The sequence below is a fragment of the Cupressus sempervirens genome, chromosome 7 (assembly GCF_028749045.1).
Source record: "Cupressus sempervirens isolate cs-2001-9-10 chromosome 7, ASM2874904v1, whole genome shotgun sequence".
NCBI lineage: Eukaryota > Viridiplantae > Streptophyta > Pinopsida > Cupressales > Cupressaceae > Cupressus > Cupressus sempervirens.
This window is the reverse complement of record NC_143124.1, coordinates 904728267-904800355: the sequence shown is the minus strand read 5'-3', so window position 1 is coordinate 904800355 and position 72089 is coordinate 904728267. Positions and strand designations below refer to the sequence as shown.

The 72089-nt window shown below is 34.4% G+C and overlaps 2 protein-coding genes across 2 annotated transcripts; both read right to left on the bottom strand.

The window, feature by feature from the left end:
- Positions 1 to 23734: 23734 nt before the first annotated feature.
- On the bottom strand, positions 23735 to 26606 carry LOC149550436 (putative L-gulonolactone oxidase 6). Its single transcript, XM_089795082.1, has 3 exons — positions 25895 to 26606; positions 24859 to 25114; positions 23735 to 24753 (listed from the first exon to the last, which is right to left on the bottom strand). The coding sequence occupies exons 1-3, from the start codon at positions 26531 to 26533 to the stop codon at positions 23939 to 23941; spliced, it is 1710 nt and encodes a 569-aa protein (XP_089651208.1). The 5' UTR covers positions 26534 to 26606; the 3' UTR covers positions 23735 to 23938.
- Positions 26607 to 42229: 15623 nt separating this feature from the next.
- Positions 42230 to 44593, bottom strand: LOC149550435 (putative L-gulonolactone oxidase 6). The gene is made up of 3 exons (XM_089795081.1): positions 43854 to 44593; positions 43381 to 43636; positions 42230 to 43257 (listed from the first exon to the last, which is right to left on the bottom strand). Exons 1-3 carry the CDS (start codon positions 44499 to 44501, stop codon positions 42449 to 42451), a joined length of 1713 nt encoding a protein of 570 aa, XP_089651207.1. The 5' UTR covers positions 44502 to 44593; the 3' UTR covers positions 42230 to 42448.
- Between the last annotated feature and the right edge of the window lie 27496 nt (positions 44594 to 72089).

Genomic DNA, 72089 nt, shown 5'->3' with positions numbered 1-72089 from the left:
CCTTTACAAAATGGTCACACAAATTTGTGCTTTTACCCTATTATTATGCATTATTTTATTATTTCCTAGGTGAGACACTTAGGAGTTTGCATACTCTTATGAATTGTCATGTTGACAACATTGAAGTAAGCAACTCTAATTTAGCACATGGTGTTTACAACACTAGAGTTTGCATAATTAACTAAGTTGTCACGAAGACAACATAGTTATTCACACTCCTAATTTAGCACATGGTGTCTACAACATAATTTTGCATGCTACACCTTTGTAGGCTTATCCTCTCATCATCGCACTTACTCCTAAGCTTAATGTAGGATAATCCATATCTGGTGGGCATGTACCTAGTTGTATGACTTATCATGTTGTTGATTTCTATGCATTCTAGAAGCATTCCAAAGGCCTTTATATACAGGAACTCTTAGTGTACTTACATACATTGAATTGAATGACAATAAATCAATTTTGGATATTGTTATTCTGATCATACTCTTTTGATCTATTGTTGTGCTTGTGCTTGAGTTCCTTGGTCTTGGGTGAATTTTTCCCTAAGGAAAATTCTTACATGGTATCAGAGCAATACCAAATTCTTACAGTCTCTATAGGATTTTCCAATTTTTGAGAGTCCTATTCTTTTGGAGTATCTTCAATTTTCTTCTGGGAGATCAGAAGTTTTCTTTCCAAGTCCTTTTTCTTATCAAATATATTTCCAAAATAAATTGTATTCCACTTCTTAACATTATCTTTGATAACTTTCCATCTTAAAGTTAAAGTGTAAAAGAGGATAAGAATTGGCTAGGGTCTTCCACCATCCATCTATCAAGTCTCTTAACTTTTAATGGATTGCCACATTATCTTGAATCTAAAAGGACCAGTTTTTCTTTTCCCATCTTTCCATTCCATGAGCAAAGCACTATGGTCTAACCTTGTACTAGGTTTGGCCTCCAGGAAGAAGTCATCAATGGCAGAGAGAACATGTCCAATCTAACCTAGATAAGGCTTTTTCCTTGTCTTTAATTAGACCAAGTAAACCTCACCCCTTTAAGGTCTAGATCTAATAAACCAGTCACTTGGAAGAAGTTTTGAAGGTCTTCCATACTTTCAATGAAGTCCTTAGATCCCCCCAATTTCTCTGAGGGTAGAAGAGGAGTGTTGAAATCTCTAGCTAGCACTCATCTAACATTTTGGTTATTACACATCATATTTTCAAGAGAGTCCCATTGTTGTTTTATTTTCCTTTTGAGTTTGAAGCATAGATATTCACTAAATTTGAGTATGAACCAGTAATAATGTCATGGCATACTAAAATAATGGAGCTTACATCAGAGTAAAACAAAAAGTAGGTTTGATATTTTGTTTGCATTCTAGGTGATAATCAAACCTCTAGAATTACCATTGGCCTCTTGAGAGACCCAAGATGACATCGGCTAGATGTAGGGCATCACCTTGTCTAAAATGTCTTTACTCATCTTTGTTTCATGAATTAGTACCAAATAAACCTTAGAATCAAATGTGGCACTTTTCAGCATATGTTGCTTGAAGTGCATGTTGAGTCCTCTAACATTCTAAGAAAGTATTTTGACCATAATGACAAAAGTGAAACTACTCTAGTTTATGATACAATAAAAACCCTTCGACCTAAAAACATGGTTAACACCCAAGAAGGGCCCCATTACCTGTCAAAATATTTTGGGGGTCCCTCGCCCCTTTAGTGTCTCCTTTTACCCCTACAACTTTACCCACTCTCATGTCTCTACCCACATCTATTTTATTCTTCCTTTTGTTTTTCTTATAAACCACTCTCCATACTACCTCCTACAACATAGTAGAAACGTAATCCCCATCTATCCCCAACCATGGTCTAGGGCAAACTAGATTAGTTTCTACCATATTTGAGGAGCCAAGACCTCCCAAGGGCGCTCCAAAAGAGAACATTGGCCTAAACTTAACCATAGAGATAAATGATTTACATGATTTACCAATAAAAGATTGGTCAAGGGATGAGGGACTTATCACCCCAATATATTTAGAGGATGATACCTAGGAAGACCTTGCTAAAAAGTCTGGAATCTTTTGTTGCACTAGGGTCAACAAGGAACTTCTACCTCTTTTTGAGGGAGAAACCACACACTTAGAAGGGTGAAAAGAAATAGAGTCCCCAAATTCAGATCCTTGAACACCTAGGGTTTTAAAGGGCTCAAGGAAAAACTCCAAAACCTTGGGATTCAAATCATGGGGTATCTCCATCCCCTCCTTCCTAACTAGGCCTACTTTGGGGATCTCCTTTTGCAAGGGAGGGTAAGTTCCAGAATTCCAAGATATATTAGTTGGGGCCATAGTAGGAGATTCTAACTTAGAAAACTTGGCAGCAGTATGGATCACATCTAAATGCCCAAACTATTTACATCTTAAACAAACTAGATCTCCTTTTTCATATAATAGGGTTTGGATGGAGGACCCTAGCTTGAAATCAATAGTAAACTCCAAAGGAAGAACTTGATTAACTATCACATTGACACAAATCCTGGCAAAAAAGAGGCAGACTTTTGTTTGGATGACCATGTCAACTACCATTAGAGATCCAAAAGATTCCTCTATACCCTTAAAACCCTCATTATTCCAGAACTATGGTGGCAAACTTGGCAATCATACCCACGTTGGAGCATGATTCCCCAAGTCAATGGTTGGGTCCAACTTAGGTTTCCATTTGTGAATAATTAAGATATTTTTTTATTTCACTTCTAGAGTCCAAGGTCCATTTGTGAGGACATAAGAGAGGACCTCTTGGAAAACAAAGGAGAAAATTAAAAAACTATTAACTAGGGTATTGATTTTAATACTCCCTTTTAAGGAACAAATCAAAATTGTCCACTACTTGAGTTGTTCCACATAAGGTGTGAACAAGAGAAATTTCCCAATTAGGGTAAGCCTCGAGTCATTCACCATTGCATCAATAATCTCTTCAAGATCAAAGATGGTATGGCCAGAGACCAGGCAAGAACTTTTTCCTTTCAAAGAGGGTGAGGGCAAAGGATTACCCAATACCTTATTAGCAAACGAAGCATGGGGGGTTGAAAGGTCAAATATTTTTCCTCCCACCTACAAGGAAGAAAAGGAAGGTAGAGCTTGGCACAATGAGGAGGCTACCAACAAAGGAGAACCTGGAAAACCGCTAAGGCCAACCAAGAGTAACATGTTGTAGAGCTTACCTATGGGTTTTTTTAACCAAGTTCAATTGTTACCATTGAAATTATGTATTTAACTATTAAAAGGATAAAACTTGCAAATATCTTTTGCAAGAAATAACGGTCAACATTTTAGAAGATGGAAAGGTATCTTCTTATAAATCTGCAAGATTTTTATTTACTTTAGTAGAAATGGAAAGGAATCATTACCAAATTCTATAAAGAGTATACCAAAAAGTTGTATTAAAAAAAAAGAAAACTCATCTTTAAAGTTAAAGGACAAAATATATCCAGATAGGTATGTACATCAATAAATGGATCAAAACCCATTTTTGGGTTTCAATAAAAAATTAGAGAAAGAAAAAACTTGTAGCATACATTTTCTCCTACACCAATGAAATGGAGATCATTCTCAACAAAAATGGCTACAAAAATTTCATTTACGAAACTATAGCTTTTACTTTAATGGCACAAAAGTAAAATGTAAACTAAGATTTATGTTTTCAGAACTACCTGGTAATAAATTGTGATATTACATTTTGATTTCATTATTTAGTAACTTTCAAATGTTGAGGCATATTAGTTGGAGGGAATTTTTGTCCTTTATCATACAATTTTTTTTATAGTATATAGAGATTCAAGCATGGAATTCGCTAAATAAAACCCTTCATATAGTTTGCAATACTATAAAAAGAAAATTCAAAAGGAAGAATGAAATTCCATCTTCAACAAAATTCATATGTTGATGGTGAAATATCCAGTGGGACAATGTTAAGTATAAGAGTTATTTTGATGCAATGTCTTCAAACCTACACAAGAGACTGACAACATTATATAGAAGAGAAGAAACATATAGATTTAAATTCTTTGAGTCTAGAAAGTACAAGTTACAAAAAAAACTAAAAGAATTTTTTATCAAGGGAAATAATATAGTATTATATCATTCATTAAGAACTTCACACTTTGAAGGAGCTAATATCTATTACAATGTGAGCGTCTGTAGCAAAAGATTTCAAATATTCATGGTGGCCAAAAAAAATTCCCAAACAACCTTGAAAGTAACTCTTGCTTGACCAATTTCCCTTGCTCTATTTGTTCAAGCATAACTTGTTGTGATGCTCATGGAATTGCAGACTTAAAGAAGATTTTAGAAAAAGAAATACACAATAATCCAAGTCGTACAAGATAGTTAAACCATTTTTATGCCACAGGAAGCCCTTTTGGTTCTAGATGTATTGCATTTTCTTCCATGTGTCTACATATTAACTTTTTTTAGTAAATTAAATGATTATATTTATAATGTCTATTATGTCAAGTCAAATAAATATTTTTTAATTGTGGAAATCTATTTGTTCTTAATTTAGGATATTTTAGATTTTGATGATAAAATTTATTTTTGAATAACTACTAAAATAAATTTCTACATCTTTTTAGATTGAATATTTATTTTATGTTAAAATAATTCATTCAATATATTAAATGATGATTTTTTATTAAAAATCCAGTTATGGTACCATTACTTCATAGGCTAAAAGCAATGACAACCCTCCATCACAAGGTAAAGGAACTGGGGAAGCATTTAATCTTCTATAATCTTAATTGGTTTTAAAATATTCGACTACTACTAAATATGTTACAACTAAATTGAAATTTTGCATTTCCTTACAGTGCTATTATACCTCTCATACAAACTAGAACAAAGGAATCCTTTAATTGTTACTAGGAGAGATTCTAGTTTTATTTTCCTCAAGATTATTATGTTGCATCAAAATACATCTCAAATCAAATACCTCCAATAAACTTAGACATCTCAAATCAAATGTCAAATAATTAGCAGTTATATGTAGCACTATGTTTTGCAATACCATTAGCTAATTTCACTATCAATAATATCTTTTAGTATTGTCATGGATAAGTTACATCACCAAATTCTACTTTTATTTTTTAGTTGAAAAATGGAATCAACAAGTATGAAAGTAATGAATAAAACAACACAAAATCAGTCACAACAAACTATTTTTCTAGCACCCAATATCAATGAGATATATAAGTTATCACAATAAACATGTATTAGAAGTACAACTTCTAATTAAAACATTTAAATAGCCTAAGTTTTATGAGTTAATATTATTAAAGTTCTATGACACATACAAAGTATTATAGTGTTTTAATAATTAGCTAGTGTTGTATGTGAGAGATTCACATCTATTAGAAAATTTATCTACCACTCTTTTACATGTATCTAATTACCTTTCAATATATGTGTACATCTATTACAAAATTTATCTCCCACTCTTTTAAATGTATCCAATCATATTTTCATACACTTGTACATTAAAATTTTACCTTCTAATATTTGTTTAAAATAAGAAAAAATAGCTATCTCAATAAAATCTATTAGTGTACTATTATCATTATCTATTGTTTCATTTATATTTGTTAGTTTTAAATATAAGTTTTAAAATTAATGCAGTAGTTAAAGATATAATAATATAAAATTACTTCTAATCAAATATATATAGCTCAATTTGCATGGCAATTGGAAACATTAAAATATGTTTGCACTTTGGAAGACTACTATTTGATAACATTTAGTCATTTGTCATTATATTTCATTATATTAAAATCTATAATTAACTTAATTATATCTAAAAAAAATAGGTTAAAAGATATTTCTCCCTTTCTCTAACTTCAATTTAATTTCAATTTCCATCAATTTCTCTTTATCACATCTCATTAAAAGACACTTGTATCCTTCACATACAGAACACATTAATCAAATTTACTCCTCACTTGCCTTCTACAATTAATAAGAACATTGCATTCAACAAAAAATACTTTGTTTCAATCTCTTCATGGCAATGGCATCACCACAAGCAAGAACTTTAGCACTTAAGCCCCTTATTCAACTCATAATTGTCTAAAATTTTGATTATTCTTTACAAACTCGCAAGTAAAAAATTGATAAAAAAAACTAGTTTGAATGGGGAGAAAAATGAGATATTTGGAGAATATGATAAACTTTTCAATGCTAAAGTAGTTGCAGTATTCAAGAATTTCACCATATAAACAAAATTATAGTAAATATTGCATTAAAATTTGAACTTAAATCATTAAAAGCCAAAAGCCAATGCTCCTTAAGTCTACCTTAAAGAAAAAGTGTTGGCGTGGGCATGATAGCTTGATCTAGGACCAGATCCATGTCAAATTGTGTAGCAGATATGGTACTAGATTTTCTTGCTCTCTCGCCCTTCAATTCTCTTCCTTTCGTCCTCATTTCTTTTTCTAAACCCATGCTTTGCTTTCCCTACGAATGCTGTCCTTCCTCTCCGCTTATTCACATTGGGATGTGAATCCAAGTTAGACTTACGATCAACAACACTTTGAGCAACGAATTCGATGCTCATGGGTTTCCCATCAAGCGGAACATTATTGTAGCCTTTCCAAGCACTAGTCGCATCGTTTTTGTTGAAGTAGATCACCTCCGCTGTGCCCATGAAATGAAGAGCCCAACTTTTGAGCTCCCCAAAAGCAGAGAAAAACTCTCTTATATCTTCATCACCCACTCTTCCATCAAAGTTTGAAATCTACAATTTTGTTTCTCTCGACACATCTGCAACATTAATACTCTCCGCTAGCCGGTCGCGGACATCACTGTTATTTTCATAGTTGGTCTGCTTCTGTTTGCGTTTGTATGTCTGAGTTTGTGATATTGTGAATGCCTTGGCCATGGAATATGGCGATCTTCTCCTCCCATTAACTACTTTAGTATTAGCGGCTTACCCACGACTTGGTCATCTTCTTTAAAACTTCGATTTCTATCAACCGAAAAGGATATAACCACAAATTGTAAGTATAAGCAGCTCAATCCAAATATCGATCACTTCTTAGACATAAATACTAGGTGACGCTTTGGGTTTGGTTCATAATCGCAAAATGTTTGTTTACATATATCTTGGATTGAAAAAATGGGCTCAATAGCAAGTATTATCATATTCTCGTGAAAAGTTTACTCTCATGCTACGCTTTGCGTTGGAAAAATGTTAACTAGCACTTGTACCAATTGGAGGTGCAAGGATGCTCCCAAGGAATGTAATTAAGCTGATAGTCTTCTTTTGGCCACCCTTAAACATTACACACTAATGGAAGAATTAAGCTTGGAAAAAATAAGTCAACTTTGACTATTTAACACTTTTGGTCTAGGAATTAATCTTAGTGTGTGATGTTTAAGCCACTCCCCTCTTTTATGAAGGCGAACGTTTCAAAATAAATGCATTTATTATCTCACACAAAATTTAGAATGTGTCTATTTAAGCTAGCACATTTTCCCTCACCATCACATTCCCCTGCGATTTAGGAACAGTTGTTTAAGGCTACAAGAAATCACTGCATTTGGATCTGCATTTGGATGAGCTACAGTGAGCTGCAGTGGAAGAAGTCAATCATCATATTTATTTTTTAGACATTAAATCAATCTATAAGTACCGATTTGATGGTGGAGCACCAAATGGAATCCATGAAAGTAAAGCTTGAGTCCGTCGATTTTTCACAATGATACTTCTAAATTGAAGAGTCGTCAGTCCTTCCTCTTTATTGTGAGATCCACACCTACAATTAACCAAACTAGTCAAACCATAGTTCATGTCATGCTCTATGCGATGTGTCAGTTCCACATGATAAATAGACCAATCATACAATCAGCATTTGAGAAGAGAAAATGAAACTCCTATTTCTTTATCAGTCTACATGACCTTTTAGCTCTCTCACAAGACTGCTTCACAGCCATGAAACTCTAAAATTTCTAATTAAATGACAAAAAAGTTTAGCATAGAGTGACCAAAAGTAGTCCAACAGATAATGAAAGAATAAGAATAGATAGTAAAACTGTAACAACCTACATGGTTGTTGTAGCCATATTGCTGCCTTTTATGATTGCAAATAATAGTGGATGTTTCATTTAATTTGTTCTCTAACAAAATCAGCAATTTTTCTAACTTGTTCAGCTAATATAAAACATTAGAGTAAGCCAATATAAAATATTAATGTGATTAACAATAAATTGTCATAGACTGATCAAGATTATATTTTTACAAAATATATCCCATATGCATAGACACTTGTATGGTTGAAAAATCATGGAGATTGGAAATTAGATCCTAGTGTTTGACATTTCGATATAAGATTCAGGTCTAAATAAATAATAAAAATACTACCATCTCATTGACTAGGTAGAATGGGATATATGATACAGAAACTCCCAAATAATATTAGTAGCTTATTTTATTATTCTACTAAATGTTTGACAAAATATCCATGAGCTTAACTGGAATTTTTTGTAACTTTGTTGAAAATTTGGATAGGACATTTCAAGATGGTTTATGAAGATTGATCAAATTAATTAAAATATTTTAAATATTTTAACTTTTCATCTATATATATATATATATATATATATATATATATATATATATATATATATATATATATATATATAAGAGTAAAAAAAAGGACAAGAAAAATCTTTAATATTTTTCAAATTTTTTTCCAAAATAAATTTCATACTCTAATTAAATATTTTATATGAAGAACTAATTTTTTTTAATAATTTAATTTAAATGAGACAATTAATTTAATTGAAATATATAAGAATAATCTTTAATAAAATTTAAAATAATATTTGTTTAACTTAATATATTCATTATTTAAAAAATTGTTCATACTTTTCGCAATTCCAACCTACTTGAATATTATTAGATTTGGATAGATTTTTTTTAAAATTTATAAAATTATTATATCAAATAAAAGAAACTTAATTTTAATAAACTATAGATTAAATGATATTTCTTAAAATTTAATTGAAATAAAATATTTCTTCTAGAAATTAAAATGTTTTAAATATTATATTAAAAATAATAATAATTTTTAAAAATTACTACTAGTGAAATAACACTTTCAATAAAAAAAGATTAAACATCACATAACTTATCTTTTATTTATTATATTATTACTAATAGAAATATTTTCAATCATTGAAAAATAAATCTAAATTTAAAAAATATAATATAATATATTTTTCTCTAACTCGGGAAAGATTAAATAACTAGTTTATCGAAATTAATTTAACTAAAGTAAATAACAATCTCTACCAAAGTTTTAAATATAAATTTAAATTAATTTATTATATTAATGATTTAAGGATACTATTTAGAAGAACATTTCAAATATTTCATTCTTCAAGTCTATGTTTCAACAAATATTTACTTTTTATTTTTATTTTTTTGAAGTGACGTCTTTTTGAATCTTACAATACCTACTTGTAATAGTTTAAAAGTATAACATATTATACCTAATCAAAACACTATAAAATTTATATGACCATAATCTTGACTCTGAGATCTACAAAAGGGTATTTTTAGTTTTTGAAAAAAAATTATTTTTATGGAGAAATAAGCCTTAGAAGTGAGAAATTTTTAAAAGCTTTATATTTTGCTTGTATGGATGCCACATAGATAGTTTCATCTGAAACCCAAGGTGACTTTTTCTACACACTTATATGACCTCATATAGGAGAAACATTTTTCTTCATTAATTTTCAAATAACAGTTTTGGCCAAAAGTGTTAGGATCAAAATAGTTTTGGTCGTAACCATTTTCCCACCTTCACTCCACATTGATGCCAGTTGGTGCCACATGGGTTTGGCCGTAACACTTACAACTGTAACCATTTCAACCATATCCCTATTAGATATCCTCAAGCATGACACAACTTTGTGCTTATACCCCTATGTACTATTTAGCCCTTTGTGATAGGAGACAGGTAGATTACAATCATGATTGTCAATTATCTAGTCTTTTGAGAATGTAAAAACATTTTGTGTACTTTACATATATTATCTGAACCTTAATGTTGTTGCTAGAGATAAATTAAGTGTTGAAGTTAAGTATGGGTCCTTGAATTGTTGGGGTGTCTTCAATTCTCTTTATGGTATGAAAATGTCTGGACCTTTTAAATATGCCTCATTCCAAATTCAAGTCCTATATAACATGACAAATACCAACAATCCTGTCATACTTCATAATTTTCCCTATAATAGAACTATGAATAAAGAAGTATAGTTACAAAAAGCTCATGTTAATAATGTTGATATACCTATAGGATGGAGACTTAATTGGATGCAACATGTAGCTCCTAAACTCTTAGAGATCACTAAGATAGTTCACCATGTGTCTCATAATCATATTGACATTTTTCCTCAATCTCTTTCTTCCAAAACTCATAATCCCTTTATTTATATAGAAATACCAAGATGCTCATGTTGGAAATACAATAGGGAAAGTAAACTCTGAGAGGTTGGGGAGGGGAGGGGGGAAGGGAGGGAAGGGGGGTGAACCAACACTTAAAACTTCAACCTTAAAATGATTCACCACACATCCATCTCACGATCTATATTTGTAAACTGAAGTGCCAAATTAAGCATATACATCCATAACATGAAAGAAAATAAACATTCAACACATGTATGACATAAGATATTTGGTTACCCAAAAACCCTCCAAGGAGAAGGTAAAACTCGGGTGTGGATGATACCCACAAATCTTCACTTCTGCAGTAATAAAGAGCATCCAATGAAAATTAAAATGTTTGATCATGAAACATGATCTACCCTATGAAATGTCTACCTTGTTAAAGGCTTACAAGATTTTTAGATCTTACCATGTTAAAGGATTTCAACACCCTATTAGAAATGTGCCTAGTAAAAGGACTTTAGCTTATAATGAAGTAAGCACCTTGTTAAAGGATTTACAACAGCTTGTTAAGACTACTCCATTAAGAGATTTAACTAATTCACCTATTAGAATGTCTCAACAATGATCCTTTGACTAGCACTCTACTGCTAGATAAAAACTCACCTCTTTCTTGATGTGTACTTGATCCTAACTGATCAGATGTCTCTCTAATGTCTTCTAATTTCTTTCCTATGTTCTCCTCTAACTGATTCTGCAATGTATCTCAATTCACAATTCCTTAGCCACTATGAATGCTCTATTTGTGCATGCAAACTTCACTCTTTTTCTCCTTCCACAAATAAAACGTTTAGGGCTTGTCCTCCTTAAGAAGACCTAGGTGACTTAGGGTTAGGTATGAATCAACAATTCAGATTCATGCATATTATTGCTTAATCCTTTCCTTTCTCTGATTGGCTACATGAACTGCATAGGGATTCATAATAAACATTCATCCTTATCATCTAAGATCTCAAAACAATCCTTAATTCAGCTCCAAAATAGTTTACATAGTAGTTTGTGCCATTACAAAAAACTATGTCAAAACTGTATTAATCAGCACTTGAAGTCCCTGATGCTTGGCATCAACTACAACTTCAATGATGTAATTTGGCCTTTGAATGACTCACCATCCATTGATCACTTGACATCTGAATGACTTGGCACTTACTACTTACTCAACACATACTGAATATCTCTTGCTTGGCATTGAGGAGAGAGCATCTTGACCCTTCATACATTATGATGAATTTCATAATATTTTAATATTTAATTCATTTATATTTTCCTATAACCATGTTGAAGAAATGATTAGAATTCTTAACTTTTCATTGTGATGTATTAAAAACTAGAAAAAAATACATTTGCACTATAATGGGAGTGCTTAAAGAAGCATTGAAAAATGTACAAGGGTTAAAAGAATGTGTTGTGTTAGTTAAAAAGGTGGTTGGGAAGTTGTAAACCACCACAACCACTTTAAAATCATTGTATTAGTCATGCCAAATAGAAATTAATGAATGAGAAGAAGAAGAGATCATTTTTGAGACATTTGGTTTCTTAAGAATTTGTCATTTTGATTGGTTTTAACTATTTGAGTGTTGGTTCCAAGTCTTGTATAGCCATGTACAGCCCAGAACCCTTTTATTTTCTGTACATTTGAAGAGTAGAATGAATAATTTTCTTTTTCTTTTTGGTTTGGAGCAATTTTGTTAAGTTTTGAAGAAGTTATGCTAGTTTTGGTAAAAGTGGTTACTTTCAAATTTGGGGATGCCCAACTACAGTCGGATTTAAATATTTAGTACGGACACATTTGGATGAAAAAAAAACTTTATTTTTATTTATTGTAAAGATATATGAACCAGCTTTGATTTTCAATTGGTTTGAGTCATTTTGATTTAGATATGTGTCAATTATGTTCATTTTAATGAAGACTAGTTTTTAAGGATTTTTTTGAAGTTGCATGCAATGATTGGTGCTTGTAGAATGATTCATGAATTGAAAAAATTAATGGCTTATATATTCAGAAACTAGACTTAAATAGAGTTGATTGAAAATTGGTTTGGTTTTATTTGGAGTTGTTTAGAGAAAGTTATTAAATGCCCAAGGAAGGGTTACTAGTTTTACTTCTGATTTATGACAAAGAAAATGGGTCTACATGCAGAGACTATAATGTGTAGTGGATTGATTATTTTTGGCTCAGCTTTGGATATGTTTTAGTATTCCTAATTTGGAACAAATAATTTAAATTTTTTTGAAAGAAAATGTCAGGATTGAAATTTATGATTAATGTACTCAGGTATAGCAGTCAGACCTTGTGAACGATGAAGTATTGTGAACTAGTGTTGGCAAGAGTTTTGTTTTGCTTCATTGAGATGTCTTTAAAAATGGAATTTATTTCATGTATTTTGAAGGAATAAGCATGTATCCCAACATTTTTTTTACTCTAGTTATGTTATTTACATCAAATTGGTATCAGAGCCAGTGAAAGATCTAGTATTTTTGTGGGTAGAGATATAACTGGTGGTATGTGGATCCATCATAGCTGCAAGAAGGATGCAGTTGCGATTACGTATGTGAAGATCTCAAGCTAGGATTTTGGTATTGTCTCCACCAAGATAAGGCTGGACAAAAGGTGCAAGAGAGCAACCACTAAGCGAAGGGTGGTCTACATCTTCCAGGATCTTGGGTAGGTAAGATGGCAATAAGGTGGTATGAAGAAGCATCATGAAGGATGATGGCTACCAGTCAGTCTTTACTCCATTGATGGGAGTTATTTGAAAAAGATAGAGTACACAACAAAAGCATGGACCCAGTAATAAAGAAAAGGAAGCAAAAGATTTGTTTGCCAAACTCTCCACTGCACATTTCCATGGGACATGGAAATCTTTTAAGCCTCAGAGTATGATGCGGGAGCATCTTGACTTTTCATACATTAAGATGAATTTCATAATATTGTAATATTTAAGCTAGAAAAAAATACATTTGCACTATAATGGGAGTGCTTAAAGAAGCATTGAAAAATGTAGAAGGGTTAAAAGAATGTGTTGAGTTGGTTAAAAAGGTGGTTGGGAAGTTGTAAACCACCACAACCACTTTAAAATCATTGTATTGGTAATGAAAAATAGAAATGAATGAATAATAAGAAGAAGAGATCATTTTTGAGACATTTAGTTTATTAAGAATTTGTCATTTTGATTGGTTTTAACTATTTTAGTGTTGGTTCTAGGTCTTGTATGGCCATGTATAGCCTGTAAACCTTGTATTTTCTATACATTTGAAAAGTAGAATGAATAATCTTCTTTCACTTTTTGGTTTGGAGCAATTTTGTTAAGTTTTGAATAAGTTATGCTAGTTTTGGTAAAAGTGGTTACTTTCAGATTTGGGGATGCCCAACTATAGTCGGATTTAAATATTTGGTACGGACACATTTGGATGAAACAGAAACTCTATTTGTATTTATTGGAAATATATATGAACCAGCTTCGATTTGCAATTGGTTTGAGTCATTTTGATCTAGATATGTGTCAATTATGTTCATTTTAATGAAGACTGGTTTTTAAGGATCTTTTTGAAGTTGCAGGCAATGATTGGTGCTTGTAGAACGATTTATGAATTGGAAAAATTAATGGCTTATATATTCAAAAACTAGACTCACATAGAGCAGATTGAAAATTGGTTTGGTTTTATTTGGAGTTGTTTTGAAAAAGTTATTAGATTCCCAAGGAAGGGTTACTAGTTTTACTTCTGATTTATGACAGAGAAAATGGGTCCACATGCAGAGACTATAACATGTAGTTGATTGATTATTTTTGGCTCAGCTTTGGATATGTTATAGTATTCCTAATTTGGAACAAACAACTCAAAGGGTTTTGAAAGAAAATGTCAGGATTGAAATTTATGATTAATGTACTCAGGTATAGCAGTCAAACCTTGTGAACGGTGAAGTATTGTGAACTAGTGTTGGGAAGAGTTTTGTTTTGCCTCATTGAGATGTCTTTAAAAATGGAATTTATTTCATGGATTTTGAAGGAATAAGCATGTATCCCAACATTTTTTTTACTCTAGTTATGCTATTTACATCAGGCATATACTATCTAACAACTTATGCTCGACATGTATTACTTGTTTGGTATAAACTAAGTAAATGACTTAAGTATATTGTCACTCATATGTCAAAACTAATCTAAGATTAACAGCTCACTCTTCTTTCAGCTCTTCTAGTAGCACCAAAATCTAAAGAAAGGCTCATCTTGTCGTCAAAATGGAAGAACCTCCTATTAATACAAGCCCTGGTATACCAGAACCAATCCAAGTTAAATTCACAAGAATGGGAAGTGGTATCAACTGCATTTTGACTAGTCAGGGAGTATTCTAGAGGCATTGGTGACTATGCAACTGACATTACTGAGTTTGACTGGTGGAGCTAGTGGATTACACTAAGCACCATTGTTATTGATTAATAGGATGAGTAGGAGGATGAAATGCATCGCTTCAATTATTATGTGCCTTGCTTTCTTTTGATATTTCACTAGTTTGTATAAACACATCTATTGCACCATTTCTAATTCTAATAATAGAGAACATGGCTATTTGATACTGTGAGCATTTCTCTCTTCTTCTTTTTCTAAGACCACACACCAAACATGTCCAACTAAATTAATACATTGTGACTATATTACAATATGTATAATGCTTACATGGCTATGAAAACAAAACAAATATGAATTTAATTGTCAACAGAACAAATTAAACCAAATAATATACTTGATTCCACACAAGGTAACACAAGGTGAGCAAATCCTCGCTGTAACACCTAACAAGAAGGATTGATCTTTAATCCTTCGAGTATCGTAATAGGAAATTATGTCAGTTCACCCACAGATATATTTAATTCATCAACAATAATACTTGTTATATAGCTATTATAATTACGTAGTGATTATTGTAATAGATATTATTTAATTTTAATTGGATTATGGTTTCTTCTTCACTAGCACAATGCTTTTATATATGTTGTGGTAGGTGAGTTGTCAATGTTAGTAGGAATTTATATGTACAATGTTCTTTTTAGTTATTACTAGCACTTGTATGTTTGAGGGATGCAGGAGTTACACTGATAGTCAAGTATATACCAAACGATTATCTGGAGCTTATCATTGGATTGCTCTCTATTTCTATATCGTTATGTCTTTAATTGACTCAAAATTTTCTATCTACAACCCTATGCATGTTTTATATATTTATTAAATATACAAATTAACATTCCTATCTCTTTGCCTTCAACATCTTTATCTATATTCAATGTTCTCTATTTCTCTTTGATCTATCTATCTATCTATCATTCCCCGCCTCTCTCTCTCTCTCTCTCTCTCTCTCTCTCTCTCTCTCTCTCTCTCTCTCTCTTTCCCTCTCTCATCCCACCACTCTATCACTCTCTAGGCTTAAATCCCTAACCTCAACCATAAACCTCATTTTAGTCTCTATCATCCCTCTCTCAACCCTCAACATCATTTTCCTCTATCATTCTCACTTTATAATAATACACAATTTATTATAAACCTACATCTGGTGCATGCAGAGGTAGATTAATAGTTGGGATTATAGTGCAAGGTGGGGGGTTTACATTGCCTATAGAATGGTAGGGGGTGGGTGTATCTAGTGCCCGCTTGACCCGGAATGAAGTCACTCGACCCCAAGATGGAGTTATGGTGGACATGCGATTACTCTGCATGCAGACTGTTGAGCGTATATTAATGAAAATTTGTTTAATTTAACAAAACTTATCTTTATTAGATTATTACCAGTTTTATACCATCATTATAGCACACGAGAGCTTCACAAACTACACAAATTAATCAAAATAAAACATAATTAAATTATAATGCACTAATAATATCCAAAGCATAAAAGATTATTTGGCTTTACAAGTCAAAGAGAAGTGGAGCAAAGAGATTAAAATCAAAATCCTAGTCCCTTATTGTTATTCTCTCTTATCTTCTCGAGAAAATTGTGAAAAAATGATAATCCAATCCTACTATTTATAGAGAGGAATCACACCCTGTTATTTTAAATTTAGGAGCCATCCCAAATTTATTCTGAGATTCGGAGATGTAATCAAGCAGTTTGTATTTATACGTGGAAACCAAGGCTACGATTAAATCCCTAACTAATAAAGAATCATTTGTAAGCGAATGCTTTTGTAAATAGAAATAATCAAAACAAAATGTAATTCAACCATTTCTTAGTGATGGATGCTTTCAATTAAGATTTGTAGAATCTCTAGCACAATTTATGTTTCCTTGGAATTGACAGTTAACAAAAAAGATTGTGAACGAAGTTGTTGGGTACAATATCGTTTTTTATTAAATGGACAAGTACCTTCTTGGGAATGAAATAATTCTTTGGCTCTATTTTGTCATGAGATATTGTTTGCGTCTTAAGCATGAGAGCTCTACGTATTGATTATCAGTTTGTTGCATAGAAAGAGGAATACTCATATAAAAATTATAGCTAAACGCCCTAACTACAAAAATATTCATATGACTCGTGATGAAATCCGACACCCCTGTATGCTATACAGGGAAAACAAACTGAATAAGAAAGGGATGGCTATGGAGTTAAGCAAGTGAGAATGATTTCCTCCTTGTTGAAGCTGCCGCTCATCCCATGTGAAATCTCATTCTTCTCTCCAAATGGGACAGTGTTGTTATATCTGAAACTTTTGTAGAAATTTTCATCTGCTGCTTGGAAGACATTTTTCTTGCATGGCGGCTAAGTAGATATATTGGAAGACGTCGGTTGCAAGATCCATGCTCACACCCCACTAATCAACAGAAGACGAAACAATGGTAGACTTTAAAGAGAATGAAATGCAAGATTAATTAATGCAGAGTAGTTGGAGTTGGGAAGGAAGAGGGAGGGTATATATAAATTCTATTTGTAGGTTGGGAAAGAGGGAAGAAAAGAAGAAATCAGTGGGAATTTTTTTCATTGAAATTGGAAAATTAGGGGTGAAGAAGTATAGGGGAGAGGATCCGGTACTGGAACACCTTAACTTCGCGCTTATCAAAAGCTTACGTAAAAATTTCAAATTGCTCTCAATTTTTTACAGCAGCTTACTTGGTGAGTCATCTACTTATAACTAAGGTTTCAAGTCCACGTCACTCGTTATGATATCACATCAGCATGCTTTTTGCCAAATTATCTAAAACAGCCCAAAAAAAAAGTGAGACCAATGGTCGTGCATAAAGTTCACCCATAGTTGAACAACTGATGTGGCATCACATCATTCATTACTTTTTAGATCAAACGGTACATTTTCATTCATTTTTTGGTAATCATCATTGCACTAACAACTTTGAAGTCACAAGTATTGGTGCAATGTTGTTAAAAGAAAATTGGACATTAAGTCAGCAAGTGTAGGTATAAAGTACACAATTTCTATCACAACCATTGGAACCCATTCAAGTTCTGGATCCTCTCCTTGACATACTTTTTGCGATGGCAATGAAACAATGAGCTTTGATTTGGGGTCTTGATATAAAAACAGTTTGCAAACCTTAAAGGTCGTTGCACAGTTGCCAACCATGGTTCAAATATTACTTGTATGGCTATGATTTCCAAACCAAGTGGCACGCGTGATTTTCAGAGATGATGGGTACGATCATAGGTCTCTTGGGTCAAGGATGTTGGTGGAAGCTTCGTTGCACTTGCTTGTCGCTAAGACCTCCGCTTATTAATTGGGGAGAGGAAAGATGCCGACAATATGCTTATATATGATTATTGATCGTATAAATTTAATCTAAAGGTTATTATCGAGGAGCTCAGTCATTAAAATAATATATTAAAGCTTTAATTTTTATAATGTTAGTTACTGATTTATTTTGTCTTTCGGTGAATATGGTTTAGGTTTTTATATTAATATTTTATAGAAAGAATTTTTGGTAGACGCGAATACAAAACTAAAAGTCGGAGCAAACATTTGGGACGTTAATGTTAATAAACTCCCAGAGAAGATCATTCCATTTTTTGTTTTGTTATGAGAACACATATGACAGATCCAAGTACTTGAAGTCCTTTCTCTCATTATGTTATGAGAACACATCTCACATAAATCCCTACAATGCATTTGAGGCTGGACACAATTTGGGAAGAGTAACGGTCCTCCTCTCTTCAAAAGTTTGAATTTTCATCAAAATGTCATGTTAAATTCTTACCTCTACTATGTATGCTTTTCTTATTATTATTATTGAAGTACTTTCTTCTATTAATCTCTCCAGTTTATAATCTTTGATTCCCCCATATTCCACTTGCTTTCCTCTTTCTCTACAAAATGGCCACACCTCTCATGATATGATTCTGCATTTTCCCATTAACTTCTACTCGTCTATTTATTCTTTGGGCGCAGCGCTTTTGGTCTTTCTTCGTTGCATTTCTTTCCTATGTCTTCCATATTCTTTCTTGTATAATATGCCTCCAACTCTCAGAAGATTCGTGGGTGTGATTTCTGTCTGGAAACATTGAGGAATGGTGGAAGACAGCAGGAGCCCTTGATCATGAAGATTAAAAATGATCAGATGCAGCACCTGTTTCTGGGAACCATTTTTGTAACATGGACACACACGTCATATGCATGTTACCATGATTTCTCTCAATTACACGGCCACATTGTTGGGGGGGCTTTTTTTAAACAATTTTCCAATTCTCTATTTATGCATTGTCTCCCATTTTTTAACAGTATCACATTCTACAGGGCGATGCATCTCCTCAGAGCAATTTCGGCAAAAAATATAAGAACAATTGTAGATTGCATCACAGCATTAGGTTATTCCAATCTCCATTAATTCTACTGCATGCTCACACTCAGGAGGATCAGCGCACCATTTGATTCCACTATTTTGGATTTTGGGAGATAAGGTTGCCAATGATTTTAGCACCGTTCCATTCTGCAGCGTTTTTGCTTTTAACGGCGTATGACTGTCTAAAAATCCGAACATTCAGGTCAGTGATTCCCAAGGAGTAAAGCCTATGAGCGTTATTAAAATCGTGTTCTCTCATTCATGGAGTTTGTTTATTTAGTTTAATGTTAAATTTTGGTCATCTCTCAAAGGATACATGTTGATTTGAAGTTGCCACTTTATTTTATAACAAAATTCGTTGTACATACAATGCCATTTGGAAAATGGCCTATTCCTTGATCTCGTGTAGTACACTAATGCTAACAAATAATAGACCGTAAAATTCTCTTATTGATCTTGCAAACTTCTTCAACACCTCCATTGCACAAAAATGTGTGATTGCTAGTTTTAATTATCTAATTAGTTAACCACAATTTATACCAAATATATTAAATATATGACTTTTTAGTTTTTATTTCATTATAGATGTCTTTGTTATTATGCTAAAAACCTATTTGTCAAAGTGTTACACTTTTACACTTTGTTTTGATCCTATGCCATTTACCTTCTTAATTTAAGGTATATAAATGTTTTGTTCTAATAGCAGTGGTGGCTCTGTAATGGCAGATACGTCAAATGGCGTTCTCCTGTCCATTAGCAACGACTTCAATGGCTTCTGTTGCTTCTATTGCATGTCAAGCAGGGCACCAATTCTACTCCAATTCACGCCGACCCTATGCTTGGAGGAGGAGGAGGAGTGCTTGTTTTTCCGGCAGCCGCCATTGATGGGAACATTTCTGAGAGATCCACCCTTTGTCTAGCAATGGCGGCAGTTCTTGCAAAACTGGCAGGGTTGAGAGAGATTGTAGTTGTTGTAGCAACGGAACTTCATGTTCATCGACTCGCGTCATGATCATTTCAGTACCTACGCCGATGGCTGCGAATTCCCTTACCTGTCTGTCAACAAACGGGAAGACGATCCACCATCGCCATTTCATCGATCTACGAATTGCTTGTATCCTGCATATTGCTGCTGACAGAAAACCAAATCCAAAGAGGAAAAAATAGAACCAGATGGCTATCTCATAGCCAGGGGAAGAAATTTGATGATGGAGAATTGAACTGTGAGTGAGGAAATTATCGCCATGTCTGCTGGTTTTTCTACGGACAGGCAGAAATACCAAAAGGTCATGAAGATTATTGATGAGATTTATATGAATAGGTTCTTCAACAAGGATGAACATGAGATTCAAAGTTGGGTTTAGTCATGAAAGTCTCCGGTATGTTTCATGTTCATTGAATGTTCAATCTTAGAGGGTAGGTTTGGTGTCTTCTATTACTACCATTTCCTACCGTTGAACTGCTTTAGGCACCATGATGAAATTCTTATTCCATTTTTTTTGTTACATGACCTAGAAGCCACTCTAGTGGATGTTGGGGATAAAAGAAAATAAGGGAAAAGCTATACTATTTTACATCAGGGTCTCATTCTTTGGCTTTATAATTTTCATTTGGTCCTAGCTCCATTATTTTTTGTCAATAATAATCAAGACTTGTCGTATTTGACTAGCAATGGTGGAGTTTTTTTATAGCCCCAACTCTTTTGCCTTCCCCTTTTCCATGCCCTCAAAAAACCCAAAAAAGAATAGGATCCAAAAAAATGCAGAAGTTAATAATTGAGAAAACAAAATAAATCGACCTCATAGATTTTGGGAATGAAAATGATGGGGTTAGAAGGAGATCTAGGAGGTTGGCTAAGAGTAGAGATGGGATGAAGCATAAGGCTTGTGGGAATTGGGAGCTTGATGAGGAGATAAAGTCAAAAGCTAGTGGAGAAAAGGGAACAATGAGAAGAAAAGAGCAGGGAAGGAAGAAGAAGATGAGGGCATAAGGACTAAGGATACTAGCTCAGTGTCAGAGGAAATCAAAACCAAAAACAAAAAGGACTTGATGAAAGTTAGGTAGGACACAACCCATGTGTCTGCTAACTTCACACTTAATACAATGGATTTCACCTCTAATGTTGCTCCTTCTCCAAGGAAACCAAAGGATAATTTTCCAATGATGGCTACTTCCCCTATTTAGGTGGAGAAAACTAATAATAGAATGGTTTCCAACAACCCCATGTCGATGTAGGTTGAAACGATGAAGGCTATGAAAGGGAATTGTGATGGTTACCAAGAATTGACCAAGCTAGTCAAGGACATAAAGAAGGAGATGGTGATGCTCAATGATCAATTCAATGCTTTGGGTGAGAGTTTCATGACTCTATCCAAATTTTCTCTAAAGGTCACTCATGTTGATGCCACCACACTCTGGTTATTGCAATAGGATAATGAGGATGCTAGTCTTAGGGCAGAGGACTCTACAAAACTTTATGGGTTTATGGCTGATGAATGGGCCAAAATCTTGTTTGCCAAGAAAGGAAAAGAAAAAACCAAAGTACAGGCCTTGTGCTTTTTATTTGTTGGATTATGATCGACCTCTGTTGTTGGTTTTATCCATTTCCAATGCTCTAATTTGGCCATTGGGCCTTAAGGATTGTTTATATTTTGGTTTAAACTTTTTAATAAACTTACTGGTGGATGCTTAAGTAATATAGCTTATATGTTTTGGAAGAACTTTATGCACTACAGTATAGATACTCTACTACTTATAGTCTGAATCTTATGCTATGTGTTGATAATTTTATGTTTGTTACTGGTAGATTTGATCATTTGTATGTTAGCATCTAGTTTTGCTTTGTTGGGTTGGGTACTCTATTTTTAATATTAAGGGAAGGGTGGTTAAAGTGGTAGTAGCAACTAGTTGTTAATATGATGTTGAATGGTTTATCCATGATGATGTACTGAGGCCCAGCCCCCATGTTTTGGTTGCTTTTGATATCATTTTTTTTTAGATATATTTAGTTATTTCTAAAATTAGTAGGATATATTTTATTCTTATTTAGAAATTTAGTCCATTGGTTGAAAGTATATTGGACACATTAGATTGTGATAGAGAATTTTTTTAAAGAAATATCAACTCTATATAATTCCTATGTTCAATATTTTTTTCTTTTTTATTTGTTTAAAAGTCAAATTTTAAATTCATTTAATACTTAGAATATTTGAGTGCTTAAATTTTTATTTTTGCAATGAAGTTGAAGATTTAAGAAATGAATAAGAATGAGATGACTATTATTAATTAGCTACCATGATTTATAATTTATTTAAATTGTTTAAATTTATTTTTCTTAGCAATTGAATAGATTTCCTATTCATTTATAGAGCCTACTTCTCACAAATCTCACTTTAGTTCTAACACATGGGTTAAAAGAATTTTGTCAAAATCTAATTAAATGGAAAGTGATTTGGTATGTCTTGATGAATTTCTATTAATACTTATATTTCTATTTGTCATAATTAGATATTTTTCTAATAGGTTTGGTATAGAATCTTATGACAATGTATTACATATCTTTATATTATTTAATAGCTTACAATCTTATTTAGTCTTAAGAAGGGGACAGTTTTGAGATAATTACCAATACATGAATGGGTGTGAATAAGGGGAATGAAAGCAAATATGCATGACCTTGTAACCTATTATTTTTTAAACAATAAAGGGTTTTAAAGATAAAGAAAAAGATCATTAGATTATGTATTTCTATTAATTTCATAGATTATTTTTTGAAATTATTTATAATTATTCAAAAATATTTAAATGAATGAAAAATAAGAGAATATAAGAGTTCAAATCGTTTGCCTTTGGCCTAAGAATAGAAATAGATTAATTATTTTTAAAAATAAATATAAAACTAAATACAAAAAATATTGATTTAATAAATAAATAGTATCTTTTAGTTTATTTAAAATATACTTTTATAAATATCATATTAATTAAAATTTTATTTATTTACATAAAATTATATTATTTATCTCCAACATTATAACAAATTTTCTTCTCTACAATATTATAACAAAAGTTCAAACTAGCTCAACATTGCAAGACACAAAAGCTTGCAACTTCTAGTTTAATGTATTCTACAATTGTTCGATAAAGACTTTAGAATTGTTAGAATAATATAGAAAATATAAAATAAATCAATTTAATTTAAAAATATAATTATTATTTATTGATTTATAAATAGATCTTTTCAAGCAAGATTGTCCATTTGATTATTGTTTTTAAGACATTAGTAAAATATTCTTATTTATCATTCACATTCACATTATTAAGTATTACATGAGTTCTAAATTGATTTTTTAGTATGAAATGATTATTTTCATGTGCCATACATTTCAATATTTATTCTGTTCCTAGTGTTTATGCATACGTATTAGTAAAAGTAGTTGATAGATGGCCATGACATAAACGATTTTGGAGCGACTTTAACATAATACTAAATAATAATAATAAAGAGTGGTACCTGTTCCTTTGAGACAGTCTGATTTGAAGTCCTCGCAGTATCATATTTTATTCCTGATTATCACATCAGCTTGTTTTACAACATGATCTGTTCCGTATACTTTTGCCTCTGTACATAAATTTCACATATTTTCTACTGTAGACATGCAATTAGGTGTAATTTTGTTTATCCTTCATATCTACAGACCCTAGCATCGACATAGACTCTTCCTGCCCTGCAAAAATACCCCTTGTGAGGAGCACAGTGTCTGTCCTCTGCACATAAACACAGGCCTTCCAAAGCACAACCGTCCTTTTCTATAACTACTCCTTCCTTCCCTATTCCCAACACTCCATCCGTCCACTCATTGGAAAACAATCCCTCTGGATCATACTTTTTCATGGCTTTCAAAAACTCCCCCACTTTCTTATACTTGTTCAGCACTCCCTCAAATGCAATGTTGCGGTTCTTACCCCAGTGTGGTGTCCCTCCATACTTGAACAGACCCATCTGCTCAATCTCTTCCAACATGTCCTCGTCCAGTCTAGGAACCAGGGGATCCTTTGATCGATAATATGTGAAATCCAAATCCACCGAATCCTCATTTGCTCCCAAATAAGCACTCGATGCCTTCACAAAACGCATGAGAATCCCATTGTAGAGCTCCACCCCACACAGACCAGACGGATTCAGGTCTCTCAGCTTTTTTATGTCTGTAATGAAGTCTGAAATCTTGGTCATGCTGATTTTCATGGTAGTCTGGTGAAAGAACTCTCCCTTGATGCGAGGATCCCATGGACAAGCTGTGAGCAAGAAATCTTCTGTAGAATTAAGACACGAACCAGCTGCCTGCAGCTTGTTGTGATAACCCACAATGGGATATTTGAGAAAACCCAAATCGTTGTTCTTGAAGCCTGACCCAATACTCTGCAGGGCCTCCACCTGCAGCTTGGCCGTCATGCACCTTCCCTTGGCATCCTTTGTTGATTCCTGCAACTCTTCTGGAATGGCCATTTTGTTTCATTTCATTAGCCCAAGTAACATAAATTACATGGATGATCAACAAACAAATATTTCAATACTTGATCTAGGCTGCAGGATATTACCTGTTGAACGGCCGATGGCCAGCCCTGCCGTTAATGTTTGACGGAAGCCAATAAAATCATTGACTCCATCTCCGGATTGGTTAAGAGGAACTCTGCTGTCTATTCTGTAAACGACCTTACGCTGCCCAGGATACCACGTCACGTCTCCAAATTCGTGTGTTGTTGCAAACTCCGCTATACTCTTCTCTAAATCCTGCTCATCCTTTTTTACGTTTGTAACGGACCTTTTGAACAAGGGCTGCAATTGCAGTGTCACCTGCACTCGTAAAGCACACTACATGTCACAAAAACTTCACTTCTGCCAAAAGCAGATAAAATTCAGTTTTCTCCAATTAACAAATATTAAGAAAACTGCTATATAAAATGATATTAAGGCTCCGTTTGGTTGGGGAAGATGATTTTTTGACATAACCAGGGTATCTTATAACCAGGTTTTCGAAAACCTGGTTTTGTGGTTTGGAAAGCCTATGATCCGTTTGGTTGACATGGAAGATGAATATACTGTGGTCCCCACAATATTATTAAAAAAACTGTCATAAATTTCAAAACCTGGTTTTAATTTCGAATTCCACCTTTTTGTTGGAAGAAACTTCTTCCAATTTTTGACCAAAATTGGAAGATGAAATTGAAAACCAGGATATAATTTTAACCAACCAAACACCAAAGTTTTTTTTGCAAAATCTGATTTTGCCTCTGATAACCCGATTTTGGTCGTCATCTTCCAGCAACCAAACGGGGCCAAGTGCTTGCGCTGTCGGGCTGTTTTCTACATTATTAAACTTCCACTTTTAAGGAAAGAAAAATAAGGAGTACGAAAAGTTTCATGTTGAAAATTTAAATTAGTGACTGAGTAAACATTTATCTGAATTACATTAATGTATTTGTAATAGATATCAGATTCATATTGGGATTAGGTGAAGGAGTTTCGGTACAATTGTCACTCAAAAGTCAAAATGTGTAACAACCGAATCATTCATGTTTAAATGTTTATAGCATTTTTGATTCATCTAACTTATAAGACGGCTTCCAATATCACCTGAGAAATGACTCCGAGAAGGCCAAGAGAAACCTTTGCAGCATCGAGATCGGCATGGGAGGAATTGAAGGTCACAACACTCGCGCCATTCAGCGGTACCACCATTCTCATCCCCACAACATACTCGTGAACACCACTTCCTTTTCCAAACAGAGAGCTGCCATGAGCCCCCGTGCAAAGGAGCCCTCCGATTGTTAGCCCCTTCCAATACGGCGACTGCGGCAGCGCCAGGTCATATGCCGCTGCCGCGCTTATAGTATCTCCCAACGCCGCTCCGCTCTCCACGGTGATTCTCATTGACTCCTTGTGCACGCCAACCACGCGGTTCAGCCCCTGGGTGCTAATGATAAGCCCCTCTTCTCCGCCCGGACACACCAATTTGGGAATGGAGTGCGACCACCGTGTGACCACCCGCATCTTCTGTTTTTTCCGGCTGCCGGTCTCCACCGCCTCCAGCAGCTCTTCCTCCGACGACGGGAAAACGGCCGCCGCGGCTCTGCAAGTGGATCGGTCGGGGAATATTCCGTAAGCGTTGGTGACTGTGCAACCGGCGTTGTCGCATTTGACTGGCGGAGCCGGTGGACTGCACCATGCGCCATTGCTGCTGATTAAAAGGACGAGTAGGAGGATGAAATGCATAGCTTCAATACTTACCTATGTACTTTCCTCGTTTCTTTAGATACTACAGAAGAAATTGGATGAGAAGGACAAATTGGGCATGAATTCAATAGTGGTAAATATGCCAAGTGTTGGAGATGGGAAGATTGAGTTGATGGGGATTTATATCGAGGTGGCGGTGTTTGAGTATAGAGATGAATGAAGTGGTGGAGTGGAGTATGAAAAGAGGGAAATGCGAGAGTAGTGGGAGAAGCACTGAGAACACCGCAATTTCTTATGAAGCACGTGGCCCATTGCCATTTTCTCAGACTTTTGTTTATTCTTTTTCAATTTCTACTCAACAAGTCTACGTTTTTCATTTTTGATTTCTACTCAACTCTACTACGTTTTTCATTAAATAGTAAGCATAAAAAAAGTGTTTTTATTTCGTGGCACGTCCATACTCATGTCTAAGTAAAATTTTCTCAGAACTAATATCCGAATTCGGGCACTAGTCAAACACATATAAGAGTTGCGAAAACTTGATGACTCCTATACGCTTTGTATAGTCCCGTTTCCTTATGATAATAGACCCCAACTATTTTGGCTAATTGCATACTAATATGCCAAGCGCCAGCTTTGTTCTATGTTATTTTAGAGTGGATAAATGCAGCAATTGCACTTTGGTGTCTAATTGGTACATGGAGGAGATCATAAATGACTAGCACTTGCACCTTTAAAAGTGCAAGGGTTAAGCCTATAGTTTTATACAGTTCTAATGATGTGGTTGTACTAAATATCATAACAAAATAAAACACAAATCATTACAAAGAGATACCAAGGGTACTTCAAAAATTCTCACAAATATTGTTAATGTTTGGTAATTTTAGTTGGATAAATTATAGTGTGAGTGTGTGTGTGTGCGTGAGAGAGAGAGAAAGAGAGATAATATATATATTAATAAATTAAATATGTGAGGTATTAATTTGTAATTATATTAATTAAATACTAATGAATGGACATGTCTCGTCTATCCATACTTCATCCTATATTAGAGAGATGGTTGTCATTTGGAAAGCATATACCATAATAGGCAATGCAAATACATTTGCAACGATCACTGAAAATAACAAATACATTCTACAACTATTACACAGTCCTTACAAAAATGTAAACACGATTACTAAAATGGCCAAGAATTAAAAAGGACATTTCAATCAACATTTAGATTTTCATAATTATCTTTCTTCTTTTAAACTTTTATTTTAGTACTACTTTTGATGCTTGTAAATAAATGCATAGCTTCTTTTATTTTGGTACTACTTTTGATGCTTGTCAATAAATGCATAGCTTCTTTTATTTTGGTACTACTTTTGATTCTTGTGAATGGATGCATAATTTAATGGAAGCTACCAATTCTCCATTTCCATCTTTGTTGCACCAATAATTGTAGCATAGACACAAACACATATTTTGTCAAATATGCTTTGAAGATATTAAATTGAATGAAAAGATAGGTCTAAAGTCAAACTTCATAGCATTTTTCAACATTCGGGTCCTGCTATGATTCATTTAAACTTAGAGATGGGGAAAATTTGCCAACTTATCAAATCATCACTGAATTAAAAAATAGAAAATTTTGGAGAGTGAATGAGTGAACACTCATTTTCATATTTGTGTTCAAAATGTTCTACTTGTGACAAAATCACATATTTAATAGAAGCAAGATAATACCATTTTTTCTATGAAACTATTTTCTTTTAAATAGAAAGAGGAGTGATCATCTTATATAAAATGTTTTTATGAAAGATATTATGGAGCATAATATACATTTTTAAAAGTATGGATTATATTTGTTACCCCGCTTTTTGCACAATATGCAGTGTTATTAGCCAAGACTCCTTTTCTGAAACTTGAAGTCAAACTTGAACTCTTAACATACTTCAACTTCAAGTTTAGGTCCACCCGTTTTCTTTCACTTGACAAAGTCAAATATTCTTTACCCGTCGACCTGAGCCAAGTCCTATGAAGTTGAAGTTGAAGTGGAGTTGATTCAAGGTAACTTCAACTTCAACCTTGACTTCATGATTTTCTAACATTTTCTTGTTTTCTCGTAGGTGATGTACTAAAAGAAATGAATGTCATTCCCGAGGAAGAAAATGGTTCCCACCTAATGGCAATTCTAAAGACATGAAAGATAATGATTAAGATAGCTAAGAAAACTCATGCCAAAGTATAGTTGGTTTTGGGAAAAGGTGAAATTGAGATTTTCTAATATCATGAGAGGTAGTTCCTCGTACGGATTTGATATGCATTAACTATAAACAACCTTGTGAGTCTTCTCAAGTACATATGTCATGCTTGTTATAAATGCTTTCGCTTGCCCATATCTATCCTGAGATTTCCCAAAATCAATTCTTAAAATTTTTCCTTCTGGCTAGTATAATTTCTCGTTTAGTCACTTTGAGCTCTTAGCATCAACTGGTAAGCAAAAGAGGTGGAGGGTTAATATCTACTAAGAACTATAAGTGCATTATATTGTTTTCCTCTATCATTTTTATTGTGCCTAGTTTTGATTTAAAGTGTTTCATTTTATCTTTATAAACTCTCCTTTTTCAAACCAAACCATTACTCTCTTCCATCCTAAGCTACCTAAACTAGAAAAACCATGCTTGTTAAGCTCCATCCCAAAAATTCAAGATACTTTTTTGGTGAACAAAAACTTAGCCGATATATTAGAGCGAGTGAAAAGTGTTCAGTCTGGACCCATATATCAAAAGTTGGCCAATAGTGGGTTGCTAGAGGCTGCCACCTTTCCATCATCCATTGGGTGTCCAAAGTTAGTTATTGAATGCATAAATCATTATGACCCTAGCACTAGGTGCATCAAGAAATTTTTTGGAGAAGTGTTGGCCAAGATATTAGGGTTAGTATTAGTTTAGCTCTAAGAATTCTTCACAAAGAACCTTATGAGCCCTAAATGTTTGAGGAAACAGAACATTTGTATGGTGACAATAAGAAAGACGATGATTCTATCATAGCTCAAACCTAGGTTTTAAAACTAGTTGAAGGAGGCTCTAGATTTCTCAAACCCTTGACTATTGAGCATTTCATTAGACAAATTATTGACATTGTGTTGCTTTTAAATAGAGTTAAGGGTAATGATCATGCCTTTCACTGGGAGAGCTAGATGTACTTCTTTATCCCAAAGATTGTTGAAGGTGAAAAGTTCATTGATTGGGCTAATCTAATTGTTGAAAATTTACATAAGGGTATTTTAGTTGTGAGTAGTTCTAGCTCATTTTTTCTATCCTCTTTCTTAATCTACACTTTAGTAGCATCTAAGGAGTGGGAAGGTCTTCCACACTTTCCCTGGACTGACGAAATGACTATCTATCAGTACTACAAAGATCTCCAACTAGGTGAATTTTGCAAAGAGTTCAAGAGGGTAAATGATGTATTCCTTGGAAGGTTGGTGTTCGAACTTCGAGGGCATGAAAATTGTAGGTTGCCTAAAGAATCAATGCAAGCCATTAAGATTTATGTTGGTTTCTATATTCAATTTGCCAAATTCACATATCTCAAGGTTGGAGGTTTTTATGGTGAACCTCTTAGCTTACCACGTTATTGTTTAGACAACATTATTTTATTTGAGATATGCAGGTAGTTTTTTTATGTGATAGAATCTCCTGAAAACACCAAAAAGTCATCTACTTTCATATTTCCCATAGAGATTAGCTATTACAGATACTCAAATTTCAAGCAAGTTGTATTAACAAAAACAACATTGTCCCACCTATGCCTCAAACCCTAATTTCCCAAAGAAGATTTTGACTACATGGGTTTCACCAAAGATAATTTCAAACATGCATTTTCACTAATCCATGTTTCGCATCTAGAAGATTACTAGGCTAACTACTATGATGAGTTTGAAGTTAGAAAAAGGTTGTGGTCAAGGTTGATAGTAAGCCAAATCAATGTGTTCAAAGTTAACCTCAACACCAATGGAATAAAAGAATATGAAAGTGAAGAAGTGGTTGACCCATTTTATGTCAATCAGATTGAATGTATGCCAATTCCTAAAAATGATTGGAGTAGAAGGGAAGAAGATGATTTGCTTTCCTGTACCTTAGAGGTTTTGAAAAGAACCAAAAATTGGTTGAAATCAAATGTTGTTAAATTAGCTACCCCTAGTGACCCAGAGAAATACTCAAAAGCCAAAAGTTATCACTAACCCTAGTATTAATGATCTTTTTATAGGTTCACCTAAAGTAAATTCATAACCAATTCAACTTCAAGTTCATAAAGAAGCATCGAAGGTCAAAAGGATAACCCACTCAAGTATTAGGAAAGAAGCACCAGGTAAAGGAAAAGATAGGGTGACCATTGATCTAGATCCTGTGAAAGTAAAGTAAAATCTAGGTCAACTCTCTAGCTCTCCAATGGCGAATAGTGTATCGGACTCTCAAAAGTTGCCTGGGAGTGACGATACTCAACTAGGTACCCTTGCTTTAACTAATGTTTCTCCCATGACTGGCAAAGATCCTCTCACGCTTAAGTGGCTAGAGACTTCCATTGAAAATAAAAGAAGTATGGTGCCCATGTCTATGCCTATTGATGATTTGGTTAGCAAATGTCTAGGAAAATCTTCAAAGTCTAAGAAGGCCATAATTGAATCCAGAATTAAGTTTGATAAAAGTTCAAGTCATTGGTCAACTGAGATTGCCAGGCCACCAAAAGGTAGCCTACATGAGGATCTCACCCCTCAAGATTATCAAGTGTCAAGAATTGACCTTGGAAAGGGAATTCGCGCAGTGGATATGAAGATCTTTGAAGCTTAAATAAAAAGATTGCAGACAGGGTATGGAAGGATGCTCAGGATAAACAAGATATGAAGTAATGAAGAGCATGGCGCAATACATAAATGCTATCCTACACCCGAAACCTAAACCTGTGAGTGAAATGTCTATAATTGTGGATGTAATGTCTTTAGCCAATCAAAAATTCCTTAATAATTTACAGAAATGTAAAGTTGTTGCAAAGACATCTAAAGAGTGATTACAGTATGTCCTAAATGAAATAGTGAAATGGGTAAATCTTTTAGACAAAGCTTTAAAGGAAATCACTGCCACCATTAAAAAGTGGAGTCAAATAATGAACAATTGGGTAAAGGTGGTGCTTTGGATTAAAGAAATTTATGGATTTGGTTTGCAAAAGTTCTTAGCTGAATGCCATGTGGTTGGCCTTGATGATAAGACTCTGTATGTAATTAAGGATTGTATTGAATGGCGAAACGAGGCACTTGTTCAAGGGGTAACTGAGATTAGAGAAATTTTGGATGGTCTCAAGCTTATGGATGAGATAATTCAAGGAGACCTAAAGTGGTTCAGCAAAAAAGGAGATAAATACCCAATATATTAATTCATGATATAAGATTTGCCCAAAAAAATAGAATACAACTTTTAGAATTTAGTACCTTAGATTATATACAACCACAAAGCAAAAATTTAGTTTCAAACAAACTAACCAACTTTGATTAATACTGAAGCAAAAAGAAAAAAAAAAATATTAAACATTCCCCCTAATGGATAATATTCTATATCACACAATCTAAATTATTACTTTTTGATCAATGATATTTACTTTTTATTGGAGCTTTGAACCAATTGGGTCACAATGGGTGAGATCCTTATATTTGGGCCAAATGAAGTTTTAAACATTGGTTGTACTATTAAAAATGCAATCAAGTCACGAATACACCCACAAGGTGATCTCAAGCACAATCTAAATTATTTGTGAGGTACATTAACACACATTAACGAATAGGAAGTAGGAAATTCATTAATGAAAATCATTTCCTTAGACTATAAATTTATACTCAAGAGGAATGAATAAGGTCATCAAAAGCCATTGCAAATTAAATTTAAATTAAAAAAAACCATCTCCATTATGAAACATCTACTGTATTATTTGAAAGATCCACAAACTATCAAGCGCATTCAAATTGATAGAGCTTCTTTAATGCAATCAGATTTCCACAATCCATGATTTATAATGCTAAGTTTCTGGAATAGATTGTGTAGAATAGAAAAGGGTTTTTTCAATCTTAATTAGTACCTTGAATCCACATTAAATTATAAGAGCAACAATAAATCCATAGGCCACAATCATGGAATGCTTGATTTAATAAAGAAGTTAGCTAGTATGAATTTCCTTAAAGTTGGTACATATCACATGTGCATGAATTTGTAAATACAATACAAAAACCAAAAAGAAGAGATGGAGTGCATCAAAAAAAATCTATTAAAAGCTTGAAAATGAAGTTTTGTTGGACCAAGAGCTCAAAACCATGAATAGTTGATGTTGGGACTTTTAAGTCTAGATTTCCATCACTGGTATTTCTTCCTTTATCTTTGTGTTGTGCCCTTTTATGAAGGAAAAATGTTAATGGTGTTATGAAGGCTAAGATGAAGTTTGAACTTTCAAAGTTGGTGTCTAACATTTTATGCCATCTAGTCTTTGAAGGGATGACATCAACTTTTTAAGATATATTTAGTTTAAGGGTAGAAACTAAAACTTGACTTATGTTTTAGATGAGGTTGGATTGTGGCCAAGGTGAATATGGTATAATAGATATTGTAAATCTTTAACTCTTAGTCAATGGGGTCCAACCTAAATCTTTTTCTCCTATATTAGATAGCTAATATGATTTTATGAATGAGAGATTCTCCATTTAGAAAAGATTAGTAAAAGATCAATTATATTTTGGAACACCTTACAACACAACAATAAGTTGTGAATGCCTAATTTGAGAGGTTTTGGGTTCAAGTCTCTTGAGCCTCGTTCTTCAACCCATTACCCAAAAAAGATTGATAATAGTTATCTAGTATTTAACAAAATTAAGATGTAATGTTTGAATAGAGTGGAAAAAAATTACCATTCCCTTGACTTTACTAGGTATTTCTTTATTTCTAATCAATTTCAATTTTATAATATATATATATATATCATTTTCACATGGAGTTGAATTTTTCCAATTTTTTAAAATAATATTTATTAATTTTATAAAAAAAAATGTTATATATTTAGAAGTTTTTTTTTTTGAAAACAAATGTAACCATCATAGCATTAATTAACAATATTGTGATTCTAACATTTCAAATATCATATATAGACTATATATTTGATAAGACTTTTCGAGCATATAATCAAATATAGAAAGTGCTACACATATTTTTTCATGTGATACCAAATTTTGACAAGCTCATTAAGATTTATGTTGGGCCTTTTCCTATTAATCCTTTTTCATGTTCAATTTTTTTTTTCTTCTATTTACTAGAATTTTGAAAGGGCAAACATGTATAGAATGAAGATGACATTTTAGTAAGCTTATGTTTTAACAAAATTAACACTTTTTGTCCCATATATTCTTGTATGTACATAACTTCACAATGTCAACATTGTCGATCTAATGCATGCATGAAATTAGGTCTTATTCTAAAACTCACATAATTCAACATTTATATGTCTTATATATTTCGTAAGGGCCCGTTTGGTTGCTCGAATTGGACAAGAATTGGCATTTATAATTCTGAAAAACTTCTAATCCAGCGTTTGCATGTACAATATTGGAATTAAAATTCAAAAAAAAAAATTTGATGTCCTCATTTACTTCCCAAAACCAAAACTTGATCTTCTAACTAAATAGGTAGAATTGATCAAATTCTTAGAATATTGGACATTAATTGAAATCAAAAAAAATTAAGGTATGCCTGGCCTATTTGGTTTGTCACTAACATTGCAAATGCGAGTCTCCCAAGTTAAACCTTGCGGCCATCAATAGTCAACATTAATACAAACCATATAGTGGTGGGTTTTGACTAATAGCTTCCTGCCAAAATATATAGTCAAGTCCCTCCCATCTCAATTTCAAATGGCCTCATTCTCTTGCAAATAGCATGGACCCTACCATGCTTTTAATAGCCAAAATGGCCTCTTACACTGTTGTGTGCCTAGTGAAAGGGAACTTGGCAACAAAGAATATAATCGTTTCCACGTAACCCATAATAGATCAAAAATAAATACGGAATTAAAATCCACATGCAAGAGAATAGACAACATACCCACAAAATGTGACACAAGATATACCCTGGGAAACCCTCATTGAGGGAAAAACCCAGCCTCCAAAAGCATCCATCACCATGTATTATTCAGCAAAATTACCATTGCAATACAACCATGGAAGCCTTCATGGCCATAGACACAACCGAGCAAACTATGTGAACAAGCATGAATCCACACATCCCATGCCATGCTTCCAACCTTCACAAATGCTCCCTTGGCTAACCTGTCAAGCCTTGTCCCGCTCAACTCTTTCCTTTTGCTCTTACTCTACAAAAACTACCCTTGTGGCTGCTTATATAGTAGCAAATCCCACAAAACCACTAAGTGGTATTACATAAACCATGTGCTACCTAACCCACTGACTCCACATTTAATATTGGGAATTTAATTCTTTTTCCCAATATTAAATAATTACATAAAACATTATCACAATGTTACAATACAACTCATCAAGAATATTCCATGGGAATCTTTACATGTTGCACATCCATCTAGGCACAACATTACATAATAAAATAAAATAATAAAATATAACAATATTATGCAATGTGTGCAACACCCATTATTTCAACAATCTCCCACTTGTTGTATACATTGCATAGGGTTAATCCGTAGCCACATAAATGAACAAGGGAACAATCCCTCTCAGCACATCCACCATCATGGATCAAAGTACACCAAGTGCTCCATCCTGGTACCCGTAACAAAATCAAAGTATCTAGCATCTCAAACATGAATGATCTCACCTCCTATTATACCACTGTCACTGGACATACATAAAAGCTATCCAAAGAGAAAGCCACCCAACCTGTTGCATTAGAAGATCATAAAATCCTATACCAACTAAAATTCTAAGCACAAATAACCTGATCCAAAGGTAATCACATGTATCCATAGTTGTCAAAATATATCCATAGCTAAAATAACACCCACAGCAAGTGCCAAACCCATCCAACTATCCATACCTCCAAAGGTATACCAAGTGAATCTCATATTACTGACATATCCAATCTATAACCTACAATCATAAGCCTCAAGAGCAATACCTGCCACATATATACCAAGAGCTCCCACTACAAAATATAATGTCAAATCTATAACCAATCCACTCACAACATCTCAAAGAAGTGAATCCATGTAGTCTCAAGGACATCCACAATACATAAACTAATATCCTACAAGAACAACTCTCATAACAAGTCTCTAATAGTCTCCCAAATTCTCCACAACCAACAGAAGAAAGAGATAAAAGAATAACCATGTCATCTCTCACATGACATACATGAGCACAAACTAGTGATCACAATCTCTAACCAATCTCAAATTCAATGTAAGCAAAACTGAACATCCAGGAAGATAACCAAGACTGGAGAAACCATGCAAATCATAACCTGTATCATGTCCTTCTACACACAACTCTAGATGTAAACTATGCAAGTATGATCTCCTCCATAAAACCCCAACAAGAAGCCACAACAACACCTAAACCATACCATATAGCTAATCATAGATGTAAGCCTCTCACAAGAAGATCAAACTCATAAACCATTCCTAATCCAAGGAAAATGCCCAATATGAAACCATCTCCCAAACTTAACCAGCATAACAACATATGCACATGGAGATAACTAATGCTAAACCATCTCTCAAATGAACCCTCCAGAACTAACTCATGTACCATAGCTCAAGATCCATATCCATGAAAGACAAGCATAAATATAATGCAACTAAGAGAAATAATGGGCTATACCTCTCAAGTAGCAAATTGCCAAGTAGACCAAGAGTGGGGAATGAGAATGCTCATCAAGATACCCAAGTCTCCAACCAAGACTCATCTAAGAACAATCTCCTCTCAAGTCCATATCAGGTGACTGCCCCTCGGACTTCCTGCTAAAACCATCAACTGTCCCAACAAATACTTCTCTAATCCAAGAGAAATCAGCATCACCACTTTCTCTAAGTATCCATGAGCACCTATAACCAATCAATCCATGCCAACTCCAAATGCAACATAGCAATATCATGAAGTATCCAGCTTATGATCAGTGTACTCAATACCAAGAAACTAAACCAAGATCAATGTCAAATTTCCAACCATGGCCTCAGGAACATAAACATGACAACATGATCTAACCATCTCAACCAAAGAGATAACATGCTCCACATGAACATACTATAACATGTCACAACTCTAAATGCGTATCAAGAGTATACCATGACATAATAATGAAACCATCCTCATAACAAGGATAACATGCCAAATAAAAGTATAAACCGTACCTTTACCAAGAACCTTGTGAGTCCTCAAGATGCAACCATCTCCATACACCATGAAGAAAACCATCTCCTACATGAAGAGCCAAACCAAACCAGGAACTAATCTTGCACTATCACCCCATCACTGTCACAAGCTCCCACTAAACCATGTATCCAAGCTATCCATAACATCATGATGAAAAACCATCCTCTAACCATGAGAATCAACCAAAGCATCAAACCATCAAAGAACTCAAGGTGCACATCATGAGCTCCTCAAAAGAAACTAAATAACCATGATCCTCAACCAAGAAGATATACCACCATAATTGAATCAAAAATCCAAATTAGTGAACATCAAAGATGTACCTGTATATCCAATCATGTCATGCCAATCTCCATGGCACCATGATCACATCCATGAACTAAGCATCTGACTCTCAATCTATCCAACTTGTTAGCATAAAATAGTCAACCATAATCCTCCACCATGACTGTACCTAGTAACAACATCTCATCCCTTCTACATGAAGAAAAAATTAGCAAATCATGTGACTTAAGGCATAGACAACCCAAATCCAAGCCACCAATCTGAATATGCATCAATAATGAAATATCAATGAGCAAAGACAACCCACAACCAAGCCATAAATGCAACCTGTAAGTATAGATTGCTTACAACACTGCACAACTTGTAGATCCAACAAGTCATCATACATATCCAAACCAAACACTGATAACCATATCATCATGAGACCAAACTTGAGTATACAATGACATCAAATCATAAATCTCCAATGCCATAAACTCACAATGTTACCATAGTCAAAATATATCTATAAACTATTCAGATCAATATATCAATAAAATAAACCATGCCAAACCTGCACCAAATCTGAACCAATGTGTAGAGCTCTCCAAGAGCTTTCTATTGACTACTTAAAGTCCAAAATCCGACTCTGTATGCCCAAGTTATGCCCTAATTTGTGTTCAAAATAAACAACATCTGACTTTAGGGCTCTTAAAACCTGCCAAAATCTCAAAATCATAGAACCAAACCTACACCGTGTTGTAGTGCTCTGAATTAGCTTTCCAACGCCTGTAAGAACTCTGAAATCTGATATTCTAAGAGAAAGTTATGGCCATTTTACTAAGACAGTCTTTTTACCATTTTCAGTGCGATTTTTCATTTTTTTGTTTTTTTGTGATGAAAATTCTGACGGGATTAAATTTGACGGCCATCACTGGCTGAAACTAAAAAACTCTTGCATTTCCTCTGAACATGGCCAAACTAGGGCATATTATATATCAAAATTTATGGAAATGTCAACCCGGATCCAATGGTGAGGTCTATTTTTACCCAGGAGGTCATTTCTACATGCTACCCCCCAAAATCCTCATTTTAAATGAAACATCCAAAAAAATCCTTTTCTCCAACAATTTCACATGCCCAAATCTTTTAATATCTCATCATAACAGCAAATCCAAAGCCCTTAGATCTGCAATAAATCATTCATATATCTTGTCCTTTTCTTTTATCCTCTCATGCATTCTCATGGATTCGATCTAGGGGTACAAACAATAAAACCATAGCTTTGATACCACTTGAAAGAAAACTTGGCAACAAAGAATATAATCATTTCCACATAACCCATAATAGATCTGAAATAAATACGGAATTAAAATCCACATGCAAGAGAATACACAACATACCCACAAAATGTGACACAATATATACCTTGGAAAACCCTCATTGAGGGAAAAACCTAGCCTCCAAAAGCATCCATCACCATGTATTATTCAGCAAAATTACCATTGCAATACAACCATGGAAGCCTTCATGACCATAGCCACAACCGAGCAAACTATGTGAACAAGCATGAATCCACACATCCCATGCCATGCTTCCAACCTTCACAAATGCTCCCTTGGCTAACATGTCAAGCCTTGTCCCGCTCGACTCTTTCCTTTCGCTCTTACTCTACAATAACTACCCTTGTGGCTGCTTATATAGTAGCAAGTCCCACAAAACCACTAAGTGGTATTATATAAACCATGTGCTACCTAACCCACTGACCCCACATTTAATATTGGGCATTTAATTCTTTTTCCCAATATTAAATAATTACATAAAACGTTATCACAATGTTACAATACAACTCATCAAGAATATTCCATGGAAATCTTTACATGTTGCACGTCCATCTAGGTACAACATTACGTAATAAAATAAAATAATAAAATATAACAATATTATGCAATGTGTGCAACACCCATTATTTCAACACCTCGAATGAACAACAAGTTCTCCTACACATTTAGACTCTTATCCTCACACACACACTTGCAAAGAAAGATAGTGCCCACATGTGTAGTATCTGGTTGAAGTCACTCTTGAATGGTGATGACTGCATTCAAACCTAGTGTTGACAAGGATTTCACTCAATGCAAGTGGTAAATGTTGATAAAAATAGTGGTGCTCTACAAAATGCCCAATCAGTCCCTGCAAGCACAATATTGTTGGCCCCCTTTGTCCATAGTGATTCACACATTGACTTGGCATTCACCTATTTTATTTGATTAGCCCCTAGTTAGCAAAATGCCCACAAAGAGTCGCTGGAATGGTGAATTTGATGCCAACTCTACACATTTACATAAATTCCAAGTGCCCCCATCACAGCTAGTTAACCTATTGATAGACAAGTCAAGGTCCTTGACCTTGTAATTCTTAGCAAGATTCCAAGGAATCTAGTCACTGAAGCTATTATTTCATATCCCAAGTTGTTCAAGATTAGGGAGCTTAGCTATGAAAGAGGGAATAACTCCATGGAGCCTATTCTTGAAGAAATCCAATAGGTTCAAGTTGTGTAACCTTTCATATTCTGGTTGGTATTCCCATTCTAGAAATGTACAACCAAATAAACGAAATATATATTCTCATTATAAATTCTTGGTGAACCAAATAGTCCCAAACTAAATTCTAAAAACTATAATCTAGATTTCAAATTCTAAAATATCAAATTCTAATTCCCAAATCTAATTTCAACAACCAAATGGGTCTAAGCATTCCTCACCTTGTAATTAGTGTTGCCTCAAATAATTATGTTCCCCCTTTGTGCCTCCTTTCTTTCAATAATTAAATCAATATCATGCACAAAAATGAACATTAGTCATAAATCAATATCTCCATAGGATTATTATTCAAATTTATGGATTGATTTTACATGTAGTGTTCATTAATCGATTAGCAATAATGTCATTCTATAATATTTTACTGTTGTACCCCTTTTGTAATAAGGAAAAATGAGTTTCATTTTCCTTCAAGAAGATTGCATGACAACTTAAAAAATTAACAAGATAGATTTTGAAATTGTATGAACTATTTGAAGTCCTTGTATGAGAGTTGGTAGAAAGTTTTCAAAAGAACTTTAGAAGATTTTTGTAAAATTATTTGCTAATGTTAGTTATATTATTATTTGCAAGGCACAAAAATTAGCATAATCAAAGGCAATGTCTAACTTCTTTTCATTTTCCCCCACCTTTTCAATTTTAGATATAACACGCAAAGCACTCACACTTGCTTCTTAAAAGATGTTCACAATATGTGAATCCTCCAATAATCCCAGTATAAGTTGATCTATAACCAAATGAGAGTCTTATTTCTTCTTTTGTCTCGATTGTGTGCATCTAATGCATTTGACTAAAGTAGTGCTAGGAGGATTATCTTGTGGAACTAGATTTTGGGATGATAGGTTTTTTAGACCTAGTGGTGCAAGACTCTTCTAATAGATTCCAGTTATTGATATCCAATAAAAGCACGGAATAGCATAGAAAAATCCTCTATAAAAGGATGAGTGCCTAATCACTAAAAATATCACATCATTTATGTATATCACCATAGAATGTACGTTTGTATGCCCATCAATAGAAATAAATAAAGAGGCACCAATAATGTGATTACCACATGGACCACCTTATCATCCACAAAATAAAATTCTAGCACATTGCTCCCAGCATGGCTCTACTTTTATGGACTAAAATCCTCTACCTCTAGTTTTGAAAATGCTATGCTAGATGTACTAGACCAAAATTGTACTTTTCAGCAATGCTTAACAAGTATTTTCAGTTGTGTGAGATATTCTTGGTCGGTTGTGCTCACCATGTAAAAGCCTACCAACTAATTATCATTTGTTTATGTTACATTCTATTTAGTTTAGTTTTTTATTTCTAGTCATTGTCTCCAGACTATGTCAATACATGATGTTAATACATCATGCTATGGTTTGCAACCCATGCTAGCATCAAGGGAAATGAGCTTGCAAAGCTTGGTGTTTTCTTGTAACAGATTTGTTTTGACCTTTTAGTCTAATTTTTTCAATCATTAGATATACTTCAATTATTAGCATTTATCTTCATTGAGAACTTATTTAATTTGAAAACAAAAATTGTATATTTTTGCATTCAACTTGTCTAAATATTATTGCATCACCAATATAACATTATAGTGTGGAAATGATATCTATAATATTGAGAAGAACCTTTTATAAGAGCCCTGTATACATGGGTGGATAAGTTAAGACATGTTATTTAATTTGTGTCATTCCAACTACATATTCATGTTGCATAAGAAGACAACTTGCAAAATCAACATGTTACACTTTAAAAAAAAGATATTATACTTTTATTTGATTAATAGATTATTGTATACTTAACTTTCGTTATAATTTCTAAATTACAATTTTTCTAAATTTAAAAATAGAAAACATAATAATAAATATATTGAGTATCTTTTGATAAAGAAATAATTTCCTCTAATACCAAGTTTATATTGCTATCCTATTACTAATGGTACTTTTACCAAAAAAGAAATTTAAAAAAAAAACCAAAACAAACACCAAAACATAAAGTAAAAAAAAAAAAAAAAAAAACACGAAACATCTTACCGACTTATCTATTCATACTCCGCTCAATCTCACTCAAAAGAATTTTAATATTTTGCCTCACCTCATTCGATATTATATCTGTCCTTACACTTATTCCAAAAGGCCCGTAGTCTCGGTTTAGTGCACCCCTTCGTCCTTGCATTTATTTATGTAAGCTATTTATGCACTTCACATACTTGCATGCTAATAGTTTCTCATTCTCAATTTACTCAAATTTTAACCATAAACTTTTAATATTTTGACTGGTTCTAGAATTTATGCTATCTCATCTATATATATATATATATATCATCTTGTACGTGATAAACGTGGCATTTGAACTCCTAAAAAAATCTTGAAAATTACTACGCATATCCATTCTTTGATACCAAATCTTCACAAACTCGTTTAGATACATCACGGGAGTTGCGCCTATTACTATTAATGCTTGTTCAAGTTCAATTTTTGCTGTAAACCTCGTCTTTAGGATCTAGGAAAGGCAATCATATCCAGATCGAAGGTAGTATTTTAGTAAGTTCAAGATGGAGAGTTTGCACATTGATAAACTCACAAAACTAGCATAATATTTGTCTGTCAAGTTTGATTACAAAGCCAACATCGTTTATCTAATGCATGCAAGTATGTTTTATTCTCTTCATGCTTCATATCTACAAACCTTAGCATCGACATACACTCTTCCTGCCCTGCAAAAGTAACCTTTCTGAGGAGCACAGTGCCTGTCCTCTGCACACAAACAAAGACCTTCTAAAGCACAACTGTCCTTGTCTACCACTACCCCTCCCTTTCCCAGCACTCCATCCGTCCATTCATTGGAGAACAATCCCTCTGGATCATACTTTTTCACGGCTTTCAAAAACTCCCCCACTTTCTTATACTTGTCCAGCACTCCCTCAAATGCAATGTTGCGGTTCTTACCCCAGTGTGGTGTCCCTCCATACTTGAAAATACCCATCTGCTCAATCTCTTCCAACATGTCCTCGTCCAGTCTAGGAACCATGGGATCCTTTGATCGATAATATGTGAAATCAAAGTCCACCGAATCCTCATTTGCTCCCAAATAAGCACTCGACGCCTTCACAAAACGCATGAGAATTCCATTGTAAAGCTCCACCCCACACAGACCAGATGGATTCAGGTCTCTCAGCTTTTTAATGTCTGCAATAAAATCTGCAATCTTGGTCATGCCGATTTTCATGGTAGTCTGGTGGAAGAATTCCCCCTTGATGCGAGGATCCCATGGGCAAGCTGTGAGCAAGAAATCTTGTGTAGAATTGAGACATGAACCGGCTGCCTGGAGCTTGTTGTGGTAACCCACAATTGGATATTTGTAGAAACCCAAATCGTTGTTTTTGAAGCCTGACCCAATACTCTGCAGAGCCCCTGCTTGAAGCCTGGCTGTCATGCATTTTCCCTTGGCGTTCCTTGCAGATTCCTGCATCTCTTCTGAAATATTCCAACTGTGAGGAAGATCTTATTTCATTAACTCCACTTTTTAAAACTTGGATCTTGTACAAAGAAATATTTGTAACTACATAATTTATGGAAGTAGAGATCGCAGCATTTTACCTGTTGAACGAGTGATGGCCAAGCCCGCTGTTAAGGTCTGGCGAAAGCCAATGAAATCGTTGACTCCATCTCCTGATTCGTTTAGAGGAACTCTCCCGTCTATTCTGTAAATAACCTTACGTTGTCCAGGATACCACGACACGTCTCCAAATTCGTGTGTTCTTCCAAACTCCGCTATACTCTTCTCTAAATCCTGCTCATCCTTTTTCACGTTTGTGATGGACCTTTTGAACATCGGCTGCAGCTGCAGTGTAACCTGCACTTGTCAAATCTAGTAAAAGTTATAATTTGTCTTACCTCACAAAACTTAATCATGCTAAATGCGAATTAAATAATGTTCAGCTTTATGCACAGTAAAACATAGCACAGTATATATTGAGAGTAAGTTGAGTTGTAATTTAACAGTTGCAATCTGTAACGACCTAATCATTAATGTTTAAATATATTATTACTCGATTAGCTTCCAATATTACCTGAGAAATGACTCCGAGAAGGCCAAGAGAAACTTTTGCAGCATCAAGATCGGCATGGGAGGAATTGAAGATCACAACATTTGCATTCCCTCCTTTCTGCGGTACCACCATTCTCATCCCCACAACATACTCGTGAACACCACTTCCTTTCCCAAACAGAGAGCTGCCATGAGCCCCCGTACAAAGGAGACCTCCGATTGTCAGCCCCTTCCAATACGGCGTATGCGGCAGCGCCAGGTCATATGCCGCTGCCGCGCTTATAATATCTTCCAACGCCGCTCCGCTCTCCACAGTGATTCTCATAGACTCCTTGTCCACGCCAACCACGCGGTTCAGCCCCTGGGTGCTAATGATAAGCCCCTCTTCTCCGCCCGGACACACCAATTTGGGAATGGAATGCGACCACCGCGTGACCACCCGCATCTTCTGCTTTTGGCGGCTGCCCGCCGCCACCGCCTCCAGTAGCTCTTCTTCTGACGAAGGAAAAACGGCGGATGCAGCCCTGCACGTGGATCGGTCGGGGAATATTCCGTAGGCGTTGGTGACTGTGCAACCGGTAGTGTCGCATTTGACCGGCGGAGCCGGTGGGCTACACCATGCGCCATTGCTGCCGAGTAAGAGAAAGAGAAGCAACATTAAGTAATACATGGTTTCAATAATTACCTATGTTCCTCCTTTGTATCGATATTTCAAGGAATTTGGACGCGAGTGAGAAGTTGCGCATGAAAAACCATTTGTGTAGAGATAGGAAGAATGAATTGATATAAGTAATGAGTTGGTCGAAGTGGTGGGCAGATGGTGTGGCAGAAGATGATGGAGTGGGAGTCTGAAAACAGGAAGTAGTGGGAGAAGCACTTACAACGCCGCCCTTAATAGCTGGCGCATGGCTGCTTCTCTTTTAAGTATTTCCCTTCACTCCTTTATCGTCTACCACGCGCTCACAATAATAGTAATGCACTGTGCTTTTTTTTATATGAAATATCTATATAAGTTTTCGATTTCCAGACACGCATGAAACCCTCAAGTCTGAGTACAAGAAGAGAGGAACAGCGTATAGTTCAAACACAAAGAAGATTTGCTATAAGCTGATGACGTTCATATGATTGTAGAACGCATTTGCTATAAGTTGATGACGTTCGTATGATTGTAGAACGCCCTTCAACTAAGGAAGCTGCTACAAAATTATTGAGCCCCAAGGATGAAGAAGATTTGAGGGGGGCACCGTCCCTTACAACTGCAAGCCAGAGGAGAGAGTGTTGGAAGGAACCTTGAATTTTGTAACGGGTAGGAAGCTAAAAAGGGAAATTAAGTCTAGAACTGAGAAGGTAAATATGAAGGAGGTGACCATCTAAGTCCACGGTGGGATGAACAAACTTGTGAATTTAAGATTAAGAGGAAGAGGGTAGGCCATTTGATTTTAATATTAGTTCTTGGCAAGATAGAAAGATCGGACAAGTAAGATTGGACGGCTTAAACATCACATACTAAGCTTTGTTCCAGCACTAAAAGTGTTAAATAATCAAAGTTGATTTATTTTTTCTAAGTTTAATTTTCTCTTTAGTGTGTGATGTTTAAGGGTGGCCAAAGAAAGATCCCCAACGATGTAATGCCCAAGTGTTATGACAATTTTAGGGCCTTTATTGATACATCTTTATGATCCCCATGGAATTGAAATGCTCATCTTAGAATGCGAGGGGTCTAGAGTCTTCAAATAGAAAGTATATTGTCAAGAGATTCCTAAACATGAATAGGAATGTGGACTTCTTGTTTCTTCGAGAAGTTAAGGTAATTGTACTTAATCTAGGGATCAACTTGAGATGCATTTGGAGAAACTCTGATTATTTTTTGCCACCAATTACTATAGGGATAATGGGGGGACTACTATCTTGATAGACCCTAAATGGAAATCTCGTGTTTCAATATGGGGGGCCTCTCCTTGCAACTAGGCGGTGTGGGTGATTTTGTGTTTCAAGGGCGGAGTTGGGTATATATTCTATTTATGTGCCTAACAATTATAGAGAGAGGGTTGACCTTTGTAAATGGATGTTTCAATTGAAAGGTGTGTCTTAGATTGTAGGTGGAGACTATAACATGGTTGAAAGATCTCAAGAAAAACTTGGAAGCAACCAATTTTGAATGAAAAGAGGAGAAATTATTCCAATACAAAAAGTTGAACAATATTAATCTTGTTGACCCCTTGTCTAGGATCAAGAAGGAATAACTAGGAATATGGTTCACTTGGTGTAATTTTTAGCGGGGTTGCAAAACCATCTATAATATACTAGACCATTTTTATATGAAAAAATAATCTTCAACCTCAAAAAGAGGGAGAAGGACTTTGCATTAAGGTTGTTCCTTATATATTATCTAACCATCACCCAATGGTGGCTAAGATTTCTAATTGCCCCAAGAGGCAACAAAAACATTTTTTTCTCTTTACACTAAGCTACTGGAGGATGAACATGTTCTTAAATGCAATTTATCATTAGATAGTTTAAATCAAGAGTGGTTGGCCATCATATCATGGTGGAGAGATTGGTGCAAAACACCAAGAGGTGGATAAGTCTATTTTGAGTGGTAGAAAGAAGAAAGCCAAAGATTTTAAACAATAGGAATGTGCCTTGCATAATAAGTATGCTACTTATGGACTATGAAAAAGTCTATGACATAATTTAATGGAAATTCATTATGATAATGATGGAGCATTTATGATTTCCAAAAAAATTACAACACATCATTGAAAAATTGATGAAAGTTGTTAATGCTTAGGTGGACGTTAATGGAAATAGACCTAGATGTATTAAACTATCTATATGGACATTAGACAAGGTTGCTAATCACCTAAGACATGTTTTTTTATTGTGGATGATGTATTCTTTTGTCTTCTAAGATCTATAACTCCTTATCTCCATAGGTGCAAGCGATAATTCTACCTAATGAGGGAAGACCTCACAATTGTTCAATTTGTGGATGATACGACCATGCTAGTACAATTGACTAAGATTAATTTGGATATGTTTATAAATAAGTTGGACTTCTTTTTTTGTGTTTGTGGGAGTAAAATCTCCCTCCCTGTCCATCATGCTTGGGTGGTAGGAGCATCCTCTTGTTGGATACAATTGATTTATTGTGTGTTGTCTTTGATGTTACACAAATGTCATATCAGTTGTCAGTTAGTGCTTACTGAGCTTACTTGGTCAACAAGATAGTTTTCCTTGTCTACTGAGTGTTCCTGAAGTTTACTCTATGAAGACAGTGTCTACCAAGCTCACTCAGGCATCAAAGGAAATTATGGTGAAAATAGTGTTAACCGAGTTCACATGGTTAACAAAGGAAATTTGGATAGAGTTAGTACTAACCAAGTTCACTCGGTTACCAAAGGATTTTTGCAAGTTCATAGTGTTAACTGAGCTTCTGTTGGTTAACACAGGAAATTATCTCAGAACTAGTGTTTACCGAGTAGGGTTGGCTAATGAAGGATTTTGTTATTTTGGCATATGAAACTTAACTATTTCAAGTATTGGTTCTAGCCGACCATGGTAATGATTATTGGTCACTCTAATTTGGAATGAGCCGACTTGAGAATCTGGATGATATAAATATAAGGTCAAGTTTTGATTTTCAAGTGTGTTGCAAGTGTGTTGATTGAATAGAAAAAGAAAGAGAGGGAGCGAACTTGAAGGATAAGCAAGTATCCTTGTGGAGAAAAAAAGTAATATTCAATCAAGAAGGATCAAATTTTATGCAAAATAGAGATTTGGATTTAGCAATTCAATTGCATCACAATCAGGTCATTTCATTGTTACTTTCTAACCATTGTAGTAGTGATATAAAATCTCTTAACAAAGTTGGTTTAATAGCCAGTTGTAAATCCTCTACCAATGTGGAAATTCTATTGAATTGTTTTAAGACCTCTTGCAAGGCCACTCCAAGTAGGGTGATTAAATCCTCTAACAAGGTCACACCTAACAGTGTGTTTTGTAACCTTTAACAAGGTTGGCTCCTAACAGGGCTCACTTTAGAAGAGTGAAAAATAGTAACTAGTTACATTGGTGGTTTTTCTCAAATTGGGTTTCCATGCTAAATCCTAGTGTCTCATGTGTTCATGTTATTTCTCTTATGCTTGCAAATTAATTATTGTTAATGTTTTAAGATCTACTAAAAGTAATTCACACTCTGCATATATCAAGTTACAACATTTTCTGTGTGCTTACTGAGTGACAACGGCAATCAGTTTTCTAAGTCTAAATATTATTATTGACATCTAAGGGGTCTGGGATTTATTTTAGTGTTAACTAATTCACCCCCCTCCCCCCCACCCCCCACCCTTATTTACTCCTTCTATATTTCCAACAATTGGTATCAGAGCTTTTGGTGCTTGTAGGAAAGGTTTCAAGGACCCAAGCTAAACATCAAGATGTCTTATAAGAGAGAGATTCCAAGGCTTAATAGAGATAACTTTTTAGCATGGCAGGGACTCATGATGCTTCATCTAGCTACCATCAGTGATTTAGGTTGCAAATATCTTGATGAAGAATACAAAACTCCTACTGGTACATTATCTATTGGGGATCTTGCTAAGAAAAAGAACCATAACATCATGATGATTGATATTGCATCTGCTCTCAGCTATGATGAATTTGATGGGATCAAAGACTGCAAAAACACTTTTGATATGTGGAACAAGCTAAAGGACACCTATGGTGGTGATGACAATGTAAGGAGAGCCAAAGTAGAAAGCCTTAGAGGATAGTTTAATCAAATAAGAATGAAAAAAGATGAAAATGTTGCCAAATATGTGGAAAGAATCAAAGCTAGTGTCAGTGCAACCAGAGTTTCTAGAGGAGAAATCAAGGAAGAAACGGTTGTAAGTAAAGATCTCAGAACATTGCTTCCCATCTATGCAATTAGAGTATATGTTATTCAAGAAAAGAGGTGTGATCCAAATCACAAATTAAGTTTGGATGCGTTAGTAGGAAGATTGATAACTTTTGAGCTAGACAACTTTGACAATTATGTTCCAACTTTCAAAAATGTTAAGTCTACATTTGAAGCTAAACTTTCACTCAAATAAAAAGGCAAGAAAATAAAAGAAATTCAGTCAGAAAGTGAAGAGGAAACCGAGGAAAGTTCAGATAGTAATCTTGAAGTTGTTGAAGCTTTATTTGCAAAAAAATAGTCTAGAGGAAGAGGAAAGTACAAAGGTAAGGTTCCTTTAATCTACTTTTCATGTGAAGGAATTGGTCATATTGCTGCCAGATGCCCAAACAAAGAAAGAAAGGATGAGAAGAAAAGCCACAAGTACAAAGGCAAGAAGGAATCCAAAAGTCACAAATCCTTCAAAGAAAAAGGTAACAAGACTTGTTTTATGGCTAAAGATTTTGATAACAGTGAAGATGAGATAGTATACATTGCTATAAAAGATGAATCTAATGATGAAGGAGATAAGATGGCACTTATCTCTCATGTTAGTAAAAATAACACATGGATTATAGATAGTGGATGTTCACATCATATGACTGGAGACAAAAAAAAAAAAAATTGAACACTTCAAACACTATGATGGAGGTAGTGTAAGGTTTGGAAACAATGAACCTTGTTGCACAAAAGGGAAAGGTCGCATATGATTAACCAATGAACTTGTATGTGACAATGCTTATTGGGTTGAAGGACTGAAACATAACCTACTAAGTGTAGCACAGCAAATCAACATTAGATTTAAGGTAGAATTCATGCATGGCAAGGCAAGACTATTGGATGACAAAGGGAATCTGATTGGATCAGGCAAACAAACAAGAGGTAACCTATTTTATCTTGATCTTGGTGATTGCTCATGTTTTATTGCTCAAATGAAAGAAAGTTGTTTATGGCATAGAAGACTATGTCATGTAAACTTTGATAATATGGTCAAGATAAGAAAATTCAGAAAAGTAAGAGGTATCCCTAGTTTGAAGAAACCAGATGTTGGATTATGCAAAAATTGTCAGATTAGCAAAATGGGAAAGACTAGTTTTAAGAGCAAAAACTATCAATCTAAAGATGTCTTGGAAATTGTTCATACTGACCTATGTGGACCCATTGGAATAGAAAGTTATAGTGGAGAAAAATTCTTTATTCTTTTTGTTGATGACTACTCTAGAATGATGACTATTATGTATCTTAGAGAAAAGTCAGAAGCATTTGAGAAATTCAAATGGTACTAGCAAGAGTAGAAAAAGAAATAGGAAAAAGATTGAAATGCTTATGGTTAGATAGAGGTGGTGAATTCATCTCCAATGAATTCAATAATTTTTGCATTGAAAGAGGAATCAAAAGGCAAGTATCATGCCCTAGTACTCATGAGCAGAATCAAATAGCTGAAAGAAGAAACAAATCCATCATGGATTGTGCAAGGACTCTAATGATTGAAAAGAATATTTCTATCAAATACTAGAAGGAAGCCATCAGCACTGCAGTTCATACTTTGAACTGAGTTCAATTGAAGAAGGACTCACATAAAACTCCCTATGAATTATCGTATAGCTACAAACCCAATGTAAGTTACCTGAAAGTATTTGGCAGTAAATGTTATATCTTGAAAGAGTCTAGAAAAGGCAAGTTTGATGGGAAAGGTGATGAAGGTATATTCTTAGGATATTCCTGCAGAAGTAAGGCATATAAATGCTTGAATTTTTCTACTCATAAAATCATAGAAAGTGCACATGTGAGAATTGATGAGTTTGCAGAAAAGACTGAAGAAGAAAGCAAAAGGGAACTAGAAGATTACAAAAGATTTGTTTACTTTGAACTTGATACATTGCTAGGAACATCTAACAATAAGGAGACTTCACCTCCTGAGTCCTCCACAACTACCAAGTTGCAAGAAGTACAAACTAAGTCATAGGGGCTCGAGTCACATTCTGAAGCTACTGACCTAATGCCTACTGAGTCTGAATAACCCAAGCCTAAAGTTGAAATTCAAAATGAAGACAATACAATTCATTCAAAAGAAAAAGAACCTATATTGACCAAATATGTCAGAAGGCATCATGTACCTGATTAGATTATTAGAGATAAATCAGAAGGTACTATGACAAGAAGCAAATTGAAAGGTACATGTTTGTTGTGATTTGCTATCTGGATTTGATTGTGTGACCAATTTTTTACATCAACGTTTTGGATCACACTCCGTGATCCATCATCAGGATGCATACAATAGAAGAGAAGGATAAAAGAGAAAGTTAGCAGACTAGACTTCAAATAAAAGGTAGGGGGTTGGGGGGAGAGGAGGAAGAATGCACACAAAACGAGGACAACTACCAAATAAAGGAACCAAAAAGAAAACCAAGCCAACTTGAAGAGGAAAAAGAGTTGAGAGGAGCAAGACACAAAGAGAAGATCCTAGTCAGCAACTTAAAGACCCCAAAAGATATAAAATGAAATAAAAAGATGGAGAAATTTAAAAATAAGATAATGGGTGAATTAAAAAAGATGTAAAATAGAAAATTATTAAAAGAGGTTGTAACAAAGAAAAAAGAAGAAAAAATTAAATAATTAAATGAAAGGAAAAACCAAAAGAAAAATAAAAATAAAGATATCTACTTAAATAAATTAAGAAAAATGATACAAGATGAGGAGATTGATTAAATAAAAAGGAGAGAGAAAGGACCACAAATAAAATTAAAATAAAAAATGAAGGAGAATAAAAAATAGATGAATTGAAAAAGATATGAAGTAAAAAATAACATTCAAAGAAGAATAAATAGAAGATTGAAAAAAATGAAAGAATTAAAAAACTAATTAATTAAAAATTGGAAGATTGAAACATAATTAGAAAAATAAAGAATAAAACAAAATTAAAAAATTAAGGTAGAATAAGAAAAAGAGTGGAAAAACAAATAATAAATAAATTGAATGACAATCAAATGAAATAATTAACTTAGTTAATTAATTAAATTATAAGTGGATAGAATGATAAGTAGATTAATAAAATGAAAAGAAATAGAACAAAGGTAAGATAATCAAAAGAGTAAAAAATAAGTAAATAAAGGGACAACAAAAGATAAAAAAGAGTGGAGGGGGGGGGGAGAAGAGGGGGTTGGGGAAAAAATATGTAAAATGGAAAAGGCCAAAATAAGACAAAGAAATAAAGAAAAGAAAAAACATAAAAATAAATAAGATTAAAGAATAAAATAAGTAAAAATAAAAATAATATAAATTATTTAACTTAGTTAATAAATTTTAAAAATAGTAGGAAGAATAATAAGAAGAAAAAAACAATATGCTAAAGAAAGGAAGTTAAAAATATGTATGTGTACCTACATATATATATATATATATATATATATATATATATATATATATATATATATATATATATATATATATATATATATATATATATATATATATATATATATATATATATATACTTTCTTATTTTTCTGCTTTCTCATGTTCTTCAACGGATTTTTAATCTATTTTCTATTTATTTTTCTTTCTTCCTTTTGTTTTATTAATCAACTAGGTTTTTATTCTTTTGCTTTTCAATCTATTTTTTAGTTCATTTTTCCATTTTTATACTTATTCTCTTTATAACCCCTTTTTTAACACCTTTTGTTCATCCTCTTCTTTATTTCATTCCTAATTTTAGTTCCTCAACGTATAATTATTCTATTTTTCATTATTAACCTTTCATCTTATTTATTTTTTATTTTTTATTAACTAAGTTTTTTAATCAATTATTTTTGCTTTTTAGGCTTTAACCCTTTTTAATTCTTCTTTCTTCTTTTTTCCTTAACCTTTTGTCAATTTCCTTCTTCTTTTCTCTCCCCTTGCCCCCTTTTACTTTTCTTTTTTTCTTTTAATTTTTCATTTTACTTTTTATTATTTTTTACCTTGCTTTCTTTAGCATATTTTTTTCCAAAGGTTCTACATGGGTATAATGGACCAAAGGTCCTTCTTTCAAATTATGTGGTTGAAAATATTTCTTGGGGTTTTTCTCTGAGCTTGGTGGGAAAATTTTTGTCATTCAGAATGATCATTGATATGGTCAGGAGATGGATTTCAACAAAATAGAAACTCAAAGTCTTTGTGGAGGTGGCAACTATGGTAAGTGCCCTCTTTTTGTTAAAATGTGTGGATGATGAGGACCAAAAAAAATTTTGGGCCTAGGAACATGGAGTTATAGACAATACTATTTGGCTTTGGCCAAATGGAAGTCACGTTTTGACCCAAATGTTGATCTCAATAATATGGCCCTGGTTTGGGTTAGACTTCTTGGGCTGCCCTTGGACTACTAGGATGAAATTATTTTTAGATGTATTAGAAATTCCTTCTGACACTTCATCAAGGTAGATGCAATAACCCTTTATGAATCCTGAGTTTGGTTTTATAGATTTAGAGTCAATATGGCTATAAATAAACCCCTCCCCAATAGTATTGCTTGATAATGTAAATGGGGCACTTGGACACAAGCTCTCATCTATGAGAATGCGGATTTATACTACCATAAGTGTAGGAAGTATGGTCATGTCATTACTGACCAAAAACCCACTAATCTTAAGGATGAGAAAATGAAAGGGAATATTTCCTTAGCCGATGTGATTAACTCTGGGGAGAGAAACCCGAGGTGTTCCTCCAAAGTGGCCTCAAAATCTCCTCTTATTCTTATGGGGGAGTCAGAGAGTCAAGCCAATTCTCTATATGGTTACCCTTTTGTGGAAATTATTGAGAATCTAATTTATTCTCCTAAGAGGCTAGGAATATAGAGGATTCCAATGGTCATCTTGAAGAGGGGGAGATCCCTTTAGATACTGAGGATGGAATTTTGGCCTCTAAGACCCCAAGGGATGAGACTGAAGCCTTTAAGATGGAAGGATTTGAGATCCCTTTGGTGTTTTTCATGCTTCCAAAGAATTCTAATCCCTTCCCCACTCCATAAACTAGGTTGGTAAATATGAAGAGTAAACCCTTGTTGTCCACCCAATGGTTAGATTGTCTTTCCCCAAAGGGTACTCTAATGGTCTCTTTACCTTGCTATGACGTCAAGCTACTTTGACTTCTTCTACCCCCTACTTTGGTTTGGATGATGGGGGTTGGTAGGAACCCAAAAATTAAATATGTGGACTATTGAAGGTTGATCTATGATTGAAGACAAGAACTAGTAGGCCATCACAAAGAGTGGCAAGAATGAAGGAAACTTCTCAAGAGATAGCTCATGGGAAGAAACGAGACCTTGGAAGACATCCACGAAGGTTTTAAAAAATATTAAGTTCATGACATGGAATATGAAGGGCCTTAACAACCCTTGGAAACAATTTGCACTGAAGAAAATGATCTTTGACTACAAGGTTGATATTGTTCTCATACAAGAAGTTAAAATTAATAAGTAGAATTTTGATTGTGGGATGTATATGAAGAGGTTATAAGTATGGTTATAGTGAAGTGAAAATATCCTTAGGAGGGATTGAAACTATGTGGAATCCAGAAAAGATCAGTGGGGAGGAGATTCATATTCATCCTCATCTTTTAACGATGGCTTTTTTTTATAAGGTAACTAGTTGGGTTATGTTCATTTTTTATGCTCCAAATACCCAAGAAGGGGAGATTACATTTTTGGGAGGAAGCCTCTTTGTGCATTTCTAAGTGTAGTGGAGCCAAAATCATATGTGTGGGGGATTTTAATACTCATCTGTACCCTTTAGAGAACTAGGCAATTTAGAGGACTGTTTGAAGAGTATGCATGATCTAGATGGGTTCTTGATGAGGAATGACCATGATTGATATGGACTTACAAGGAGTTCCTTTCACTTGGTCCAACAATTTTTTGGGCCACAACCTCATACAAGTTAGGCTAGAATGAGTTCTTCTCTCAATGAATTGGGATATCCTCCCCTATACCTCCCTACATGCATTCCTGAGGACTATTTCTGATCACTCTATGCTCCTATTCAATTGAACTAGCCAAAGGACTAATAGGAAAAACCCTTCAGATATGAGATAATGTGGCATTCTCATTCACAATTTTGAGATTTTATTAACCAATGGTGGAGTATAGGGGGCCAAATTATTGTTATGCTTTGGATAGGTAGGAAGCTTGAGAATATTAGAAGGGAAGTTGCAGATGGAATAAGTCATCCTTCAGAGATATTTTTAAGTAGAAGAAGGTAATCAAAGGTAAATTATAAGAGATTTAGTAGGGTATAGAAAGGAGGGATCTCCCTATTTCTACCCATTATGAGGAACATGAATGGTAAGGGAAATGCAAGTTAATTATGGGAAGAGCAGATTTTTTTTGGAAGCATAGATCTCAAATTCAATGGCTAACTAAAAGGGATAGGAATATTGCACTCTTCTATAGATCATAATCTAAAAATAAGAAGAGGAACACCATTACTAAGCTATTTGATGATAACAATGTTGAACTTACTAATGAAGAGGATATTGGTGATTGCTCTACTAAGTACTTCTAGGGAATGTATACCCCTCCTTTGATGCAAGTGAATCATAATATAGAAGAAGCACTGCCTAGTGTCATCAACCCAGTGATTGATGATAGGATGAATCAAGATAAAATAGTAAGGCTTCTAAAGAGGATGTTAGGAGGCCTTATTTGCTACATGGGAGCTTATAAAGCCTTGAGGCCTAATGACTTTGCCCTAACCTTTTTCTAGGAAATTTGGGACATCATCAAATATAATCTGTTGCATGTGACTCATTATTTTATTGTGACAAGTATAATCCTCAAATAACTGAATCTAACCTTTATGAAGTTCTAGTTCCTAAGATGGGAGAACCATCTCATTTGGAGGAATTTAGACCAGATAGCTTTTGAAATACTATTTACAAGATTCTTTCCAAGGTGGTAGTGAATTGCACATAACCTCTTCTAGATAAAGCTATTAGCCCCTCTAGAAAGGTTTTGTTCATGGGTGCTAGATGTTGGACACAATGATAACCTCCCATGAGGTCTTACATTATATGGAAAAGTGGGATTTGAAGTATAGCAATGAAGTTGGACATTTCAAAAGCTTGTGATAAATTTAGGAGGGACTTTCTATTGAAAAACTTGTCTAAATTTGGTTTTGAGGAGAGGATCATTACTTTAATTGGGGAAATTATCAATTTGATCAAATTTTTGGTCTTGGTTAATGGGTCCCTGGGTGAGTTCTTTAAATCCACAATGAGGTTATGCCAAGGATACCCCTTGTGGCCATACTTATTTAATATGGTGAAGGAGATCTTAGGTTGGAACCTTCTTTCTATGGCTACACAAGGAAAGATCATGGGTGTTAAACCGACTACCTCCCTACAGTCGAAGGTGCTATGATAATTTTTTGATGACACTTTGTTATATAGACTATCTTCTATAAGGGAAGCTAAATCTTGGAAGAAACTATTGAATCTACATGTGAAGGTTTATGGATAACACATTAATTATCAGAAGAGAAAGCTTTATTTCTTCAACAATGAGTTTGACCTTCAACATCGCATAACTAGAGAACTTAACTGTCAAGTGGTTTCCTTCCCTAACACTTATCTGATTTTCTCCATTACCGTTGAAGATGTCATCCCTCAATTTTGGAATGCATTGGTTCAAAGAATGTAGAAAAAGTTGGTAGGTTGGAAAGGTAAGGTACTTACCAATGATGGGAAACTCCAACTCATTAATGCTTCTATAGATGTCTATTTTATGTCCTTGTTTAAGATTTCAAGTTGATTCAAGGACATCTTGGAAAAGAAATAATAGAAATTTCTTATGGTTGGGTACTAAGGAAACAATGAAGATGGCTCTTGTCAGTTGGGAAAGAGTTTGTAAGCCAAAATACCAAGGGGGTTGAACCTAAGGAGAATAAGAGACTTAAATAAGGTACTTATGACTAAGATTGGATGGAGATTATCCCTGAACTCAATTGGATGGTGTAGAATAATGAGGGCCAAATATTTATGTGGAATTCCTTTCAACCAATTATTTTATAATGTTGATCTCCCTACTAGATCAAAGATTTGGTCTAACATTGTTAATTGTAGGAAGTTCTTAAGAGGAGGGGTGAGATGGAGCGTTGGGGATGGGAATAGGGTTAGATTATGGGAAGATCATTGGATTGCATAATCTCTTCTTATTTGCACCAAGTTTTCCTCTTTGAAAGATCATAGTGTGGCTAACTACATGGTCTTAGGATGGCTAATTATATTGAGAATGGAAAATAGAAAATATTGGGTCTCGATGATCTCAATTTAATGGATAAAGCTTTAAATGAAGATCTAAGGAAACTCCTCTAGAAAACTTGTATTTCTTCCTTCTTGGATAGAGATAGTTCTTAATTTGGGATGAAAATTCTTCGAGAAATTTTAGTGTGAGGTTGGCCTACTATAATATTATTGGCATTGGATGTTCCTCTGAAAACTAGAGTTATGTTTGGAATTCTCACTTCCTCCCTAAGATTAATTTATTTGGTGTTCAATGATGTAAAACAATATCCTTGTGATTGATAATCTCCAAAGACATTGTTTTCAACTAGTTAGCTAGTGTGTTCCATGTAACCATGAAGAAGAAATTATCTCTCACCTTTTAATCCATTTCTCTTATACATATGTTGTTTGGTCAAATTCATTTTCAATTGGAATTACCCCTCCCACCATCCTCTCATTAAAATGCTATGGAAATCTATTCCCCCTAGGTATTTGTTGGAACATATGGAAAGAATGTAATAATTACATTTTTAGAGAGAAAATTTCATGTCTTGAGGTTGTCACCCGCCTAATTGTGACTTTATTAGGGAAATGCACTCTCAACTGGAAGTGGAAACCTCCCCCCTCTCTTCGTCATAGCTAGAAAAGAAATGGGTGAAGGTTTGGAATATATCTCATTTAGTAAGAAAATGGATTATACTAAGGGTACGAAATGGAGGTCCCCCCCCCCCAAATTAATTAATTAAATAAATAAATAAAATTGGAGGAAACTTAATTTTGATAGATCTAGGTGTTAGTTTGTGGTGAGTGATCAGGGAAGTACTGCACATACCCCATAATTCCTTAGTGGGGTTCAGGGTTGATTCGGGCCCCAAGCAGGGCTTTGGGGGAAGCTACCCCCAACATAGTCAGGGTTGATAGGCTATGAGCATGGATTTGGGGGTGTTATCCCCCAACACAATCATGGTCGATAGGCCACAACTGTCAGGGGTTTGAGGACATACCCCCTAAGAAAAAAATTAGGGCTATTTTATCAGTATTTTTGTGCTGACATGTTGTAACTAATTTTGGCCCTAAAGCAACAAAAATTCTTGTATAAAATGGCTTAGGGTTAGGGAGTTCATAAGGTGTGATGCGATAATTTCTTCTTGCTGTGGTATTGAGTTGTAAGGGATTATGAATTGTAATCAGGTTGTAATTACTAGATGGTAATAATATTGGATTGTTGTTTCATGGATATAGCCCAAGGATTGGGTGAACCATGTTAAATATTGGTGTCTTGTGTTCTCTTATGTGGGATTAATTATTTAGTGATATAGGTTATATTTGCAGGTAATTGTAATTTTTGTCCATGGCTAATCCTAATAGCAGGAGGATTGGCACTACGACCATTGGGGGTGCCATATGGGATGATTGACACATTTATATTAAGGTATATGTGGGTAATTGTGGTAATATTTCAAGCAATGGGGTAAAGGTTATGGTTCTACTTTGGGGTTTGGAGACAACTATTAACTTGGGCATTCCAAAATCAGTGATTGAGGGAGACTCTCTTCTTTTCATTGAGGCTATAAAAGGGGAATGAAGGATAAGTAAGCATGCCAGAGGATAATTAGAGATTCTTATATTTTTCCTAATAGATTTATTGAGACCACTTTCCAACATGTGTACTATGAGGGTAACCAAGTGGTTGACATCCTAGCTATGTATGGACATGGTGTCACAAATCAGTAAGTTTGGGAAAGGAGGTACAATCTTCCAACAATAATTTTATCACTTGTGCAAAAGGAAAAACACTTATTTCCATGATAGGCTTTTCAAATTTTTAGTATGTGGGTGATGGGTTAAGTTGGCACCTTCTATGGTGGATGGTTATATCATGATGATTTCAAAATGGGTTATCTTTTCTGTAAGAATTTGGCTTAGGCCAAAATTCACTCAAGAACTAAAGAACTCAACACAAGCACGCAGTAGAACAAAATAGATAGAGTATGATCAGAATGACGATATTCATTCAATAACCGGTTGAGAGTACACTAGGAGTGCCTGAATATAAAGGCCTCAGGAGAGCTTCTAGAATGCATAGAAGTCAGCATCATATGTCATACAACCAGACACATGTCCACCAGATATGGGTTATCCTCCATTGAGCATGGGATTAAGTGCTATGATGTGAGGATAAGCCTACAATGGTGTAGCATGCAAATCAGTGGTGTAGACAACATGTGCTAAATGAGGAGTGCGGATAACTATGTTGTCATCATGACAACTCAGTGAATGATGCATACTCCTGTGTTGTAGACACCATGTGCATAATTAGAGTTGCGTAACTCAATGAGAGTACACAAACTCCTAAATGTCTCACCTAAAATAATAATTAAATAATGCGACATAATTAAATAATGCATTAACCTAAGTAAAACTTAAGTAAGTGTAATAAGTAAATACTTATTTACACCAACACCCCCCCTTAAGTGAAACTTAGGGGAATGCCCTTAAGCTTATGAAATCTAGGATGCAATGCAGAATGGGTTCCAGATACTAGGCCATGTTAGTTACCCATGTACATAATGATGTGCAATCTCCCATAAAGCAGGGAAAGAGGGAAAACCTCATGGGAAAAACCCTCCCCCAGAAAGAGAGATAAAGAAGGATGCATGGATGGATGGAGTAATCAAGACCCCCCCCATTATGACAAACATCCAGCATATACATAAGAGAATGATGAGAAGAGGAAGAGAGACAGGATAGGCTCCCCCCCAAAAGAATGCCGAACAGTGACTACTCCAATGAATAAGCTAATCCAAGATTGCAGAATGGTGTTCCTCCCCTTAGGAAGAAACAATACCAAAGGTACAAATGAGACACTTCTGTTGTGTGTGGAAAGAATCCCATGGATAAGTGATGTCTTTGAAACCTACCCAACTGACTAAAGAACCTATCCCAAAGAATTGTCTGTCTCTACAACTGATGAAGAACCCTGCTGCAACTGTTGATCATAAGTATCCACAATCAATTCAACCTGTGACAATTGATCATGTAGAGAATGAACAAGAGAGTCTGGAACCCTCGTGACAACTGAAGAAGGTAATTATGCATCAAGAAGAAGAGGCAGATCATCAATACTATCCCCCAAATCTGTCACTGAACATGTATCTAGAAGACTGGATGTACCCTGATGTGATGGACCTATCACTGTGGCGATGTATGCATGTAGAGTGAGTTGATGAAGTGACCTCCCACTGCAACTGTTGATAGAACCCCACGTATCTGAATTTGTTGAAGCACTATCGTTGGTGTCACTATCATTTTCCACTATGTATGATGTGCGAAGAGGAGTAGAGGACAAGTTGGGAGAACTTTCCTCAAAATATACATCCTTCTCCACAAAGATCTGATGTGTCTCTGGATCTAGAAGTCTATATGCCTTCACACTATCTTCATAACCAATGAAAGTACAAGGTCGAGATGACTATGCCTTGTATCCCCTGGAAGATCTTTTTGCCCATGGCCTGGGACAACCGAAGACTCTGAAGTGTGTCACAATAGGTTTTCAGCCGCACCATGCCTCAAAAGGAGTTTTGCCATCTAAGGTTGGATGAGGAGAATGATTAAGAATGTGAGTGGCACCGGAGATTGCTTCAACTTCTAATGATGGATCTAGAGACTTGGCATGAATCATGCAACTTGCCATAGACTTAAGAGTCCTAATCCTCAATGCTGCAACATTTGTCTTATGCAGACTAAAAAAAGGCAGAGTCTGAAGATCAATTCCCTCATGTCTGCAAAAATCCTTAAGTCTTCTATTCACATCCATGTTTCCATTATCCATTCGAAGTACTTTGATGGCCTTCCTAGATTTCTATTCTACATGAGTCTTGAAGGCTAGAAATTTGCCCAACACTTCACCCTTACTATGCAGAAAGTAGACCCAAGTGAACCTTGAAAAGTCATCAACAAAGGTAAGTATGTAGCGACCTTGGTTGAATGTAAAAGGACCTGCTAATACCATGTGAACCATCTGTAGAACACCTGTTGCTCTTGAAGACTTCCCTCTTTGTAACTTCCCCTCTAGATGCATATCCACTGAATCTGATGAACATTCACCCTTAGAAAATTTGATTTGAGGTAGACCTTCACTAATACATTAGGGGTCAATTTGCGACGGCAGGCAAATGTAATGTATTTTTGGCTTCTTTTTTTCAATTATAGCCCGACAACATCGCAATTGCGATGCTAACGAGATATAAGAGGAAAAAAAAAATGAAAACATTGCTCATTTGTTATACAACATGAACCCATTCCGCTACCAGATGTAATGTCGACGGATGGAAGCAAGGGCAAGTTTGAGGTGAGGTGGCTTTGGTTTTGAGGCGAGGCCATAACTGCTTGAAACAACAACAAATGAAGCTCTTTGTAAGGTTACATTTCTTTTTTTTCATTTTGTACTTCTTGCTTAGAATATGTTCTTGTACATTATTACAGCTGAAGAACGCAAGAAATTTGACCAAACTAGAATTAATCACAAATGACAGGTCATGTCCAGTTCTCTTTTGCTTTGGAATGTTACGTGATATTCGTGTCCACCACTATTTACATTGTGTGCAGGGGTTTCCTAATTTGCCTTTCTTATTTCATACCTTTTTTTTTGGATGATATATTCATTGGGAACTGTCTGTTTAGAACCCACAAGAGGGATTATGTTTTAAAATTGTGCAATAGACTATCTTTTGTAGTGCCAATGAGGAAATAGAAAGAGTTGAGATTTACATTGTACGAGTCTAAATGAATATTAGAGTGGTCAAATATTCAAGATATCTGATCACAAATAGAGCGATTCTTTTTGCAAATTTTTGATCACCCCTTTTGAGGATTTCCTTCACCAATGCGAAAGAGGAGACCACGACATTGAAAGTCATGAGAGGATTTTGTTGTGGGAAAGAGTTGAGAGAGATTTATGAAGGTTGGGTTTCAGCAAATGATACTTGACCACATTGTGCTACTTATATCCATCTTATAACACAAAAGACTAATCTTAAAACATTCCAACTACTACTATAATGTGCATGCTTTCTAAATTCTATGCTTTCTCTATGTAAATTTTATGCTTGAAGCAAAAGACAATTGGTTAGTCTATCAAATGTTTTATTACACTCTAACATGCATTATGTATTTGGTGAAATCATTTTTTATTGTTATAAGAAGGATTGCAAAAAATTATGAGTAAATCAGTAGCAGTAATGAGAGCCATCTAGAAAACAGTCAGCGGCATTGGATTTACAATCAACAAACAACTTTGTACTTGGTATTTTTGTTTAGTTTAATTTCTTTTAAGCATTGTTTCTTTTCAGTTTCTTCTTCACACTTTGGTTATGAAAGAACAAGTGCAGAACAGAGGATATCATGCAGGATTGTAGGTTTATTTAACTATTTTTTAGGTACTTTAGCAGTAGGGGAAGGTCACATAAGATACAGATAAATAGCATCTCTTTTCATGTATTAACATTAGCAGTGCATAAAACTGATAAAGTGGGATAGAGCATAGAAGTATGTTTAGCAGTAGGAACAATCTAAATTAATATAGTTAATGGCATTACTTTCTCAGCTATATATTCCTCTAAAGCTCCAAGTTCCTTACAAGCATTTAGAAATGGATCTGCATCATGCATTTTTGTCTTAGATTCTGCAACTTAGATTGCGGACTAATTAGATTTACTTTTCAAATGCTGTGGAATTGTTGTATTGCAATGATATGGCATTTTTGCTCTGTAAATTATCTATGGGCTAGGTTAGCTAGGAATTGAATAAATCTCCTACCCCAAAGTTACAAAATGATCTGAGACTTGCTAGGAATCAATTTTTGCATCTTCTACTAACCTTCTCTTCACTTGATTGTTCAATTTTCCATGAACTAGGTTAGCTCAGAATCAAATATAGCACCTCTAGCACAAATATTGACCAGAAAGAGAGAACAAAACATTTTTCTGGAAAGACACTGATCGAACCTGATAAATACAACTATATCACTTTGTGAAAGGGCTTCAAGCACCAATACTAGGAAATTGACCACCAAAGAATAATATACAACTAAATTTAAATTTAAGTCTATGTAGCCAAGTTGAGAGCTTTGAGTAACCTCCTGCATAAAAAAATATGAAAACTGACGCATGATCAAAATATAAATTGCTTCTCTAGACAAGAATACTATTTTATCCTTATTTATTTAACAAATCTAGAATGAGATAATAAGGCTATTCCTTTTCCTTGAAAAGCTTCAACTAGATGTGAAAACTGAAACATGATCAAGATATGGATTGCATTTCAGATAAGAATACTATTTTAAATTTTAAAAGTTATAAAGTATGAATTTTTTAACCAAAAAATAGAATATGTTAAGGCCTGTAGCTTGACAATTGCAACAGATCCTTGTTTATTTACCAAATCTAAAATGAAATATGCGACTATTCCTTATTATTAGGAAAGGTTGCACTCGATCTGAAAACTGATCCTTGATCAGGATATAGATTACTTGTAGATAACAATACTATTTTTTTTGAAATATTATTACATAAGGTATATAAATTTAGCAACATCATAGGAGACAATCACCTTGCGATTTTGATAGCTGCTTGCTAAATTACCTAATCTAAAATAAAATAATGTGGCTATCCCTTATTCCTCAAAAGCTTGGACTGGGTTTATAAGAACCATTCAGCACATGCTATGAATATTGTAAATATATAGAGAAAAGATTTCTAGAATTTCCAAACTGCATTGACTTGCATCTCCAAATGTTCAGTGTGTGCTTCTTTCTTCAAATGCTTTGAAACTTTGCTACTTACTTGCCATGTATCTAAGAGCCTCCTCAGATGCTCGGTGTTATGCTTCCTTCTTTGTTCTACCTATACCTACTCCTACTTTTTCTCCACTAAACAAGACCTAAACTCAATAAGAATTATTATAACAAATATAAATAATTTCAGCACTAATTTAATCAATTTGCAGTATTGAACACATTATCTTTAAATTAAACTTAATATAACTTCCATGGGGATGTAATTAGAACCAATTCATTTATTATGCACTATTTTCCTTCTATAAAGGCCAGCAACCTAGCAAATTAACCTCCATAGTAAATTGGAGCTCCATTGTCTTATCCAAAAGAGAATTAAATTCCACCTGAGAAACAGCTAATCAAAAATCTAGCAGCTGACAAGATACAAAGACAATCATGATACAAAGAAAATGATAGTGTGACAAATCCCAGCTGAATACCTTTGTTCCACATTTCATTGCAATTTCTTGTAAAACTCCCATAGCATTCAAAGCATTGAGTATGTTACCTCCTCCTGGATTGCTATTAGTTGGCACTTTGTTCATGGAAGATTCTTCATCTTTTGATCAGCTCAATCAAAATAAGACCTTTAGTTTAAAAAATCCACCAGCATTTCCATATACAAGTCAAAACTAGAATTTGCATTATAATTGCATATACATTAACTTAAGCTTGTCAAATCTCTCTCTGAAAATAACAGATAAATTTTGCAAAACTTGCAATTCCACTAAATTTTCACTTCACATTTCATCTGACATTTTTTCTATTTGTGACACCTAATTTATGTCAAGCTTGGCACCAATTGATTTTGTGTAGCTTTTTATGGTCACTGCCTCGTGAAACACCAATTTGGGGGAGAGACCCCCTCTGCAGGAGTCCACAAGGGGATATTTCATTTATCTATTGTTCACCATGTTGTACAACCTTAACCCAATCCAGACTCAAACTAGAGATCTCCAGTAAAGAGGGCGTGCATATTCCTGCACTGCTTGATCAACATAGATATTTTTCTTCTTAAGAGCAGTTATGTTACCAAGCTCTCAAAAATATTAATTTAAAGGTTGAGCCAAGTTATTAGAAGATGTCAAAATTAGCCACATGCTTCACATCCAATATACATGCATGGATACACGGGAATAAAAATATAAATGTAAAGAATAAAGTTACTAAATAATAGCAATCAAAATGATAGTTATTAGAAGAAGAATTTTTCTATATTTGGGAAAATATTAAAATCTTTCCTAACAAATAAATACCTGAATGGGAAAATGAATCTGGAACCATATGATTAATTTTTACTCTGTCATCTCCAAAAATTCCCTACTGGAAAGGAAATTTTAATAAGCAAGTCCCTTACAAACAAATTCACTTTCAGATAAATTGCAAATACATACTAGTCAATACATGAATGTAGCAGCAATTAAAATGCCCACCTCCTTAGAAAGTCGCCTTTTAGCCTCACCTAGACACCTATCAATTGTAGGAGAATTCTCCACACCATGATTGAAAGAAGGCTATTGAAATTTTTTTTCTAAAGAAAGAGAATCGGACTGAACAATTAGTCCTTGAGTTGGCCTTGTAAGTTGCCTAGGACTCATCTCTTCTTTTGCTCCAAGCCATCCACCAGGCACTTGATTTGGAGGTAGTGAAATTTGCAATGGTCTAATAGGTATAGGAGGATCAGCTAAATTATGTTTCCCAATATCTTGGCCATGTTGCAGTATCAAAAGTCACCTATTCTGATTTAGGAACTTCACCTTCTTCTCGAATTGGAGAACCTTGAATATTAGATTCTATACTATTAAGGGTTTGAGGTACAAACTTTTTAACTGCTGGAATCCCATGGGAATATTCTTGAAAATGTTCGATTGGGGTATCTATACGAGATGGTCACATGGGAATAAAAAATGGAGGTGCAATAGCAGGTTGTGTTTGATTGGGAAGGTGAGCCATTATTTTAAAACCTTGATGGTTTGCCCCATTAGAGGTAATCTTTGATTGCAAAGGAGAATTAGATTCCTACAAATACAATAGCAGTAGTCAATGTAGTATAAGTCTTTCAATTTTTTCTGTGATTTAATAGACACCATCAAAAGATTATATAATAACAATAACTTATCCCTGACAGTCACAATGTAGGGTTTAGAGAATTGGACTAAGAAAAAGAATCAATATAATGTCTAATTCACTAGATGATTAGGAATGTGATCTTTGCTATGCAGGATTAGAGTCTAGAGAGAACCACTTGTGAATTTTCAATTTAGCTGTCTATAGAATTGATTGTTCATATGGTTCCCTTAATATTGGAGAAACTATCCACTTTATTGCTCTCGGGAATAAAGAACATAATGTTGACATTACACATGAATACATAAACTAATATGCACTTTTAAGCATTGTTTCAATACAAAATACCACATTGATTTAGAAGAAACCAAATTTCTCCATAAGGAAGAATATTATTGCAAGTGGAAATTAAGAGGTATTGTTGAAATTAATAGGCATTTGCATAATCCCAATAGAGACGAATGGTGAGGTTTAAGTTACTCCTAGCAACCTATTGTAAATGTCACAAATAAAGTTGTACACATTCATTGGTTTCTTCTTCCTCCCAATTTATTGCAATCTCTTGGCTTTTTTTATGTAATTTTTTTGTACTTATTAATGCGCCTAACTTTAAAAAAACTGTATCACACACTTGTTTTTTCTTGCAATGAACTCTGGCATCAGCAATGTTAAAGATTTTAGCTATGATAGAAATCTTTATCTCTAATTTTTCTCTATGTATTGAAATTGAGATAATACCTATGGATTCTGTTTATAGTTGGATATTTGAGATAATATTATATGAAGTGACATGTGTCATGCATTTGGAAATATGAAGAGACTTGTATTTGGAAATTGAAGAGAACATTGGTTGTGATATGAAGCTCTCAATTATATATATGTGATTGCTTTGTGTGTTGAGATAACGTATCAAGTTGAAAGCATTGTACTTGAACATTTTTATATCAATAAAAGATATATTTTCCTAGTTTCGTTGGGTCTTTCCCTTCAAGCCGAAGTGTTCTCCCAGAATAAATGTCATGTGTCTTTTGTACCTTTTTTGTGTTCTTTTTTGCTGTTTATCCTTACTTCTTGGAAAAACATTAACAATCAAGGGGAATGAGGCAATTTGTACCAAGATTATTTGGAAATGGAGAGATTTATGGTCCAAGCGTGAATGGGTAATGAAGGTCTAATGCAGCACACAATGTCTAAATCAACATTGGAATTAATTAGTCTTACAAAATGGTTGATATTAGTTCACCATGTTGATTATGTCCTAGGTATAGTTGGTTCTGGTATAAGTCTATAAAGATAATACATAAGATAAAGCAACTTAAGATGTGTCAAGCAACTATTTTGTCAAGGGTCAATATGCCCTATGGATGTCCCTATCTAACTATATATCTTTTAATTGCATATAATAACTAATTTATGTGCTTTTTCATGACTATGTTTGACTCATATAATTGTGATCCCTCTAGCACTATGATGTTGTTTAATATGTCTTGCTAAATCTTGTAAAAAAAATTCCTTTTGCCATGTCATGTAATATGTCTTGCCTTGTTGCTTATATGTTTTGAAATTGTTGTCAAGCCTTGTAGCTTGTATAATTTGATTGCTGGAGAGCTTCTACAGCTAAGCAAGAAGGTCGTTGCATGAGTTATAGCCGCGCACTCGAGTGTGAAAATTGTATATTTTTTAATCTAATGTATATTTTAACTAGACTTTTAGCTTATATGTTTTGAAATTTCTTTTAGTGGCTTAATGTTGTAAGGTCTCTTGAAATAAGACCTTCAGGCAGTTGGTCAAAGTTTTACAAATAATCTTATCCACAAATTTGCCTAGAGCAATTGACTGAATGTTATAAAAGGTGATTGGGTTAAATGTCTTAGGAATAAAGTCAAAGAAAGTATTTTTAAAATATTAAATTATTTAGCTAGGTCTAAGAAGATTTGTGTACTTTTGATAGTTTTGCTTAGTTTGTGAAAGTTGTAGATCAAAGTTTTCATAGCTCGATTTATGCTTCTTGTGACGAACAATCATGTCAGATAATATAAGTGAAGAACAAAATAGGGAGACAATCGCTAGATTGTGGTCTAACTCAAAAAGAAAAGGTGATGGAAAATGTTATTTTCCTTGCAAAATTTGTAAGGGCTTAAAGCATAGAAGACTGCTAATCAAAATAGTTAAGAGACATTGTAGGGAGAATGGTCACATTGAAGGGGGGCATGATTATCATCCACTGGTAAGTTGTTCATTATATCATTTTAACAATTTATATACATATGAAATCACTTGATGATGAGTTGATTATCATGGTTTATTTATGTTAATCAATTTTATATAGGTTGATCTCCCCAGGGAAGTACATGATATGAACCACAACAATCCGAAGAATATGGTTTTCGAAGTGGAGGAACATGGAGGTGCGAATATCCAAGGTGAAGATAATGATCCCATGGAAGATGACGATCATGCGCTAGAAAACACAATTGAAGATGATGGTATAAATACATTGATCCATGACACATTTAGTCCAAGCGCATCTGATCATGATGATGATGATAGCCTCAATGTACCTCTACTTGAGAAGGCATACGAACCCCTATACAAAGACTCCCAAACAAATCTTCTCTATGTTGTATTGTTGTTGTTGAACTTGAAGGTTATGAATGGTTTATCCAACATAACAATGTCACGTATGTTAAGGTATGTCATATATGTCTTTATAGTTAACAAAGGGTGAATAATGTACCACTAATATTGTTTATATTAACAACTTATATTTTTTTTTGTAGATTGATAGGTGAGTTTCTGTTACCACCATCAAATATTCTACCTCGCTCATATTGAGAATTATCTGCTGTTATGAAAGATATTAGAATGGAGTATGAAGCAATACATGCTTGTCCCAATGATCATATTATATATTATAAAGAACATGAATTTGCAACACAATGCCCTATATGTCATATGAGTAGATATCGAATAGATCGACTAACAAAAAAAGTGCCTCAAAAGGTTCTTCGTTACATCCCCATTATTCCACGGATGCGACAATTATTCAGGTCTAGTAGCTTGGCTCAATTTATAGATTATCATGCATGCAATAGAAGTCGAGATGACATTATTCGAATCCCTGCGGATGGTTCAGAATTTATGCACATAGAGGAAAAGTGGCAACACTTCAAAGAAGAACCTCGTAATCTCAGGCTTTCATTGGCAGCAGACGGTGTCAATCCATTTGGAGAGATGAGATCTGTTTACTCGGTGTGACCTATTTTTGTTATCAACAATAACATTCCTCTGTGGATGTCAATAAAGAGGGAGCACATTATGTTGGCAATTATTTTTCTAGGTATCTTATCATTTGATAGTTATTAATTTACATGTACTTACAAATCTTGCAGTAAAGTGTTCACAATAATTATGTAATGATATTGTTCATTTAAGTAGGTAAATATCAAGTAAAAGATATGAATGTATATATTGAGCCTCTTATCGACAAGTTGGTGGAGTTATGGAACGGTGTCACTATGTATGACATGTCTAGACCAATAGGACAAAGACAATTTCAATTCCATGCAATACTTGCATGGACAATACATGATGCCCCAAGGCTAACACATTTTTGTGGTATGTTATAGTCAATTCAAGTTGCGCACAGTAATTCTAATTATAAAAATCAACATATTTAATAATCCAATTATATCATTATCTTGTAGGTCTTCAAACAAAGGGAAAATTTGCATGTCCAGTTTGTGGTCCAAAGATGAAATCTCATCATTCAAAAAGTTTAGGAAAGTAGGTGTTTGATGAGTGCAGACACTTCCTCCACAGGAATCATGAGTATCGAAGTACGGAAAAACATCTTTTCAATGGGAAAGAAGAGACTACATCAAAGCCACGAAGAATGACGCCTCACCTATGGAAGTTGGAATATAATAGAATTAATCGTCGAGGTAATGTCGTTCCACCTAATGGTTTATGTTTGTAATTTATATATTTCTATTGTGATGTTTGTTTACTAATTGTGTAATTCTATTTTAGATATGGCTCTAGATGCTCCCAATTTTCGCGGATCCTTTGGATTTGTGTCGAGGTGCTAAAGCATGACCGGTCTCGAATGGCTATGTGATGAGAATCTCCCTTAGCTCTGATACCATGTAAAAATTTGGCTTATGCCAAAATTCACCCAAGAATAAAGAACTCAACACAAGCACACAGTAGACCAAAATAGACAGAGTATGATTAGAATGACGATATTCATTCAATAACTGGTTGAGAGTACAGTAGGAGTGCCTGAATATAAAGGCCTCAAGAGAGCTTCTAGAATGCATAGAAATCAGCATCATGATATGTCATACAACCAGGCACATGTCCACCAGATATGGGTTATCCTCCATTGAGCACGAGATTAAGTGTTATGATGTCAAGATAAGCCTACAATGGTGTAGCACACAAATCAGTGGTGTAGACAACATGTACTAAATGAGGAGTGCAGATAACTATGTTGTCATCATGACAACTCAGTGAATGATGCATACTCCTATGTTGTAGACACCATGTGCATAATTAGAATTGCGTAACTCAATGAGAGTACACAAACTCCTAAGTGTCTCACCTAAAATAATAATAAAATAGTGCAAAATAATTATATAATACATTAACCTAAGTAAAACTTAAGTAAGTGTAATAAGTAAATACTTATTTACACCAACATTTTCAATGAGTACATTAATTCTACTTCATAATGATAAGGGAATGTCTGAAACCTAGGGAATGCCTAAAATCCAAGGCAATATATGGATTGATTCTTTACAATCCTAAAGGATGAGACTTTCCAATTTTTGAAGGCCTTTTAAACATCATTTATTGCATGACTACGGAAGTCATATGAAGTGGAAAGTAGGGAATATAATTTATCTCTTTTTCACTCATAATAAAACCAAGTATTACCATAGTATTAAGGCCCTTAATATCACTATGATTTGTTGTCACTTGAGAAAAGATGATCTTAATTTTCTTCTTGTTTCCTCTTGTTTTTTCAGTTGTTTAGGTGTTGGTATGTTGAAAGTTTTGGAATATTTTGTCATTGAGATTGGAGATGATATGACCATGAAGAGTAACAATGCTCATATCGAGCTACCAAGAATTGATGAAACCATTAGAAAGGATAAAGCTACATAGACTTATCTGTGTGAAGGAGGTTTGATTCCTTTTATGCAATGCATAAAGGATCATGATGAAAGGGTCTCCAGTCAATTCATTAGTTCTTAAAAGAACCAATGAGTGACTATTGATGGACTCTCATTTGAATTTAGTGTGGAATTCATTATGAATAGTCTTGCCCTAAAAGGAAAGAATTGGAGGAAATAGGTGAGGGTCACAAAGGAAGCAAGTTTGAGGAAGTTTTTCCAATCAGATGAAGCACTGGAATGCTTTCATGGTGGGTTTGTGCGTGAGAAAGTTTCAGGGCCTTTGGATGTGGTCTACTATGTTATTATGAGGTACATTAGTCTTGAAGATAGGTTTAAGGTTCTATACTCTTATCACTTTCCCATACTCAATCACTTTAGGAATAGGAAGATTATATCTTTTCCTTGCATGTTGTTACACTCCATAGAAGATTGTGTCTAGAATGTGCTTAAGAAAAGAGAAGAGGGAAAGAGTTATATCCTTTACCACCAAGCCCTAATGTTTCACCTCTTTAAATTCTATAAGGGCTTTAACCCTCAGGTACAAAACCTAGCCCCGTCCCCTCTTAAAAATTTGGGTACTCCCCAAATTTCATTCCTTAGATGATAAAGTTCCCTTTTCGATTATTAAGAGGATTAAGATGGAAAAGATTAACATCCTCGATGTGGATAGTGTTGGATCTATGGGGAAGAATAAAATTCCTAGGACTAGCAAGATACTAAGAGAGAGAAGAATCCCTCTGCTCCTCCAGGCCAAGAGAGATTGGTTAACATAGACTCTAGTGAGAATACCAAGAAGAAAAGTGATCATTGACCTAAAAGAAAAGCAACTAGGAAAAATCATGGGGAACAAGATGAGGAGGAGACAACTAGTGAAGACAAAGTTTAGGACACCCCTACTAGTGGTCAAGATAGCCCTATGTCATCCCATGTGTCAGACACTTTGAAAACTGTAGCCAGCACCCCCAAGTCTAAGGTGGG

What these genes read in the sequence shown, in the direction of transcription:
- LOC149550435 (XM_089795081.1), bottom strand. Translation starts at nt 44,501, where the DNA reads ATGTATTACTTAATGTTGCTTCTCTTTCTCTTACTCGGCAGCAATGGC. An exon ending in TTCTCGGAGTCATTTCTCAG is followed by an intron (nt 43,637 to 43,853) that starts GTAATATTGGAA and finishes TGACAAGTGCAG; the next exon opens with GTTACACTGCAGCTGCAGCC. An exon ending in GGCCATCACTCGTTCAACAG is followed by an intron (nt 43,258 to 43,380) that starts GTAAAATGCTGC and finishes GGAATATTTCAG; the next exon opens with AAGAGATGCAGGAATCTGCA.
- LOC149550436 (XM_089795082.1), bottom strand. Translation starts at nt 26,533, where the DNA reads ATGCATTTCATCCTCCTACTCGTCCTTTTAATCAGCAGCAATGGCGCA. An exon ending in TTCTCGGAGTCATTTCTCAG is followed by an intron (nt 25,115 to 25,894) that starts GTGATATTGGAA and finishes TTACGAGTGCAG; the next exon opens with GTGACACTGCAATTGCAGCC. An exon ending in GGCCATCGGCCGTTCAACAG is followed by an intron (nt 24,754 to 24,858) that starts GTAATATCCTGC and finishes TGGCCATTCCAG; the next exon opens with AAGAGTTGCAGGAATCAACA.